Source organism: Vipera ursinii (assembly GCF_947247035.1).
Source record: "Vipera ursinii genome assembly, chromosome: 16".
Classification (NCBI taxonomy): Eukaryota; Metazoa; Chordata; class Lepidosauria; order Squamata; family Viperidae; genus Vipera; species Vipera ursinii.
Genome location: NC_139529.1, coordinates 2,116,154 through 2,173,426, shown reverse-complemented (window position 1 = coordinate 2,173,426; position 57,273 = coordinate 2,116,154). Strand labels below are relative to the sequence as shown.

The following is a 57,273-nucleotide window of genomic DNA, read 5'->3' as shown; positions in this document are numbered from 1 at the left end:
ATGTCGGGTCTAGTCCAACTACTAATATACAGCAGCAACCCAATTACTGAGCGATAGTGTTTGATCTTCGAACTCAGGACTTGGCTCATGTGCCAAGTTGTGAAAATTGGTTTGCATGGGTATACTCACTGTCTTAGCATCCTTCATGTTGCAGTGATGCAAAAGTTGTTCAATCTTATCTTCTTGTGAGAGACTAAACCCCTTCTGAGTTTTGACAACCTGAACACCCAAATAAGTATTAATATATCCTAAAAACTTCAATGTGAAATACTTTTGTAAAGCTTTAGCAAAGTTCTCATTCATCTGCTTATTTGGACCAATATAAACAATATCATCAACATAAATAAGAACAATCTCATATCTATTATCAGATCTTTTAGTAAACATGCATTCATCTGTTTCGGACTTAATAAAGCCCATTGAATTTAGTTTGTCAGTAAGACATAAGTACCACATTAAACCAGACTGTTTCAGACCATAAAGACTTTTGTGTAGAAACCAGGTATCCCCTTCTTGCTGTCAGAACCCTGGAGGACCTTTCACATATTTTTCTTCATCTAGGTCAGCATGTAGATAAGCCGTTTCAACATCGAACTGGAAAGCTTCTAAACCAAGAATAGTTGCAGTGGCTAAGGCAATTTTCACACTCTCAGTCCGAACTGTTGGTGAGTAAGTATTTGTATGGTCCTCAGGATAACGTTGAGTGAAACCCTGAGTTACAAGTCTGGCTTTGTACAATGACTTACCATTTGGCTTCTTTTTAATTCTGTAGACCCACTGAGTGCCAATAACTTTCTTGTTTGCTGGAGGGCTTGCAGGCGTAAACACTTGAAGTTTCTTTAGACTGTCCATTTCAGCCTGCATTGCCTCAAACCATTTATCTTGCTCTGATTCAGGAAGATGTTTGATTTGTGTGAACTTATCAGGAGGAAGTGTAACATTAAAAATCAAAGGTAAAGGTGCTTTCGTTACTTGCCACGAATACCGTTTTGGAGGGATCCCCTTTGTGGCCCTCTTGGAACGTTTGCGAACAACTGTCCATTCTTCTTCCATTTTGTCCTCATCTTCATCATCGTCGCTAGCATCAGCATTGGCAGCTTGCGAAGACGGAACAGTGGGTTGAGAAGAACTCGTGGAAGGAACATTCGCCTGTGAATCTTGATCATCAGGCTGCATGGCATTAGCAGCAGCATCTCTAGGAAAATAAACTCCAGGATCGTTAGAATGAATCCTGGACCAGTCAGCATCTTCCTCAAAAGTAGCGGATTGGGAAATCACTATTACATGATGGGAGTCAATATATTTTCTCCATTTTGAGTTATCATCAATACCCATAAATCTCATTCTTTTTGCCACAGGACCTCCTTTCTTTCTTTGAGCTAAAGGAATGTTCACCATAGTGTATGAACCAAAAATATGGAGATGCGAGAGGTCAGGCTTGTGTCCATATAACATGAAGTAAGGGGTCTGATTTATTACACTACTCCAAGTATGGTTGATAATATGATTGGCATATTTAATAGCCTCACCCCAGTATGTGTTGTGATTCAGGGTCAGCCTGTGGGTTCGGCAGTTGGGTCGGATGACTCAGAGGAGGAGGGGGGTGTTGAAGACCTTGCTGAGGGGCTTGAAGATCTTGCTGATGATAGCCCTCAGGCAGGCCCCTCCCACTTGGTCACCATGGAGTCCCAGCTGTGTGAGCCTGACAGTGTGGATGAAGATGACCCACAGCTGGCCCTGTTCAAGGACGCCCGACACAGGAGGCAGTCAAGTAGGAGTAAACAGAGGAAGGCAATGGGGCTTCTCGGAAGGAGGCAGAGAGAAGCCACGCCCCAAACTTTTGAACCGACTCCGGGAGGCTAAGATCTTCATGAAACTGGACCTGCGTGGAGCTTACAACCTCGTCAGGGTTCGGCCGGGTGATGAGTGGAAGACGGCGTTTGGTACTCGCTATGGACATTTTGAGTACACGGTGATGCCGTTTGGCCTGACCAACGCCCCCACTGTGTTTCAGCATTTCATAAATGACATTTTCCGGGATTTGTTGGATCAGTTTGTCGTGATCTACTTGGATGACATCCTGATCTACTCCCCGTCGCGTGAGGTGCACCATCAGCATCTCCATCAGGTCCTGCAGCGACTCCAAGAACATCGGCTGTTTGCCAAGTTGGAGAAGTGCCAGTTCTACCGGGTGACCATTGATTTCCTGGGTCACCGCATTTCTCCTGAGGGCATCGCCATGGAGCCGAGTAAGGTTGAGTCTTTGCAGAGTTGGCAAATCCCGCATCGCGTGAAGGATGTTCAGTGACTTCTTGGGTTCGCCAACTATTACCGAACTTTCATCCCTGGGTTTACTGCCTTGACAGCCCCCCTCACCCGGCTCCTGCAAAAGAAGACTGCGGAGCGCTCCAGAACAACAGGCTTTCCAGACTTTGAAGGAAGCCTTCATGAAGGAGCCCATCTTGAAGCATCCTGACCTGCAACGGCCGTTTGTTATGGAGGCGGACGCCTCCGACATTGCCCTTGGGGCGGTGTTACTCCAGGCAACGACGCCCAGCGGTACCCTCTTCCCTTCGGAGCGCAATTATACAATCTGGGAGAAGGAGCTGCTGGCCATCAAAGCGGCGTTTGAGGCTTGGAGGCATCATCTGGAGGGAGCGCGGCATCAAATCGAGGTCCGGACGGACCATAAGAATTTGGAAAGCCTGCAGACCGCTCGGAATTTGAACCAACGCCAGATCCAGTGGTCTCTTTTCTTTGCGAGGTTTGACTTCCGGGTTGGTACATACCTAGCTGGCACAATCAAAGAGTGGATGCTCTGTCCAGGAAGCCCGAATATTCCCGAGTGGAAGACAACCTTCTGTCCAGGACAGTGATCCCCGTCCATGTCTTTTGCTGCGGTGCGGGAGCCGGTTGATATACGGGCTCGGATCCGGGAGGCACAGCAGCAGGAGGTGTGGGTGGCTCAGCGGAAGGAGGAGGTGGGGCCAGATTCTCCTTGGACGGTCACGGATGGACTCTTGTATTATCGTGACCGGCTCTACGTTCTGGGAGGGCCACTCAGGGGACTCATCCTCAGCCAGTGTCACGATAACCCGGCGGCGGGGCATTTTGGCCTGTTCAAGACCCTGAACCTGGTCTCCCGTACCTTCTGGTGGCCCCGAGTCCGACACGACGTCCAGTCCTATGTTACCTCCTGCATCCCATGCAGGCAGGCCAAGTCAGCGACAGGGGCCCCGCCTGGATTACTGCAGCCTTTGCCAACACCCAAAAGACCCTGGGGGGCTGTGTCCATGGACTTTCTGACGGATTTACCCCCATCCTCTGGTTTTACGACAGTGTATGTGGTGGTGGACATGCTGACCAAGATGGCGCACTTCATCCCCTGTTGCGGCTTACCCTCAGCCCGCGCCACTAGTCGTATGTTCATTCAGCAGGTGTTTTGACTGCACGGCCTCCCTGATAGAGTCGTCTCTGATAGGGGGGCCCAGTTTACAGCCCGCTTCTGGCAGGAGTTGATGCATGCGTTGGATATCAAGATTTGCCTCTCGTCCGCGCATCATCCTCAAACTGACGGGGGAACCGAGAAGGTCATTGGTATCCTAGAACAATATCTGCGCTGCTACGTCAATCTGCAGCAAAACAATTGGGTGGACTATCTGGCCATAGCTGAGTTTGCATTTAACAATTCATAGCACACCTCCACACAGATGACACCGTTCTTGGCCAATGTGGGATATCACCCCCGGTTTTTCCCCCTTTCTCCCGTGGACTCACCGGAGCCGGCAGCGAACGACTTCATGGCAGAGTTACAGGCGATCCATCGATTGGTGCGATGTCAGTTAGAGAAGGCCAAGGCCGATTACAAAAGGTTTGCTGATCGGTCAAGACGGGATACGCCTCCACTATCGGTGGGAGATCGGGTCTGGTTGTCCACCAGGAACCTGCCGTCAACACGGCCGGTGAGAAAGATCACCGATATTTAGGACCGTTCCCAGTCGAGGCTGTCATCAATCCGGTCGCCTATCGCTTAACTCTGCCACGTTCCCTGCGCGTGCACCGTCTTTCATCGGTCTCTGTTGGTCCCCGAGCAACCGGCCTGTCCACTCCGCCGAGCGGAACCTCCCCCATCAGGACCTCGTGATGGAGGCAGCACCCCCGAGTACGAGGTCGCCAGCATCAGGGATTCCCGTTGGCTAAAAGGTCGTTTCCAGTACCTGATTGAATGGAAAGGTTACGGACCAGAGGACTTCACCTGGGAAGACGCGACCGCCGTTCATGCCCCTGCGTTGGTGACCGCTTTTCATGAACAATTTCCATCCCGACCGCATCTGGATCGGCAGACCCGGGAGAAGGGCCCTGCAGTGCGGGATAGTGTTGTGATTCAGGGTCAGCCTGTGGGTTCGGCAGTTGGGTCGGACGACTCAGAGGAGGAGGGGGGTGTTGAAGACCTTGCTGAGGGGGTTGAAGATCTTGCTGATGATAGCCCTCAGGCAGGCCCCTCCCACTTGGTCACCATGGAGACCCAGCTGTGTGAGCCTGACAGTGTGGATGAAGATGACCCACAGCTGGCCCTGTTCAAGGATGCCCAACGCAGGAGGCAGTCAAGTAGGAGTAAACAGAGGAAGGCAATGGGGCTTCTCGGAAGGAGGCAGAGAGAAGCCACGCCCTGAACTCTTTATAAAGGGAATGTGTGGGGAGGGCTGGTTTGCTGAAAGCAACCGCTCAGATAGTGTTTCAAAGCTCCTGTATCTTGGTTCGTGTCTTGTTTGTTTTTGTAGTAATAAATTTGGCAGACGTAATTCCAGCCTCTTGCCGTTTGTAAAGGGGTTGCCTTTTCTGCAGGGCCGGTAGCAGGCTGGTACAGAACAGTATGGGAGACTGAGGTTAGCGTCTTCAAGAAGGCAACGCATCATGGTTTGCAGTACCCCATTTCTGCATTCTGCAACTCCATGTTCAGCCGGAGTGTAAGGAGCTGAGGTCTGGTGTAGTATGCCATTCTAATGCATCCAGTCCTGAAAACGCTGAGACATGAATTCAGCACCGTGATCACTCTGAATTCTGGCGATGCAAACTTTGTGTTGGGTAAAGACAAGAGCGGCAAAGTCTTTAAAGATCTGAAAGGTCTCAGACTTTTCTTTCATAGGAAATACATATCCATATCTAGAGTAATTATCAACAATTGTCAAGAAATATTTTTTTACCACCAATTGTTGGCGCAAAAGGACCCACTATGTCAGTGTGTACCAAATCAAAAATGCATGTTGACAGGCGTGTGGCATGCTTTGGAATGGCTACTGCTTTGGATTTGGATTTTTTGCAGACAGCACAATCCAAAACCACCTTACACCCCTTTAGATCCAAACCTCTTGCGAACTCTGGCATCTTCTTAAGAACACGGAAACTGGCATGACCCAATCTTCTATGCCACTTATGGATACACCTGTAATGCAAAGGTTTACCTGTTAGTGAATTCTCAACATTAGCATTTTTATTAGTAACCTCAGGCTTGCTGTGAGCAACCTGTGTCTTGTTTTCTTTCTTGTTGGCTTTAGGAGCCTTTGGAGTAGCAACAGGATCTCTCTCTGGGACATCTCTCACTGGGCCTGTGTTCTCCTCTTTTGGAGTCTGTATACTTGCCTGCTCTTGCGGCTTAGACTTTGGCTTTATGTAATAAACACCACCAATCAACATGGTTTCAGCAACAATATCTCCGTCTTTATCTACATAACTTGCTTCTTCAAGGTGGTGGACCTGGAATTTTGATACTCTAGACAAGTGACTCTGACTAAGTAAACTATTATTTGCTGATGGTACATAATAAACATCAGGAATAAATGCATCGAGCTCTTCAATATAAACAGTTCCTTTTCCCATTACCTGAACAGAATGATTTGAAAAAGAGTAAACTTCACGAAGTTCAGGTTCAGGCTCGTGCATCTCTGTATAAAGCTCCTTTCTGTAGGTAACATGTAATGCTGCTCCACTGTCCAAAGTCCAAAGAAGTCATCTGTCGTACTCTGGTTGAGGTTGTGGATCATTGGTTAAAGCCAATGTGGCAAGTGGAGCTTGCGGATCACGCCTGGGACCATGACAACCTTGTCATCCGCCTCTACTCTGCCCCCTCTGGAATCTGTTCCTCTGGGCTGGTACGTGGCGGGCGCTGGAAACCGTTGGGGACAATCCCGGGTGGCATCTTGGCATCCTTGGAATGTAGGCTCTTCCACGGAAAGAACGCCTCGCTGGAGCTCTTGATGCAGGTGGTCCTCTTAAATGTGGCGCGGCTTGATTAAGTGCCTCTTCTTCGGTTAAAATTCTGCATACATGATCCACTGTGCATTGAGCAATGGGCCCCTGATTAATTTTGGTAATGGCATCTTTCCATTCATAATTCAATGAGTTAATAATAATACTGATCATTTGAAAATCATCAATAGGATAGCCTTTTTCACCCAGTTCTTTTCTTATTCCGTTCATTTTAGTTAAATGTTCTCCAATATGTTCACCAGGTTTTAATCTCGAACCATGGAACTCAGACAAAAGCACACATGTAGACTCAATTGAAGTAGGCCGATAGCATGCTTCTAATTGGGCCCAGATTTGTTGAGCAGTTGCATCTTGTGAAAAAGTGAGCTGCAATTCAGTGTCCATTGAAATCAATAATGTTGTGCATGCTTTAAGTCCCATATGTCAGGAGCCCATGGCTGGTCAGGATGATTAAAAACCAGGTAATGGGTACCTTCTCTGCAGAGCAAAAGTCCAACTTCACTGACCCATGCCTTGTAAACATTAAGTTGGCCTGCAGAGGGTGCTGGCCTTTGTATTTGAGAGCCCAGTGGTGGCTGCACTTGGGCCAGGTGCTGCTGTGCTCCATCAGGGGCTGGAGCTTGGATAGCAGCAGTATCAATAGGAGGTGTTGCAGCTTGGAGCAATAATTCATTAATAGACATCTGTGAAAAAGAGAACTGCAATCTCTGTATATGCTCCTGCAATACAGACAGTAATTCATTTCCTTCTTGTAGAACAGATTCACCAGCAGATGGTGTTATAACATTAGATTCAGGCATCACTGTAGTCTTGTATGTCATGTGATCCTGCACAACATCATGGGACTGTGACGTAGGTGCTTTCTGTTCCCATTCGTCTGGCACAACGCCCACTTGTGGGAGTGGCTTTGGCTCAGAAGAAGAAGGCAATATGGCTGAATCTGGGATTTGAATCACAGCAGTCCCTCTTAGTCTGCTTAATCAATGATGCATATGCCTTTGCCTGTTGTAGTCTCTGTTCAAATGCCTCTATTTGATCAAAATAACTTTGCATGGCCTTCTCATGCAGAGTTTGTTCAGGACTAGGGGGGGGTAATAAATTACTTCCTTCCCTAGTGAAACTTTAGGTCTGGCACCGAGCCACTCAAAATCTGCATGGGCCCCTTGAGTGTGAACTCTTTCTGGGGTGGCTGCTTGAGAGCTTGTAAAATCAGAAGATGGTGTAACTGACCTTAAATCATCATCTTCTCCACGACGTGTAGCAGATGCGAGCGGGGTCTGCAAACTGGAAGGGAGATGCCTCTGTGAAATAACCGTCTCCTCTTCAGCAGACTGATAACGAGCTTTCTTCTTCTTGCCCTTCTTTTTCAGCATATTGCAGTAATTAATCACAGTGTTCCTCAGTCGCTGAACTAACTGACAAATAGCCTATACGCTTATCAGCATCAAAAACACTTATCTCTTGAAAGTAAAAATAAACCATCCTCTGCTACCATTGTCAGAGAGTAAATCAAAGAAATACTCCCTATCAGAGGTCGATGGAGATAAAGAAAGCCCGAAGCATATTCTACTGTAAAAAACACTTTAATTAGAAAGCCAAGAAAAACTCCTAACCGCCTACATGTTCTTGCACAGAGAAAAGGAAAGAAAAAAAGACTTAAACTAACTTCTTAGACTTGCGCAGATAGTAGTAGAGCAAAGATATGAAACCAAAACATGGCTGGACATGTGACAATCACCTTGGTTACAGCTGGCAGAAAAACAGACTGAGATGTGCTTAGCTGACAAGCACAAAAGAACGCAGAGACAGATGGGGAGAAGGAAAAAGCCTGGCTTTATTATTCCTAAAATACAAGATCCTTACCACCCCTTGGGTAGATACCCATAGGCATATTTTCCACGTATTCAATACATACCTTCTGGGGCTGCCCAGTCCAGGGTGTCATTTTCAGGATCTTTTAAATAAGCCATCTCAGTTATTTCAATTAATGTCTCTTTGATACTCCACTTCCTCCCCACCGTCGTTGTTCCATACAGACAAGCAAATCATGTCTCCTACTGCTACTTTTCTATTCTTTCTTTGTCTTTCATAACATACTTTCCCTACTAAATTTGTAGTTAATGCTCATGTTCCCTCTTTTCCTTTTGTGAACTTGAGTTTTATTTTTCCACATTTCCACCACAATGTTATCTTTTAATTCTTGAGCCTCCCATGGCCATTGTTCTCCCATATTTGTTCCTCCACAAACAAAACAATTACTCAGTGTTAAGAGTCTTAGCAATTTCTTCAGCCAATTGTACAAACATATTCACTGTTTTCTTAGGAAATTCAGGTAATTCTAATTTTTCAAATTCCTGATATGACCAAAAGATACTTTTGCATATTGGTTTTACATTAGTGGAGTTAGTTTTTCATCTCTCCAGGCTTTTATCAATGCCCACTGCCCTGCTTTGTATCGGTGTACTGCAAAGTCCAAGGGTGGAGTTTGAGCAAGAATGCCTTTTTGTCGCAAGAGAGAAAAACATCTGGACAGCTCAAGTACATATTTTCTTATTATTTTATCTTTGAGTTCAACTCGTGGCAATCCCTCCTTCCCCATATAAGGTACTCCAAACATGAGTTTAAATGATGACAATCCAAAATCTTTATGTGGTTGTGTTCGTATCCTTAATAAAGCCAAGGGGAGGCATTTATTCCAGGGTAAATTTGTTTCCTCCATTAATTTAATCAAAGTTTGTTTTAATTTTTGATTTGCACGTTCAGAAATCCCAGAACTACAGTCACAAGAAAAATATATTTTGGAATGAAAAAGATGGATTGATTATATTCAGAACAAATATGGGACTAAAAAGTTTCAAATAGCATATGAATAATTTTTACAATTATAGAAGTGTTATTATAATTACTTTAGATTTGTTATAAGGGAGTTAAAGGGTGGAAGGTTTGTTAACGTTGTAAGGCATTTGTATTGTTTCTCTCCTGCGTGCATCCTTTGATGTTTATAAAGGTGTCCCCTCTGACTGAAGCAATTTCCACATTCCAGGCATTTATGTGGTTTCTCTCCTGAGTGGATCCTTTGATGTCTATAAAGGCTTCCCGTCTGACTGAAGCTCTTTCCACACTCCAGGCATTTAAATGGTTTTTCTCCTGAGTGGATCCTTTTATGTAGATAAAGGTTTCCCCTTTGACTGAAGCTCTTTCCACACTCCAGGCATTTAAATGGTTTTTCTCCTGAGTGGATCCTTTGATGTACATAAAGGCTTCCCCTCCGACTGAAGGTCTTTCCACACTCCAGGCATTCATGTGGTTTCTCTCCTGTGTGGATCCTTTGATGTGTATAAAGTTTTCCCCTCAGACTGAAGCCCTTTCCACACTCCAGGCATTTATGCGGTTTCTCTCCGGTGTGAATTATTTGATGATTATAAAGGTTTCCCTTCTGACTGAAGCTCTTTACACACTCCAGGCATTTAAATGGTTTTTCTCCTGAGTGGATCCTTTGATGTCTATAAAGGCTTCCCCTGTGACTGAAGCCGTTTCCACACTCCAGGCATTTAAATGGTTTTTCTCCTGAGTGGATTCTTTGATGGCTATAAAGGTTTCCCCTCCGACTGAAGCTCTTTCCACACTCCAGGCATTTATGTGCCTTCTCTCCTGAGTGGATCCTTTGATGTTTATAAAGTTTTCCCCTCAGACTGAAGCTCTTTCCACACTCCGGGCATTCATACGGTCTCACTCCAGTATGGATTCTTAGATGCTTGTTAAGATCTCCATTTCTTTTGAAGGATTTTCCACATTCCGGGCACTGATATTTCTTTCCTCCCTCCTGGATTCTGTGGCGTTTCCCGAGTTTCCCACCTCTTCTGAGGGACCCTCCGCCCTCCAGGCCCGTTTCGGGGTCTCCGCCCATTTCCCGCTCCCCGCTTCGCCCTCTAGGCGGCCTCCTTTCCCGGAGTCCCCTTCGGCTCATCCCTTCCGCGCCTTCCCCGCCATCTCCTCCCGGGGCTGCTCCGCGGGGCCTCCTTCCTTCCTCCGCCGGGCGCGCCAGAAGTCCTGCACGGGCGAAGGGGGAGAGGCGGGTCAAGGCTTCGTCCCTTCCCCGGAGGGGAGTCCCAGTCCCGCCCGGGAACCAAGGCCGAAGCCTCCGCGTCTCATTGAGATTTTACGGGCAGGCCTCCCTCCCAGCGCCCGTCCCGCCAGACCAGGCCTCGGGCTCCCCCTCACTCCCGCCCTCCTCGGCCCGAGAGCCTCTCGGACTGCGACTCCCGGCATCCCCTCCTGACTACGAGTCCGTCCGCGGCACAATCAATTAAGTGCCTCACTTTTCTTTGATCCCGGAAGTTGGAGGTGGGACTTCTCTGCGTGCCCTTTTCCGGGGAGCTCTTTTTCGCTTGAAGGGACCGCCCCTGGGAGTCCTGCTGCCAATCGCCGCCCTCGCCAGAGCGACCAATCAGCGTCGTCCTTCCATCCATAATCCAGTTGGCATCTGCGCAGTAGCGAAGGTTTTCTTTGGGAAGGGGAGCGAGGGGCTCCCTTTGATCTTTGGGGTCCCGTCTTCCCACGCCCCCCACCCCGCATCCAGGCCGGCGGAGCTGACGGGCCTCCCGGGCTGCGTCTCTCCCCAGGCAGGGCGGGGGGGAGTTGGGGGGGCTCCGGCCAGGCCCCCCCGCGGCCCCCAGGCAGCCCCCCTCCCGCACGGGGGTGGGAGCAGATGGGGAGAAGGGCGGGGGAGGCGGGAGAGCAGCCTTCCCGTATCTGGGCGGCGCCCCGAGGAGGAGGGAGCCGGGCTCGTCCCCGAAGCCCCCCGAAGGCGGGGGAAGCAGGACGGAGGGAAACCGAGCGGGGAGGAGGGAGGAATTTCCTGACAGGGAGAAGAATTAAGCAGTGGAACTACCTGCCACCAGAAGCTGAACGTGCTCCAACACTGGAAGTTTTAAAGAAGAGACTCGACAGCCATTTGTCTGAAATGGTATAGGGTCTCCTGCCTGAGCAGGGGGCTGGACTAGAAGACCTCCAATGTCCCTACCAGCTCTCATCATCATCATTTATTTATTAATTCATTTACATTAATTCTGTGATTCTGATCCTGATCTCATGGACGAATCTGCCTGTTTCGGTCTTTTGGCTCTCCAGAGCTTCTGCCCCTCCCTTCACTTGCTCTGCATTCACACTGGAACCTCTTCGTGCATAGGGGGGCGGGAAGGAGGATATGCAATTATTGTTTGACTTTAAATATTTGTATTCATCTCATGATTTTCCCAAATGTTTTTCTTGGGATTTTTTCTCACATCTTCTGCCCTGCCAAAGAGAAAGGAGGAAAGTGGGGAGAAGAGATGGTACCATAAACTGGCCTTGAGAACCCCCTTTCCCATTGAAGTCCCAACTAACCCTAATCCAGATTACTTCCCAGGACAGCCAATGATGTCCAGGGCCAGGCTGAGAGTCCCCGGCTGGAGAAGGTTCCCAGTGGACACCCTTCGGGCGAGTCCCTGCAATAAGCCTCAATGGCAACGTATGAGAGCAACCAAGAGCAACTTCTGTGGGTCCTCCTGCTACTGCCCCGTTCAAGGCTGGAGGGCTGCAGAGGTAGGCCCGGGACGATGAAGGCCACACCAGCCCTCCAGCTCCCGCCCCCACAATCCGTGGGTCCTTCCTTGCACTTGCCCAGGAACTGCCAGCGAAGAGATCTTTGAGGGACCCACTGAGGTCTTTGCTGAGGGCGGGGAGGGGCGTCGTGGCTTTCCCCGCCCTGTAGATGAAGTACAGCTGAGCAGCAATTCCCCCCACCAGCCATCAGGAGGCAGCCAAGGATGGGTCTTGGTGCCACTTGCTGGCCCTTGGGAGCGCTGCAGGCCAGATATGCTCGGCCCAGTGTTTCCTTTGGAGGGCAGATATCCCTCTCGAGGAGGAGGGGCACTGTCTGGCCCTAGATTAGACCTGACAACAACCTGCCCAGGTAGGCTGGCGAAGGCACTGTAGAGGCTGAATGGCAAGAAAGTTGCGATTTTGTACTTCAGCACGTCTTGTTTCCGTTCACAGAATACAACACAATTTCCTCCCTAGAGTCTGGCAGTGTTGACAAGGGCTGCATTTCTGGGTCTTTGCCTGTTGTACAAGACCAGCCTTCCTTACTTCCTGCTTGAGTTCCAGCCGGCATCTCAGCTGCCCCTTTTCTGGGCCATCCTGGCTGCAGCTGAGACCCCTCCTGAAGGAGGAGAAGGAGCCAGAAACTGTCCTCTCCTAAGAATTCAGATCAGGGCCATGAAACAGAGCCTGAGAATTGTTCTGATCGGTTCTGCTTTGCTCAACCTGCATCATAAATACTGTATCCGGTTTGGCCCCCTCAAATTCTGTGCAGAAGAGTCAAGGACAAGGTGAATGGTGGAATCCTCCCATTGGAGCAAAAAGTATTTAGGGGTACCTTTTTACCAAATAATTTCAATTTACTGTGAAATCCATTGACACTGATGCAATTAAACAGTATTGACAGATCCTTCATAATGCATTGAGTGTAAATTTTGATTTATGACTTTCTTCTAAAAAAAAATAGCATGGAAAATCAGGTGCTTCCTTTGATCAGGCAGCTTGGAAGGCACTAGAGCTGTGAATTTGGAACCCTGGTGTCAGAATCCATTTATATTCCATTCCTAACTCCCTATCTGTGCAACCCTAAATCTCACTCTGTTACTGGATTCTGCCATTCCCATTAATTGGCCATCCCTATCCATTAGGTGGAAGGTTATTTATGCAGCCTGCCTGGAGGCCATCATCAAAGACCAGGGAAGAAACTTTGAACTGAGAAGAAGAAAGAAAGGGTGGGGGTTCTGGTTTGTATCTCTGATTGGAAGTTGAAGGGGAGGAAGCAAATGTGGTAAATGCATGGAGGTTCTCTTTTCCCATGAAGGGTTTTGGCACCTGAAACTTAACTTGTCCTGGACTGACCAAATGGACTGAAGGGTGGGGTTTTTACTCGGGGATACTTTAAAAGTATTGACCTGCAAGACAGTTTCTAGATTCAGTCTAGATTATCCACTGTCAATGATGTTTTAGTAAAAGTTCCTGTTTGGACAATCCTGTCTCCAAGAATTCTTTCCTAAGATGTGGATTGGGGTGGGTCCTGACACCTGATCAGGTCAGCCAGGCTGTTGCTTGGAAGCTGCAGAGCAGGTTGTTGGAACTGGTTTCCTGGGTAAAGAAGCAACTTTTCATGGGGTATCCAGCAGGGGTGGTGGTGGTGGAGAGCAATCTTGGAATTGTCTATATGAAAAAAGAAAAAAAAACCTCAGGGGACCAGGAACACACCACTAGTGTTCCTGGCACTTGATAGAAGGCAACGGCAATTGCAGAACAGCATTTCTCTGGCACTGAAAACTTTGTACCTAGACATATAATATAGCTGATGCAAGTGACTTTAGGCAAACAAAGCGATTCTTGGCCAGGAAGCCACAGATGGGGACTATGGAGTAATTCCCCTCCGCACCACCCACCCAGCCCCTGCTTTTCGGTCCCCATGGTACAAGGGCCCTTGCACCTGCCGAGGAACCACCAGAGAGGTCAGGGGAGAACTTTGAAGGACCCAACTGCCATCCTTACTGTGGGAGCTGCCAAAGCTGCCTGGGTTCTTGAGATGGAATTAGATCAGAGCAGCAGCTCTGCTATCAGCCATCAGGGGGAACAAAGGACCAGACTTTGCGCCATCTGTTGGCCCTCCGTGAGATGCTCAGCCCCAAGTTTTCTTTGAAGGGCCACTCCTAGCCTGCCTTCCTGCCAAGGAGGTGGGGCGCTGGCTGTCTCCAGATTAGTGCATGACAACCACCTGCCCAGGTAGTCTGCCCAACATGTTCAATTTCATTGAGGGCTGCATTAGCATTGTGGTTGACCTTGGGGGGCCGGGATGGGGGTGGCCATCTCCACATTGCTCATGTCGGAGGGGGCACCCGTGGGGGCCAGGGCAGGGATGGGGTTGGGATCCATTGTCTCCAGGTGAGGAAGGCAAGACCAGGGCGAGCACCATAGCCTTGTCCACCAGAAGAGCCTGGCTGTCCCTCACAGGCCATGCAGAGGACCCCCAGTGATGCCAGCTGCTCGGGAGGCACCCAGCTGAACTTACCTCCTCTTCAAGGCTGCTGCTGATTGGCTCGCTCTCCTTGGCAATTGGATGGGAGACCACCAGGAGAGGTCAGGAGGAACTTACAAGGGATTGGCAAAAGGGCAGCATGGCTGCTTGTGGTTAACTGCTAAGACAGGACTTCTCTCAGACCCTTCCTCTCATTATAATGTTCATCCCTCCCCAATTTTCTTCTTTTTCCTTCCTCCCTTCCTTTCTTTTTGTTTCTTTCCTCTTTCCCTGCGGGTTTTTCACACCCGGCGGGCTCCGCATGACTTGCCAATAAATGAGGACACGTCTCTCTGAGCGTTCTCGGGATGAGGGCCCAGACCGAAGTCCTCAGCTCTCTTTTATTGAAATACAAGCAACACACAAGCAACAAGCAGCTATCTAATGGTTACATTTCAGCTATAGCCCTGTATGGAATGTCATTGTTTCTGTTACTTTCTTGTGTTACTTTCTTGTACGTGTTCCAATGGGATTGTCCCTCTTCACGTAGCAAGGTCATCTGATTTCTGGTAAACTGCAACTTATGAACAGAAAGGAAACTTATCTCTGCCCTGAGTCAGACCTGCACCATTTTATGTGAGCCTAAAGTGGAAATATCACAGGTTTCCTACATTTCCCTTTCTCCGTCCCTGTCCCTTGGATGCTGAAAGGCAAAAGGGGAAACATTTCTCTATGCCTTCTTGCCTTGTGATCAAATGCCACTTTGAGTATTAGTCTGTGGCCACTTAAAAGACTGAGAACAAACCAGGCTGTTTATCCCATGCCTGCATTTTGTGGGGACGTCTACAGACAACAGTACAGCAAAACTGTCAAAATGGTGGCTGTGATAGTTGGTAAGAGCGTCTCTTTTTTTTATGTGCAACAGATTTAGCATTTTGGATCAGATGTAAGTTAGTTGCTTTTCTATTAATACATAACCCTTACAAGGGCTCTCCTGTAGGGACCCTGCCTTGGTCTAATTCAGACTGGAAATATAGCAAAGGAAAATGTTTTCCGCCACTCTGCTCTGTCCTGTTTTCCTCACTGGAAATGGCTCTTTGCAACACACAAGGAGGGGACACTTTCCTAAAGAGCTCATAATTCAAGAATACCAATGTTAACTTGGACTGCCAATAAAATCCTACCTGTGCTTTCTCCTTTGAGCCCAAGTCTCAATGGATACAGGATTGCTTTTCCTTCCTTCCTCCTTCTCATCTCTTTCCTTCCTCTGCTCAGAAAAGGGTGACGGGGGGGGGGGGGAGATTGCAGCCATGAGGCTTCCCTTTCACCAGGACCAGCCCCGCCGACCCACGAGGGATAGCCAATTGGACCAGAATTGGTTTCCAGAACAGGCAAGGTTTGCTTCAATCTGAAGTTGAGGATCTTTCTTTCTTAAGGAACACAGTTGGGGCAGGTCAGACAACTAGATTCTGCCACGGCACACTTGTTCCAATTAGAAGATCATTTAAAGGAAACTTATTAATCTTACAAGGTTTCCCTTAATGAAAAGAAGAGCACAGGACACATACAGAAGAAAAAGTACAAAGGAATAGATGATTCGATGGAAGAAATCGTGTTACATCACAAACGTGGACAGTTAGTGAAACATCCCACAATAACATAACCATATAAAACCATTGTACTAAAAGAAGAACGTTCGCATGGGAAAAGGGATCCTGAGCATCATGAGCCACAAAAATCTGTTGTGAAAAGATACCATTTCGGCCAGCTGAATCCTCTAGCAGGTACAATTGAAAAAGTCCTTTGCTATTCAGCCTGAGAGAGTCCCTTGCATCCAAGTGCAAGAAGCCCGTTGCTTGGCCCTCAGCAAGGACTGTATTCCTGCAACACAGAGGTCTTCACAGGAGGCAAAGGTTATGGCCCGCATAAGGAGAGAAAAGGGTAAATTGACTCATTGACTCAGTAATAACCAAGAGTGCAGTTTGTTCTCTGTGTAGGAGGGAGTGTGCCAAAAGGTATGGAAGACGCGAGAGTCCAATTTCAAGGGGAAAATTAACCCAGGAGAACACTCTGATTTCCAGGGCCATGGAAAGAACCGTGGGCACAATGGAAATTGCTAATTTCTTCAGAACATTCCAGTAGCAGCTTCTGAATCTCAAAATGAAATCTCACCAATGAGAAGAAATTTTGATACGGCTTTGTGGAACTGAATACACGTCTACTCATAAGATTACGTACCCCTTGAAAAGTGTGTAAGATTCAAATTCAACTATTAGAAATCACAGAATGGCAGAATCATTAAACAAAGTAGCAATAAAGGGAACAGTAAAATGTTGACACACAAAGAATGAGAGGGCAATGAAGGGTAAGTGTTCACACCTTTCCACACTCCAGGCATTTATATGGTTTTTCTCCTGTGTGAATTCTTTGATATTTATGAAGACCACCACTTTCCACACTGGGCATCTATATGCTTTCTCCCCTGAATAAAGGGTGGACCTCTGATCAAAGCTCTTTCCACACTCCAGGTGTTGATACGGTTTTTCACTTGAGTGGATCCTTTGATGTACATAAAGGCTTCCCCTCTGACTGAAGTTCTTTCCACACTTCAGGCATTTTTGCTGTGTCTCCCCTTAGTTTGATGAACACGAAAGGTGCTCGTATCCCTGCAGCTCTTTCCACACTCAAAGCATTCATAAGGTTTTTATCCTGAGTGGATTCTTTGATGTCTATAAAGATTGCTCCTCCGACTGAAGCTCTTTCCAGACTCTGTGCATTTATTCGGTTTTTCTCCTGTGTGGATCCTTTGATGTCTATTAAGTTTGCCTCTCCGACTGAAGCTCTTTCCAAACTCCAGGCATTTCTAAGGGTTTTCTCCTCTATGGATTCGTTCATGACTACACAGGTTGCTCTTCCGAGTGAAGCTCTTTGCGCACACTGTGCATTTATTCGGTTTTTCTCCTGTGTGAATCCTTTGATGTCTATTACAGGTACCCCTCCGACTGAAGCTCTTTCCACACTCCAGGCATTCATATGGTTTTTCTCCAGTGTGGATCCTTTGATGTCTACAAAGGGTGCCCCTCAGCCTGAAACTCTTTCCACACTCCAGGCATTTATGCTGTTTCTCTCCAGTGTGAATTTTTTGATGACTATAAAGGTTTCCCCTCTCACTGAAGCTTTTTCCACACTCCAGGCATTTATGTGGTTTTTCTCCTGTGTGGATTCTTAAATGTCTTTCAAGATGGTCATTCCTTATGAAGGAATTTCCACATTCTGGGCACTGATATTTCTTTCCTCCCTCCTGGATCCTCTGAGGACTCCTGAGTCTTCCATCTGTTCTCCTCTCACTGAATCTCTTTCCACACTCCAGGTGTTTATGCGGTTTCTCGCCTAAGTGGATCCTTTGATGTCTATAAAGGTTTCCCCTCTGAGTGAAGCTCTTTCCACACTCCAGGCATTTATATGGTTTTTCTCCAGTGTGGATTCTTATATGGTTTTTAAGATCTACATTTCTTTGGAAGCATTTTCTACAATCCGTGCATTTATAAGGTTTCTCTGCTGTATGGATTCTTTGATGCGCATAAAGCTTTTCCCTCAAAGTGAACCTCTTTCCACACTCCGAGCACTCATACAGTTTCTCTGCGGTGTGGATTCCTTGATGTGTATAAAGATGTCCCCTCTGACTGAAGCTCTTTCCACACTCCAAGCATTTAAATGGTTTTTCTCCTGTGTGGATTCTTAGATGATTTTTAAGATCTCCATTTCTCTTAAAGGATTTTCCACATTCCAGGCACTGATATTTCTCTCCTCCCTCCTGGATCCTCTGGGGACTCCCGAATTTCCCGCCTCTTCTGAGGGACCCTCCGCCCTCCAGACCCGTCTCGGGGTCTCCGCTCGTTTCCTGCTCCCCGCTTTGCCCTCCAGGCGGCCTCCTTTCCCGGAGTCCCCCTTGGCTCATCCCCTCCGAGTCTTCCCCGTCTCCTCCCGGGGCTGCTCCGCGGGGCCTCCTTCCTTCCTCTGCCAGGCTCCCCCGTACTCCTGCAGGGGCGAAGGGGGAGACGCGGGTCATAGCTTCGTCCCTTCCCCAGAGGGGAGTCCCAGCCCCACCCGGGGAGAAAGGCCGAAACCTCAGCCTTTCAGTGAGACTTTCCAGGCAGGCCTCCCTCCCAGCGCCCGTCCCGTCAGACCAGGACTCGGCCTCACCCCTCCCTCTTTGCCAGAGAGCCTCTCAAACTACGACTCCCGGCATCCCTTCCGCCCTACCTGGCTCCGACCCAATCTGTAGCCAAATCAATTATGGCACCTCAGATCTATTTTTCCCCGGAAGTGCAGTCGAGAGTTCCCTGCGAGCCCTTTTCCTAGTTGCTCTTCCTCTTACGCTTGAAGGGACCGCCTCTAGGAGTAGTGGTGCTAAGCGCCACCCTCGCCAGAGCGACCAATCAGCGTCCTCCTTCCCTCCATCAGTAAGATGGCGCCTGCGCAGTAGCGAAGGTTGTCTTCGTCTAACCAGGGGGTGGGGCAAGATTTAGGGGGCCGTACATCATTTAATGCTGCTGCCCCTTTGGGGGCTCCATTCCCCCCCCCCCAGGGTGGCAGCTGCGTCTCTTCCTCAGTCTGACTCTTCCATCGCAGGACCGGGAGATTGACGCTTCTGCGGAGGATCTTGGCCCTTCCTAGCACTGCCTTCCTCTGGGCAGAGGGAGCTCGGAGTCAGCTTCCATTTATAATACAATGTGTTTTGCCCACAAGTGTATGTTCTTTTCTGCTTTCTTTTTCTCATCCATGAGAAGATCCTGATTTCTATTGCAGATATGCAAGACAGGATCTGCGAAAAGTATTTCTAAAGCGGTGTATCATCACATAGCCATGATAGCGTAATGCTGGCGGCACCATCAGGAAATTGATAACTTGGGCTGGTTCTCTGACCTGGATGGGAAAAGCTAAGTATGCTGTCCTTTGCTCCCCATCACCAGGTTTTGATGCTTCAGCTGCTGAAGCTGAAATTAGTTCCTGGGAACAGTTCAGGGTTAAACATTGGCTGTTAGTGAAGACAAATTCAAATTCAGAGTAGAACTGGAAGGGACCTTGGAGGTCTCCTAGTCTAAGCCTAGGAGACTCTGAGTCTATGAGATTTGAGACAACTGGCTGTCCAATCTCTTCTTAAAAACCTCTGGTAATGAATCACTCACAACTTCGGAAGGCAAGCTGTCCCACTGGTTAACATTCTTATTGTTGGGAAACTGCTCCGTAATTCCTGATTGCTTCTCTCTGATTAGTTTCCATCCAGTTTCTTATCTTGCCTTCTGATGCTTTGGAATGCTTTGGATGCTTTGTGGCACCCCCTCAAATACTGAAATGCTGCTATCATGTCACCCTGGTTAATGCCTGGAGTTCCACTGGTTAATTGTTCTCCCTGTCAGGAAATTCCTCCCTCCTCCCCGCTCAGTTTCCCTCCGTCGCTGCTTCTCCCGCCTTCGGGGGCGCCCTCCCTACCGCCTCCCCCGCCCTTCTCCCCATCTGCTCCCACCCCCGAGAGGAAGGGCGGCTGCTTGGGGCCCGCGGGTGGAGCCTGGCCGGAGCCCCCCTCCGGAGGAACAAGGCAGGAAGCGCCCCCCCCAACTCCCCCCCGCCCTGCCTGGGGAGAGACGCAGCCCGGGAGGCCCGTCAGCTCCGCCGGCCTGGATGCGGGGTGGGGGGGGGGGGGTGGGAAGACGGGACCCCAAAGATCAAAGGGAGCCCCTCGCTCCCCTTCCCAAAGAAAACCTTCGCTACTGCGCAGACGCCAACTGGATTATGGATGGAAGGACGCCGCCGATTGGTCGCTCTGGTTCCTTTCGCGGAGTCCCCTTCGGCCAATCCCTTCCGGGCCTTCCCCGCCGTCTCCTTCCGAGGCTGCTACGCGGGGCCTCCTCCCTTCCTCCGTCGGGCTCGCCCGAACTCCCGCAGGGGCGAACGGAGAGAGGCGGGTCACGGCTTCCCCGGAGGGGAGTCCCAGCCTCGGCCTCTCAGTGAGACTTTCCGGGCAGGCCTCCCTCCCAGCGTCCGTCCCGCCAGACCAGGCCTCGGCCTCCCCCTCCCTCCCGCCCTCCTCGGCCAGAGACTCTCGGACTGCGACTCCCGGCATCCCCACCTGACTCCGAGTCCGTCCGCGGCAGAATCAATTAAGTGCCTCACTTTTGTTTCATCCCGGAAGTTGGAGGCGGGACTTCTCTGCCCGCCCTTTTCCGGGGAGCTCTTTCTCTTTCGCTTGAAGGGACCGCCCCTGGGAGTCCTCCTGCCAATCGCCGCCCTCGCCAGAGCGACCAATGAGCGTCGTCCTTCCATCCATAAACCAGTTGGCGTCTGCGCAGTAGCGAAGGTTTTCTTTGGGAAGGGGAGCGAGGGGCTTCCTTTGATCTTTGGGGTCTCGTCTTCCCACCCCCCCCCCCACCCCGCATCCAGGCCGGCGGAGCTGACGGGCCTCCGGGGCTGCGTCTCTCCCCAGGCAGGGCGGGGGGGGGAGTTGGGGGGCGCTTCCTCCCTTCTTCCTCCGGGGGGGCTCCGGCCAGGCTCCCCCGCGGCCCCCAGGCAGCCCCCCTCCCGCGCAGGGGTGGGAGCAGATGGGGAGAAGGGCGGGGGAGGCGAGAGAGCAGCCTTCCCGTATCTGGGGGGCGCCCTGAGGAGGAGGGAGCCGGGCTCGTCCCCGAAGCCCCCCGAAGGCGGGAGAAGCAGCGACGGAGGGAAAGCGAGCGGGGAGGAGGGAGGAATTTCCTGACAGGGAGAAGAATTAAGCAGTGGAACTACCTGCCACCAGAAGCTGTCAATGCTCCAACACTGGAAGGTTTTAAGAAGAGACTCGACAGCCATTTGTCTGAAATGGTGTAGGGTCTCCTGCCTGAGCAGGGGGCTGGACTAGAAGACCTCCAAGTTTCCTTCTAACTTACTCATTTATACATACATACAACCTACAAGGTCCCTTCCAGCTCTGTGATACTGATCTAATAATCCCGCCTTTCTTGGGGGTTTGGCTCTTTGGAGCTTCTGCCCCTCCCTTCACTCGCTCTGCATTCACACTGGAACCTCCTCACAAGGGGGGGGGGGGGGCAGAAGATGGAGGAAAGAAAAGCACCTTGGTAGCATCAATCCTGTATCCATTGAGACTTGGGCTCAAAGGAGAAAGCAATTTTATGTTCTCTTTTGTCACAGACAGGACTTTATTGGCAGTCCAGGTTAACATTGGTATTCTTGAATTGTGAGCTCTTTAGGAAAGTGTCCCCTCCTTGTGTGTTGCAAAGAGCCATTTCCAGTAGGGAAAACAGGACAGAGCAGAGTGGGGGAAAACATTTTCCTTTGCTATATTTCCAGTCTGAATTAGACCAAGGCAGGGTCCCTACAGGAGAGCCCTTGTAGGGGTTATGTATTAATAGAAAATCAACTAACTTACCTCTGATCCAAAATGCTAAAGCTGTTGCACATAAAAAATGGAGGCCCTCTATTCAACTATCACAGCCACCATTTTGACACTTTTGCTGTACTGTTGTCTGTGGACGTCCCCACTAAATGCAGGCATGGGATAAACTGAGCCTGGTTTGTTCTCGGTCTTTTAAGTGGCCACAGACTACCAGCCAAAGTGGCATTTGATCACAAGGCAAGAAGTCATAGAGAAATGTTTCCCCTTTTGCCTTTCAGCATCCAAGGGACCGGGAAGGAGAAAGGGAAAGAGGAAAGACAAAGAAAAAGGGGACAGGGCGGGAGGAAGAGTATAAAGAGAGGAAGGGACCGAGAGAAGTCCTGCCTTAGCACTTAACCACAAGCAGCCATGCTGCCTTTTTGTCAATCCCTTGTCCCCTCCTCCTGACCTCTCCTGGAGGTCTCCCATCCAATTGCCAAGGAGAGCGAGCCAATAAGCAGCAGCCTTGAGGAGGAGGTAAGCGCAGCCAGGTGCCTCCCAAGCAGCTGGCACCACTGGGAGTCCTCTGCATGGCCTGAGAACGACAGCCAGGCTCCTCTTGCGGACAAGGCTACAGTACTTACCCTGGTCTTGCCTTCCTCACCTGGAGACAATGGATCCCAACCCCATCCCAGCCCTGGCCCCCAAAGGTGCCCACCCTGACATGAGCAATGTCTCAGCTACAGACAGAATGGCCCAGAAAAGGGGCAGCTGAGAGGCCAGCTGGAACTCAAGCAAGAAGTAAGGAAGGCTGGACTAGGATGAGAAGCAAAGCCCCAGAAATCCAGCCCTTCTCAACACTGCCATACTTAGCACCTGTGGATGCGGGCATTAGATCCCATGGAGGGAGTTGTGTGGACGGAATGTTGTGCTGAACTATAAACTGGCAACTTCCTTGCCATTCAGCCTTTCGACTGTCTTCACCAGCCTATCTCAGCAGGTTGTTGTGACCTCTAATCTGGGGCCAGATAGTGCCCCGCCTCCTTCAGAGGAAGAACTGCCCTCCAAAGGAAACCCCGGCTGAGCATCTCTGCGCTGCAGGGCTCCCGAGGGCCGGCAGGTGGTGCCAACAGGCGTCCTTGGCTGCCCCCTGATGGCCGGTAGTGGATTTGCTGCTCAGCTGTACTTCATCTCGAAGGCCCGGAAAGGCCGTGGCACCCCCCAGCAAAGACCTCAGTGGGTCCCTCAAAGATGCCTTTGTTGGCGCTTCCTGCAGCCCTGAGTTTCGTGGGAGCCAGAGCTGGAAGTCTGCCCAGGCAGCCAGGGCAAGTGGTGCAGCCTTCTGTCACTGCATTTTTTTTTCCTGTTTGTCAGCTCCGCACGTCTCACTCTGTGTTTCTGCCAGCTGCATAGTAATCTTATCAATGTAACCAAGGTGATTGTCACATATCCAGCCATGTTATGGTTTCATGCCTAGCACTGCTGTTAACTGCATGTCTACAAAAGTTTTCTCACTTTATTTTTTTTTTCTTCTCTTTGAATTCTGTCTGATGGGAGGATGTAGTCAGGAGCTTTTCTTTTGCTTTCCAATTAAAGTTTTATATACAGTAGAATATGCCTCGTTTTTGTTTTATTTTTACCCGATTTTACCATGTGCCGTATGAACCACGGTTCATTGCCCTCTGATAGGGAGGTAATAATTCTTCCCTGACACCTTCATCGTCCACGACCGCAGCGGAGAAGATCTATGAGTGGAAGTCCTGGAAGGCGCCATATTTGTGCAGGGCGGAAGCGCTGCAGGCGCCATCTTTGCAGCAGGCGGAAGCAAAAGTAACTGACCTCGCTGTCGCATTCTTTGCAGCTGCCGGAACAGAGCGAGGCTCCTGGCGCCCTCTGCAGGCGGTCAATGGGAAAAGGGAAGGGAGGAACTGGGCGATTGCTTGGATTAGAACGATGGCTCTTTTTCGATTTGTAGACTTCAACTTCCGGAAATCCTGAGCCAGCCAAATACTGTCCATGCTGGCTCAGGAATTCTGCGAGCGGAAGTCCACAAATAATAAAAAGACCGTCGTTCATCACCTCTGACATACAGCAACCTGAAGGGGGACGCAGCAGTACCCAAGGTTTTGTTAACACGACCTGCTTCCCCGCTCCTGGCGTTGCACACCCAGACCCCTGGCGTTGTTTAACAGGCTCAGTGCATGCCGATTTAACCTGGCAAACTGAGCAGACCCTGCATGTGTGAGGGCTTCCCTTGCCACTGTGGCTTATTGCAGGGACTCCACCGGGGAACCTCTCCAGGCAGGTGACTCTCAGTCTGTACCTGGGCAGCCTTGGCTGACTTGGGAAGGAAAGCTTGCTTAGGCTTGGATGGGGGACCACCAGGAAACACAAGAGATGATCTCTAGCAATGGAACGTTTAAAAAAAAAAGCAGCCCCATCTGTTGCAGCCCAGAAAATGCTTTGAAGGTGTCTGGGATTGACCCGAGGATGGGTTGCCTGCTCAATTGACTAATGGCTGCTCTGGAAAAAGGTTAATTGAGATCCAGCTTCTTTAGCACTTGGAGCATGGCAGGGACTGGAATTGGAAAGGTAGCGATGGCTGCTTGATATATTCTGTAGGTCTTTGAAGAGGTGATTTGGGGGATTAGGCTGTTGGCTGAACGATAGAGAGCTTTGATTTATAATACACGATGTGTTTGGTTTATAGTACCTGTGGTTTATAATACATGAATTTTTCCCATGTAATTTTTCTCTTTTGTAAGCCACTCTGTCATTGGGAGATGGGCAATCCACCAAATGTAGCAAAATAAGTCATACCTAAATAAATGGGCATGTCCCCCAAATTCCCTGCCCTTGGATATCCCAGAGAGCCACTTCTGAACATCCCTGAGTGGATCCTGGCTTCTCTGTTAGGTATGCGGGATACGATCCATGAAAACTATTTCTAGGGTGGCTTATCATCATGGAGTCGTGATAGTGAAATGCTCGGGATGCAACAACGATCATATTTTTGCTGATAACTTGGGCTGTTCTTCACAGTTTGATGCTTCCGCTGGAATTAGCTCCTGGGAACAGTTCAGAGCCGACACAGGTTATCAGTGAAGGGAAATTCAAATTTAGAATAGAGGTGGAAGGGGTCTTGGAGGTCTCCAGGTCCAACACCCAGCTGAAGCAGGAGACCCTATATAAAGGGAGAACACGTCAGCCTGTCACTGTGTGACTGTCGGGAATACACACCAGTTGCCTGAATTTTGGTCATGTGACCATGGGGATCTGCAATGCTCACAATTGTGCAAACCAATCAGGTCACTTTTCTCAGAACTGCTGTAACTTCAGTCACTAAACAAAGGGTTGCAAGTCAAGGACTCTCTCTACAGCCCTTTAAAAATAGCCCATAATAGCCCCCAAAATGGAACCCACCAAGATCAACATTGTCCTGCATCCAATCTCCAAAACTAGCCCACTGTTGTGTTTTTTGTTCACCCTAAAGTTATATTCAGTCTGCTAAAGTCTTACAAACTCGGGAGATAAATGTGGGAACTGCTGAATCCAAAATAAAGCATCTCACCCCACTGAAGAACCTTCTGCCCTGGAAATACCCAACTGGTTTCTAATATTGGTTTCATTGGTTATGAAAAAGCATTAAAAAAATAGAGCAACATTGATTTTACTTTACATGGAAGTACAGGCAGTCGAGTTACAAGAGTTCATTTAGTGACCGTTTGAAGTTACAACAGCACTGAAAGTGACTTATGACCATTTTTCACACTTATGACCATTGCAGCATCCCTATGGTCATGTGATTTACATTCAGATGCTTGACAACCGATTCATATTTATGACGGTTGTAGCATGGGGGGATCATGTGGTCCCCTTTTGCAACCTTGGCAAGCAAAGTCAATGGGGAAGCCAGATTCACTTGACAACCATGTTAGTAATTTAACAACTTCACTCATTCAACTGACAAATGCGGCAAGGAAAGTGGTAAAATGGGGCAAAACTCACAAGTTTCTCCCTTAAAAACATATATTTTGGGCTGAATTGTGGTCGTAAGTAGTCCCAATCGGAGGACTCAGGGCTGGGGGTCCCAAACTGACCGAGGGGCTCCATGGCACCGACTCCGAGCTCCCTCTGCCCAGAGGAAGCAGTGCTAGGAAGGGCCAAGATCCTGTGCAGAAGCTTCAATCTCCCCGGCCTGCGATGGAAGAGTCAGGATTGCCACCCTCGGGGGGAGGGGGGGGAATGGATTCTTCTCTCAAAGACGCCCCCAAAGGGCAGCAGCGTTAGAGGGTATACGGCACCCCAAATCCACCCCAGTCCGAAGCACCCCGAGAGGAGGGAAAGCTGGTCCTCGGGGCCAGTTCCTGGCAGCGTCTCCTCCCCTTCGTCCTCCCCCCTTTCCTCCTCCCCCCTTGCCAGGGCAGGACCCGGAAAAGCATCCCTGGAACAGAAATCCTTAAAATTTAGCCCGGCCTGGGGCTCCTTCTCCCCTCCCCCCACGGTGCGCGGAGGGGCGGAGGGGGGAGGGGCCATGAAACGCGAGAGGGGCTGCCTGGAGCCCCCGGAGGCGGAGAGACCCCGGGTGAGGAGGGAGGGGCGGAGACGCAGACCCGGGAGACCCCCAGCCTCCCCCTGCCTGGACGCGGGGCGGGGGTGGGAAAGAAGGCGGGACCCCAAAGGACGGCCCTCGCCCCACCCGCTGGCCAGAGGAAGAAAACCTTCGCTACTACGCAGGCGCCATCTCGCTGATGGAGAGAAGGAGGACGACGATTGGTCACTGGCGAGGGCGGCGATTAGCATAAGGACGACTAGCGGCGGTTCCTTCCAGCGAACGAGAAAAACCTATCAGGAAAAGGGAGCGCAAAGAAGTCCCGCCTCCACTTCCGGGAACGAATCGAACTGAGGCGCCTAATTGACTCGGCCGCGGCCTGGCTCGGAGCCAGGTAGGGCGCAAGGGATGCCGGGAGTCGCAGTCCGAGCCCTTCTCTGGCTGAGAAAGGGGGGAGGGGGGAGCCCGAGGCCTGGTCTGGCGGGAGGGGCGCTGGGAGGGAGGCCTGCCCGGAAAGTCTCACTGAGAGGCCGAGGCTTCGGCTTTCCTTCCCGGACGGGGCTGGGACTCCCCTCCGGGGAAGGGACGAAGCCGTGACCCGCCTCTCCTCCTCTTCATTCCCCCCTGCAGGAGGACGGGCGAGCCCAGCAGAGGAAGAAAGGAGGCTCCGCGGAGCAGCCCCAGGAGGAGAAGGCGGGAAAGGCGCGAAGGGATGAGCCGAAGGGGACTCCGCGAAAGGAGCCCCCCTGGAGGGCGAAGCGGGGAGCAGGAAACGGGCGGAGACCCCGTGGAGGGCGAAAGGTCCCTCAGAAGAGGCGGGAAACTCGGGAGTCCCCAGAGGATCCAGGAGGGAGGAGAGAAATATCAGTGCCCGGAATGTGGAAAATTCTTTAAATTTAATGGAAACCTTAAAGCGCATCTAAGAACCCACACTGGAGAAAAACCATTTAAATGCCCGGAGTGTGGAAAGAGCTTCAGTCAGAGGGGACATCTTGATAATCATCAAAGAATCCACACTGGAGAAAAATCTTACAAATGCCTAGAGTGTGGAAAGAGCTTTATTCAGGCTGGACACCTTTATACACATCAAAGAATCCACTCAGCAGACAAACTGTATGAATGCCCAGAGTGTGGAAAGAGGTTCAGTTTGATGGAAAACCTTTATGCACATCAAAGAATCCATACAACAGAAAAACCGTATAAATGCCCGGACTGTGGAAAATCCTTCCAAAGAAATGTAGATCTTAAAATCCATCTAAGAATCCACACTGGAGAAAAACCATATAAATGCCTGGAATGTGGAAAGAGCTTCAGTCAGACAGGACACCTTTATAGTCATCAAAGGATCCACTTTGGCGAGAAACCGCATAAACACCTGGAGTGTGGAAAGAGCTTCAGTGAGAGGAAAACAGATGGAAGACTCGGGAGTCCCGAGAGAATCCAGGAGGGAGGAGAGAAATATCAGTGCCCGGAATGTGGAAAATTCTTTCAATTTAATGGAAACCTTAAAGCGCATCTAAGAACCCACACTGGAGAAAAACCATTTAAATGCCTGGAGTGTGGAAAGAGCTTCAGTCAGATGGGAACCCTTTATGTACATCAAAGGATCCACTCAGGAGAGAAACCATATAAATGCCTGGAGTGTGGAAAGACCTTCAGTCGGACTGGAAACCTTAATAGACATCAAAGGGTCCACTCAGGAGAAAAACCATATAAATGCCTGCAGTGTGGAAAGACCTTCAGTCACAGGGGACACCGTAATACACATCAAAGGCTCCACTCAGGAGACAAACCACATAAATGTCTGGAGTGTGGAAAGAGCTTCAGTCAGAAGGGAACCCTTTATAGTCATCAAAGAATTCACGCTGGAGAAAAACCACATAAATGCCCGGATTGTGCAAAATCCTTCCAAAGAAATGTAGATCTTAAAATCCATCTAAGAATCCACACTGGAGAAAAACCATATAAATGCCTGGAATGTGGAAAGAGCTTCAGTCGGACGGGACACCTTTATAGTCATCAAAGAATTCACACTGGAGAGAAACCGCATAAACACCTGGAGTGTGGAAAGAGATTCAGTGAGAGGACAACAGATGGAAGACTCGGGAGTCCCGAGAGAATCCTGCAAGCGGGAAAGAAGTATCAGTGCCTGGAATGTGGAAAATCCTTCAGAATGAATTGCTATCTTGAAAGGCATTTAAGAATCCACACAGGAGAAAAACCACATAAATGCCTGGAGTGTGGAAAAAGCTTCAGTCAGAGGGGAAACCTTTATATTCATCAAAAAATTCACACTGGAGAGAAACAGCATAAATGCCTGGAGTGTGGAAAGAGCTTCAGTCTGAGGGGTAGCCTTAATATACATCAAAGGATCCACACTGGAGAAAAACCATATGAATGCCTGGAGTGTGGAAAGAGCTTCAGTCAGAGGAGCAATTTTTATTATCATCAAAGAATCCATACAGGTAAATGCCACCTCATCCTTTGTGTGTCAACATTTTACTGTTCCCTTTACTGCTACTCTCTGTTTGATGATTCTGCTATTCTGTGATGCCTAATAGTTGAATTTGAATCTTACACACTTTTCAAGGGGTACGTAATCTTATAAGTAGAAGTGTCTTCAGTTCCACAAACCCGTATCACAATTTCTTCTCATTGGTGAGATTTCATTTTGAGATTCAGAAGCTGCTACTGGAATGTTCTGAAGAAACTTAACAATTTCCATTGTGCCCACGGTTCTTTCCATGGGCCTGGAAATCAGACCCTTCTCCTGGGTTAATTTTCCCCTTGAAATTGGACTCTCGCCTCTTCCGTACCTTTTGGCACACTCCCTCCTTCCACACAGAGAACAAACTGCACTCTTGGTTATTACTGAGTCAATGAGTCAATTTACCCTTTGCTCTCCTTCTGCGGGCCATAACCTTTGCCTCCTGTGAAATCCTGTGTTTTGCAGGAATACAATCCTTGCTGAGGGCCAAATAACGGGTTTCTTGGACTTGGTTGCACTTTCTTGTAACTTTAATATTTTTATGATAACCTGGTAATATCTAGGTGCTTGTGACTTTCTAACTGCAAAACAAGGCACTCTCAGGCTGAATAGCAAAGGACTTTTTCAATTGTACATGCTAAAGTTTCAGCTGGCCGACATGGTATCTTTTCACAACAGATTACTGTGGCTCATGGGGAAGAAGGCATAGAGAAATGTTTCCCCTTTTGCCTTTCAGCATCCTTTCAGCAATGGGGAGGGAGGAAGATTATAAAGAGAGGAAGGGTCTGAGAGAAGTTCTGCCTTAGCACTTAACCACAAGCAGCCATGGTGCCTTTTTGTCAATCCCTTGTCCCCTCCTCCTGACCTCTCCTGGTGGTCTCCCATCCAATTGCCAAGGACAGCGAGCCAATCAGCAGAAACCATAAGGAGGAGGTAAGTGCAGCCAGGTGCCCCCCGAGCAGCTGGCATCACTGGGGGTCCTCTGCATGGTCTAAGAACAACAGCCAGGCTCCTGTGGTGGATAAGGCTATAGTGCTCGCCCTGGTCTTGCCTTCCTCACCTGGAGACAATGGATCCCCCCCAACCTGGGCCCTCACAGGTGCCCCCCCAAAGCGAACAATGTTGAGATGGCCACCCACACCCCAGCCACCCAAGGCCAACCACAACGCTAATGCAGCCCTCAATTAAATTGAGTTTGACACTCTTGCTCTAGAGCAGGGGTGTCAAACTGCCGGCCCGTGGGCCGGAGCGTCACAGAGAAACCGCGCCCATCCCATTTTTGGCAATGGGAAAAAGTTCCGATACGTCGCACGACGTCACATGATGTTGCGAGTTTGACATGCCTGCTCTAGAGCATGTTGGGCAGACTACCTGGACAGGTGGTTGTGAGGCGTTAATCTGGGGAGACGAAGCGCCCCTCCTCCTTGGCAGGAAGGCAGGCTAGGAGTGGCCCTTCAAAGAAAACCTGGGGCTGAGCATCTCAGGGAGGGCCAGCAGTTGGTGCAAAGTCTGGTCCTTTGCTGCCCCCTGATGGCTGATAGCAGAGCTGCTGCTCTGATCTAATTCCATCTCAAGAACCCAGGCAGCTTTGGCAGCTCCCACAGTAAGGATGGCAGTTGGGTCCTTCAAAGCGCTCCCCTGACCTCTCTGGTGGTTCCTCGGCAGGTGCAAGGGCCCTTGGACCTTGGGGGCCAGAACGCAGGGGCTGGTGCGGAGGGAAATATCTCCATAGTCCACATCTGTGGCTTCCTGACCAAGAGTAGCTTTATTTGCCTAAAGTCTCTTGCATCAGCTATATTATATGCCTAGGCAGAAAAGAAGTTTTCAGTGCCAGAGAAATGCTGTTCTCCAATTTCTGCTGCCTTCTATCAAGGGCCAGGAACACTGGTGGTGTGTTCCTGGTCCCCTAAGGTTTTGTTTTTTTCTTTTTTCATATAGACAAATCCAAGATTGCTCCACCACCACCACCCCTGCTGGATACCCCGGGAAAAGTTCCTTCTTTACCCAGGAAATCAGTTCCACCAACCTGCTCTGCAGCTTCCAAGCAACAGCCTGGCTGACCTGATCAGGTGTCAGGACCCACCCCGATCCACATCTCAGGAAAGAACTCTTGGAGACAAGATTGTCCAAACAGGAACTTTTACTAAAACATCATTGACAGTGGCTAATCCAGACAGGATCGATACCTTTAAAGCAGACATGTCAAACACAAGGCCCAGGGCCCAGATCCAGCTCGCGAAGTGGTTTCATGTGGCCCGCAAAGCCATCCTAGACGGGGTCTAGAGAGCAGTTGGAGGTCCACCCGGTCTGAATCTGACCGATTGCGACTAAGAGCCTTTACAAGGTCTTACCTCGCTGCGATGAGGACGGCAAAGTCTAATTACTTCGCTGCCCTCATCGCGTCCGCAGATAATCGCCCAGCCACCCTGTTTAGGGTGACTCGCTCTCTCCTTAATCGGGAGACGAGGGAGGAACCCTTACAGAGACGGGCTGAGGAGTTTAGTCATCATCTGGTGGACAAAATCGCTCAGATCCGGACCGGTTTGGACTCTGGGCAGAGTCTGGAATGGAGGAATCAAGCGGTCTTGAGCATGTTACCTGGACTGAGTTCAACCCTGTTTCCCCCGATGACGTGGACAAGATCATGAGGAGACTGAGTTCCACCACCTGTTTACTGGACCCGTGCACCTCCTGGCTGGTCTATGCGGCTCAGGAGGAGACACGAGGCTGGTTCCAAGCAGTAATATCTGCTTCCTTGAAGGAGGGTACCTTTCCCACTGCTTTGAAGGAGGCGGTGGTGAGGCCCCTCCTCAAGAAGCCTGCCTTGGATCCGGCTGTTTTAAATAACTATTGTACGGTCTCCAACCTTCACTTTTTGGCGAAGGTTGTTGAGAGTGTGGTGGCGCATCAGTTCCCTCTGTTCCTGGAGGAAACGGATTATCTTGATTTGTACCAATCGGGTTTCAGGCCCGGGTACAGCACGGAGACGGCATTGGTCGCACTGGTGAATGATCTCTGGCGGGCTCGGGACAGGGAATGTTCCTCTGTCCTAGTCCTTTTAGATCTCTCAGCGGCTTTTGATACCATCGACCATGGTATCCTGCGGCGTCTCAGGGGGTTAGGAGTGGGAGGCACTGTTCTACGGTGGTTCTCCTACCTCCTGGGCCACTCGCAGTCGGTGTTGACGGGAGGGCAGAGGTCCGCCCCGAGGTCTCTCGCTTGTGGAGTCCCTCAGGGGTCGGTTCTCTCTCCCCTCCTGTTCAACATCTACAGGAAACCGCTGGGTGAGCTCATTCGTGGTTTCGGGGTGGGGTATCATCAGTACCCAACTTTTTCTTTCCACCCCGAACCAACCCAGTGATGCACTCGGCGTGATGTCCCGTTGCCTGGAAGCGGTCCGGGTTTGGATGGGGAGAAACAGACTTCGTCTCAATCCTGCCAAGACTGAGTGGCTGTACATATCGGCATCTCGGATAAACCAGGTTGTTCCACCACTAATGATGGGGGGTGAGGTGTTACCCCCCGTTGATAGGGCTTGCAACTTGGGCGTCCTCCTGGATTCACGGCTCAATTTTGAAGACCATATAGGAGCCGTGACCAGGGGGGCTTTTGCCCAGCTTCGTCTGGTGCGCCAGTTGCGGCCCTATCTGGACCGAGATGCCCTACGCACAGTCACCCATGCGCTTGTGACCTCCCGGCTAGACTACTGCAACGCTCTCTACATGGGGCTGCCCTTGAGGACCACTCGGAGGCTTCTCTTCTCCGTGAGCTGCATTGGCTTCCAGTTGCCTTCCGGGTGAAATTCAAGGTGCTGGTAATGACCTATAAAGCTCTCAGTGGCTTGGGTCCGGATTATCTAAGGGAACACCTGCTGCCGGCATCAACTTCCCATCGTCCCATGTGCTCCCACAGGGAGGGCCTTCTTAGGGTACCGCCGGTCAAGGAATGCCGGCGGGTTATCCCCAGGGAAAGGGCGTTCTCTGTGGGCGCGCCAGCCCTTTGGAACCCATCTTCCCACGGAGCTTAGGACTGCCCCCGACCTTCGCTCATTTCGCAGGGATTTGAAAACTTGGCTTTTTGAGCTGTCTGGCCCAGACTGAGGGGTTCTAATTATTTATTAATGGGGTTTTAGTTTAAATTCAGGGACTTAATTTAATTTTAGTTTTAATCGATTTTAACTTTGTATGTATGTATTTTTAATTTTTCCCTGTAAACCGCCCTGAGTCCTACGGGAATAGGGCGGTATACAAGTTTAAATAATAAATAAATAAATAAATCCTGGAAACAGTGAGGGAACGGCCCCCACTGCCTTGGCCCTGACCCAGAGACCCTCCTTCTGCCAGAGACTCAGATCTGTCCCACTCCTGCCCAGGCCCCCATAGGCACCCTTGATGCGAATGATGTAGAGCTCGCCATGCTCACCCAGTAGGTCATACACACTCTAGCCACGCCCACCCAGTAGGCCACACCCACCCTGGCCATACCCACCTGGCCCCCTGAGGGCAACCGCAATGCTGATGCGGCCCTCAATGAAATTGTGTTTGACACCCCTGTTTTAAAGTGTCCCCGAGTAAAAACCCCTCCCCTCGGTCCATTTGGTCAGTCCGGGATCAGTTAAGTTTCAGGTGTCAAAACCCTTCGTGGAAAAAGAGAACCTCCATGCATTTACCACATTTGCTTCCTCCCCTTCAAATTCCAATCGGAGATACAAACCAGAATCCCCCACCCCGTTTCTTTGTTCTTCTCAGTTCAAAGGTTCTTCCCTGGTCTTTGAGGATGGCCTCCAGGCAGGCTGAATAAACAACCTTCCATCTAATGCAGGGGTGTCAAACTGAATTTCATTGAGGGCCGCATCAGCATTGTGGTTGCCCTCAGGGGGTCAGGTGGGTATGGCCAGGGTGGGCGTGGCCTACTGGGTGGGCGTGGCTAGAGTGCATATGGCCTACTGGGTGGGCGTGGCCAGCTCTACATCATTCGCATCAAGGGTGCCTATGGGGGCCTGGGCAGGAGTGGGACAGATCTGAGGGTCTCTGGCAGAAGGAGGGTCTCTGGGCTAGGGCCAAGGCTGTGGGGGCCGTTCCCTCACTGTTTCCAGGATGGCTTCGCGAGCTGCATGAAACCACTTTGCGGGCCGGATCCGGCCCCTGGGCCTTGTGTTTGACGTGTCTGATCTAATGGATAAAGGTAAAAGGTAAAGGTTCCCCCGCACATGCGTGCTAGTCGTTTCCGACTCTAAGGGCCGGTGCTCATCTCCGTTTCAAAGCTGAAGAGCCAGCGCTTGTCCGAGGACGTCTCTGTGGTCATGTAGCTGGCATGAATAGATGCCAAAGGCACACGGAACGCTGTTACCTTCCCACCGGAGTGGTCCCTATTTTTCTACTTGCATTTTTACATGCTTTCGAACTGCTAGGCTGGCAGAAGCTGGGACGAGTAACATGCTATGCGGCACCCGGGATTTGACCCGCCAAACTGCCAACCTTCTGAACGACAAGCTCAGCGTCCTAACCCACTGAGCCACCACGTCCCATTCTAATGGATAGGGATTGCCAATTAATGGGAATGGCAGAATCCAGTAACAGGGTGAGATTTAGGTTTGCACAGATAGGGAGTTAAGAATGGAATATAAATAGATTTTGACACCAGGGTTCCAAATTCACAGCTCTAGTGCCTTCCAAGCTGCCTGATCAAAGGAAGCACCTGATTTTCCATGCTATTTTTTTTTAGAAGAAAGTCATAAATCAAAACTTACACCCAATGTATTATGAAGGATCTGTCAATACTGTTTAATTGCATCAGTGTCAACGGATTTCACAGTAAATTGAAATTATTTGGTAAAAAGGTACCCCTATATATTTTTTGCTCCAATGGGAGGATTCGACCATTCACCTTGTCCTTCTCTGGCTCTCCTGCCCAGAATTTGAGGGGGCCAAACCGGATACAGTATTTATGATGCAGGTTGAGCAAAGCAGAACCGATCAGAACAATTCTCAGCCTCTGTTTCATGGCCCTGATCTGAATTCTTAGGAGAGGACAGTTTCTGGCTCCTTCTCCTCCTTCAGGAGGGGTCTCAGCTGCAGCCAGGATGGCCCAGAAAAGGGGCAGCTGAGATGCCGGCTGGAACTGAAGTATGAAGTAAGGAAGGCTGGTCTTGGACAACAGGCAAAACCCCAGAAATCCAGCCCTTCTCAACACTGCCACACTTAGCACATGTGAATGGGGTGTTAGATCCTAGGGAAGAAATTGTGTTGTGTTGTGTGAACAGAAACAAGATGTTGTGCTGAAGTATAAAATTGCAACTTTCTTGCCATTCAGCCTCTACAGCAGGGGTGTCAAACTCAATTTCATTGAGGGCGGCATCAGCATTGCGGTTGCCCTCAGGGGGCCAGGTGGGTATGGCCAGGGTGTGTGTGGCCTACTGGGTGGGCATGGCTAGAGTGCATATGGCCTATTGGATGGGCGTGGAGCTACATCATTCGCATCAAGGGTGCCTATGGGGGCCTGGGCAGGAGTGGGACAGATCTGAGGGTCTCTGGCAGAAGGAGGGTCTCTGGGTCAGGGCCAAGGCAGTGGGGGCCGTCCCCTCACTGTTTACAGGATGGCTTCGCGGGCCACATGAAACCACTTTGCGGGCCGGATCTGGCCCCCGGGTCTTGTGTTTGACATGTCTGCTCTACAGTGCCTTCGCCAGCCTACCTGGGCAGGTTGTTGTGAGCTCTAATCTAGGGCGAGACGGTGCCCCGCCTCCTGGAGCGGAATAGCTGCCCTCCAAAGGAAATACTGGGCTGAGTATACTGGGCTGCAGTGCTCCGAAGGGCCAGCAGGTGGCACCAAGACCCATCGTTGGCTGCCCCCTGATGGCCGGTGGGGGAGTTGCTGCTCAGCCGTACTTCATATTGGGGGGGGCCAGGAAAACCAAAGCGCCCTTCACCCCCCCCTCCCGCAGCAAAGACCTCAGTGGGTCCTTCAAAGATCTCTTCGCTGGCAGTTCTTGGGCAAGTGCAAGGACGGACCTGCGAATTGTGGGGGCCGGAGCTGGAGGGCTGGTGCGGCCTTCATCGTCCTGGGCCTAAGTTTGCAGCTCTCCAGCCTTGAACAGGGCAGCAGTGGGAAGAGGACCCACAGAGGTTGCTCTTGGTTGCTCTCATACATTGCCATTGAGGCTTATTATAGAGACTCACCCGAAGGGTGTCCACTGGGAACCTTCTCCAGCCGGGGACTCTCAGCCGGGGACTCTCAGCCTGGCCCTGGACATCATTGGCTGTCCTGGGAAGTAATCTTGATTAGGGTTAGTTGGGACTTCAATGGGAAAGGTGGTTCTCAAGGCCAGTTTATGGTACCATCTCTTCTCCCCACTTTCCTCCTTTCTCTTTGGCAGGGCAGAAAATGTGAGGAAAAAAACCCAAGAAAAACATTTGGGAAAAGCATGAGATGAATACAAATATTTAAAGTCAAACAATAATTGCATATCCTCCTTCCCCCCCCCCCCCATGCACGAAGAGGTTCCAGTGTGAATGCAGAGCGAGTGAAGGGAGGGGCAGAAGCTCTGGAGAGCCAAAACACCGAAACAGGCAGATTCGTCCATGAGATCAGGATCAGAATCACAGAATTAATGTAAATGAATTAATAAATAAATAAAGATGATGATGATGAGAGTTGGAAGGGTCCCTGGAGGTCTTCTAGTCCAGCCCCCTGCTCAGGCAGGAGACCCTATACCATTTCAGACAAATGGCTGTCGAGACTCTTCTTTAAAACCTTCCAGTGTTGGAGCATTGACAGCTTCTGGTGGCAGGTAGTTCCACTGGTTAATTCTTCTCCCTGTCAGGAAATTCCTCCCTCCTCCCCCCTTGGTTTCCCTCCGTCGCTGCTTCTCTCGCCTTCCGGGGGGGGCTTTGGGGAAGAGCTCGGCTCCCTCGGGGCACCCCACAGATATGGGAAGGCTACTCTCCCCTCCCCTCCGCCCTGCCTGGGGAGAGACACAGCCTGGGAGATCCCTCAGCTGCGCCAGCCTAGATGTGTGTGGGGGGGCGAGAAAACGGGACCCCAGAATTCCCCTTCGCGGCGGGACAGACTGACTTCGGTACTACGCAGGCGCCATCTATCTGATGGGTGTGTCACTGCATTTTTTAATGTTTGTCAGCTAAGCCCATTGCAGTCTGCTCCTTACCAGCTGTTATTATCGTTGTAACCATAGTGAATGTCACATGTTCAGCCATGTTTTGGTTTCATATCTGGCTCAGCTACTGTGTGCGCATGTCCAAAACAAAAAAAAAGTTTCTTCTCTTTTTTTCTTTTTCTGTTGCTGTCTAGTGATATTGAACGTAGTCAGTTGAGAGATTAAGGTTTTTTGTTATTAAAATTTATATTACAGTAGAATATGCTTCGGGTTTTATTTCTTTTACCTGTTGTGCACTATGCGTCAAATGAACCACGGTTCATCGACTTCTGATATGGAGTTTTTTGATTTACTCCCTTGACAGGATGGAAGGAGGACGCCGATTAGTCGCTCTGGCGAGGGCAGCAATTAACAAAATAACTCCTAGGGGCAGTCCCTAGAGGTTATAAAAGGTAAAAGGTAAAGGTTCCCCCGGACATGCGTGCTAGTCGTTTCCGACTCTAGGGGCCGGTGCTCATCTCCGTTTCAAAGCCGAAGAGCCAGCGCTTGTCCGAGGACATCTCCGTGGTCATGTGGCCAGCATGACTAGACGCCAAGGGCGCACGGAACGCTGTTACCTTCCCACCTTAGTGGACGCTATTTTTCTACTTGCATTTTTACGTGCTTTCGAACTGCTAGGTTGGCAGAAGCTGGGACGAGTAACAGGCGCTCACTCTGTTACGTGGCACTCACCCAGTCCGACGCAGCCCGAGAGGCTGGGAAAGGTGGTGTCCGGGACCAGTTCCTGGCAGCGTCTCCTCCCCTTCGTCCTCCCCCCTTTTATCCTCCCTCCTTGCCAGGACAGAACAGGGAAAAGCATCCTTGGAACAGAAATCCTTAAAATCCAGCCCGGCCTCTCGCTCCTTCTCCCCCTTTCTCCCCTCCCCCCACATACGCGGAAGGAGAAGGGGTGGAAACGAGGGGCTGCCTGGAGGTTGCAGGGGGAGCCTGGTCAGAGCCCCCCCCCGAGGGGGAGAGACCCCGGGTGGGGAGGGAGGGGTGGAGACGCAGCCCCGGGAGACCCCCAGCCTCCCCCTGCCTGGATGCGGGGCGGGGGGGAGAAGGCGGGACCCCACAGAAAGCCCTTCGCCCCACCCCCTGGCCGGAGGAAGACCACCTTCGCTACTGCTGATGGAGGGAAGGAGGACGACAATTGGTCGCTGTGGCGAGGGTGGCAATTGGCAGGAAGACTCCTAGGGGCGGTCCCTTCCAGCGAATGTGAAAAGCTAACAAAAAAAGGGCGCGCAGAGAAGTCCCGCCTCCACTTCCGGGAACGAATAGAACTGAGGTGCCTAATTGACACAGATGGGCTCGGGTCCAGGTAGGGCACAAGGGATGCCGGGAGTTGCAGTCCAAGAGGCTCTCTTGCGGTAGGAGTGGGGGAGGGGGGAGGCCGAGGCCTGGTCTGGTCTGTTCTGTCGGGAGGGGCGCTGGGAGGGAGACCTGCCCGGAAAGCCTCACTAGGAGGCCGAGGCTTCGGCCTTGGTTCCCGGGACGGGCTGGGACACCCTCCGGGGAAGGGATGAAGCCATGACCCGCCTCTCCTCCTCCCCCTTCGCCACTGCAGGAGGACGGGGGAGCCCGGCGGAGGAAGGAAGGAGGCCCCGCGGAGCAGCCCTGGGAGGAGACGGCGGAGAAGGCCTGGAACGGATGAGCCGAGGGGGACTCCGGGAAAGGAGGCCGCCTAGAGGGCGAAGCGGGGAGCAGGAAATGGGCAGAGACCCCGAGACGGGCCTGGAGGGCGGAGGGTCCCTCAGAAGAGGCGGGCAACTCGGGAAACGCCACAGAATCCAGGAGGGAGGAAAGAAATATCAGTGCCCAGAATGTGGAAAATCCTTTAAAAGAAATGGAGATCTTAAAAACCATCTAAGAATCCACACTGGAGAAAAACCACATAAATGCCTGGAATGTGGAAAGAGCTTCAGTCTGAGGGGAAACCTTTATGTACATCAAAGGATCCACACAGGAGAGAAACCGCATAAATGCCTGGAGTGTGGAAAGAGCTTCAGTCAGAGGGGACACCTTTATGTACATCAAACAATGTACATCAAGGGGGGAGTAGGAAACGGGCGGAGACCCCGAGACGGGCCTGGAGGGAGGAGGGTCGTTCGGGACAGGTGGGAGTCTCGGGAGTCTCGAGCCCTGGAGATGTCATCCAGTGGTGTCAGGGAACAGCACACAATGTTTTGTGCTGTGCTCACTACCCTCTGTAATACTTTCTTGTCCGCGGCTGTCAGACCTGCATACCAAACCACAATACCATACGAGAGGACGCTCTCTATAGTAGACCGCTAAAAGAGGGTCATTAGCCGTTGTTCTACCCTGTTCTTCCACAAGACCCTAAGAAAGTGAAGCCTCTGTTGGGCCATTTTAGCCACCTGGGTTGTGTTAACTTTCCAGGTGAGATCTTCACAGAGGTAGACTCCCAGAAATTTAAAGGAGGAAACTCTCTCTACACAGTCCTCCCCGATGTAAAGAGGGGCAGGTTCCTCCTTTTTTCTTTTTATGGTCAGTTTATTAAAAGTTTGGAAGGAGGGAGTTGTGTTGTGTGAATGGAAACAAGATGTTGTGCTGAACTATAAACTCGCAACTTTCTTGCCATTCAGCCTCTGGACTGCACTCACCAGCCTACTTGAGCAGGTTGTTGTGTGCTCTAATCTAGGGCCAGGCATTGCCCTACTATCCCCTTCAGAGGATGAACTGCCAGAAATCCTGAGCCAGCCAAATACTGTCCATGCTGGCTCAGGAATTCTGGGAGTGGAAGTCCACAAATAAGAAAAGGACCGTCGTTCCTCACCTCTGACCTAGAGCAACCTGAAGGGGGACGCAGCAGTACCCGAGGTTCTGTTCACACGACCTGCTTCCCCACTCCTGGCTTTGCACATCCAAACTCCTGGCGTTGTTTAACAGGCTGAGTGCAACGTTTTTCCCCTGTCCATTAACAATAATGGACTGTGAGTACCGGCATCCCTTGCGCCCCACTGGGCTCTGAGTCCGTCCGCTGGCAAATCAATTAGGGCGCCTTAGATATGTTTGGTCCCGGAAGTAGAGGCGGGACTTCTCTGCGCGCCCTTTTCCTGGGAGCTCTTTCTTTTTGCTTGAATGGACCACTCTAAGAGACCTCGTGCCAATCGCCGCCCTCTCCAGAGCGACCAATTGTCGTCCTCCTTCCCTCCATCAGCCAGATGGCGCGTGCGCAGTAGCGAAGGTGGTCTTCCTCTGGCCAGGGGGTGGGGTGAGGGGCGCTCTGTGGGGTCCCGCCTTCTCCCCCCCCTGCCCCGCATCCAGGCTGGGGGGGGTCTCCCGGGGCTGCGTCTCCGCCCCTCCCTCCTTCCCCACCCAGGGTCTCTCTGCCTCCGGGGGGGGCTCCAGGCAGCCCCTCCCGCCTCTCAGGGCCGATCCCGCTTCGGTCCCTCCCCCCTCCGCACGTGGGTGGGGGGAGGGGAGAAGGAGCCCCAGGCCAGGCTAAATTTTAAGGATTTCTGTTCAAGGGATGCTTTTACCTGTCCTGCCCTGGCAAGGAGGAAGGACGAAAGGGGGGAGGACGACGGGGAGGAGACGCTGCCAGGAAATGGCCCCGAGGACCACCTTTCCCTCCTCTCGGGGTGCATCGGACTGGGTGGATTTGGGGTGCCGTATAACCTCTAACGCTGCTGCCCTTTGGGGGCTTCTTACAGAGAAATCCGTCCCGTCCCCCCGAGGGTGGCAATGCTGACCGGAGAGAGTGAAGCTTCTGCAGAGGATCTTGGCCCTTCCTAGCACTGCTTCCTCTGGGCAGAGGGAGGTCGGAGTCGGCTCCTTGGGTGCCATGCATCCCCTCGCCATTGGGACTACTTACGACCACAATTCAGTCCAAAATTTATATTGTTAAGTGAGAAACTTGTGAGTTTTGCCCCATTTTACTACTTTCCTCCCCGCATTTGTGATTCAGCTGAATCACTGAAGTTGTTAAATTACTAACATGGTTGTCAAGTGAATCTGGCTTGCCTATTGACTTCACTTGCCAAGGTCACTTGCCAAGGTTTCTCTCCTTATGTGGGCCGTAACCTTTCCCTCCTGTGAAGACCTCTGTGTTGCAGGAATACAGTCCTTGCTGAGGGCCAAGCAATGGGTTTCTTGCACTTGGTTGCCCTTTCTCGTAACTTTAATATTTTTATGATAACCTTCTAATATTCTAGGTGCCTGTAACTTTCTAACTGCAAAACAAGGCACTCTCTTGGCTGAATAGCAAAGGACATTTTCAGTTGTACATGCTAAAGTTTCAGCTGGCTGAAATGGTATCTTTTCACAACAGATTTATGTGGTTCAGGATGCCTTTTCCCATGTGAACGTTCTCCTTTTAATAAAATGGTTTTAAATGGTTATGTTATTATGGTATGTTTAACTTACTGTCCACATTTCTGATGAACAGGATTTCTTCCATCCAATCAACTATTCTTTTGCCGTGGTAGAATCTAGGTGTCTGACCTCCTCCAACTAGGTACCTTCGGAAGGAAAGATCCTCAACTACATCAGATTGAAGCAAAAGGTGCCTCTCGTAGAAACCAATTCTGGTCGAATTCGGGTGGGTGGGGCTGGTCCTGGTAAAAGGGAAACCTTGTGGCTGCAAGGCTAGGGCAGTAAGGGGGCCATGGAGGTGGGGGGGTGGCAGTTATCAACAACCTGGTTGCGTCCATCAAAACCAGAGCATGCTCAGCCTTAGATCCACGGGGCAACCCTGGAACCAGCGAGTGCCCTCCCCCCCACCAGCGTGTGCGCGCAGGAGATGGCCAGCGCCAGAGCCCTGGGTGAAGTCAGACTGTAGGGAAGATAGGGAGCAAGGTCATCAGACATGATCCCCCATGCTACAACTGTCATAAATATGAACTGGCTGTCAAGTATCTGAATTAAGGGCTATTTTTAAAGGGCTGTAGAGAGAGTCCTTGACTTGCAACGCTTTGTTTAGTGATTGAAGTTACATCAGCTCTGAAAAAAGTAACATAAATTGTGAGCGTTGCAGATCCCCGTGGTCACGTGACCAAAATTCAGGCAACTGGCGTGTATTCCCGACAGTCATACAGTGACAGGCTGACGTGTTCTCCCTTTATATAGGGTCTCCTGCTTCAGCTGGGCATTGGACTAGAAGACCTCCAAGACCCCTTTCACCTCTATTTGAAATTTGAATTTGCCTTCACTAATAACCTGTGTTGGCTCTGAACTGTTCCCAGAAGTTAATTCCAGCTGAAGCACCTGAAGCATCAAACTGTGAAGAACAGCCCAAGTTATCAGCAAACATATGATCGTTGTTGCATCCCAAGCATTTCACTATCATGACTCCATGATGATAAGCCACCCTAGAAATAGTTTTCATAGATTGTATCCCTCATACCTAACAGAGAAGCCAGGATACACTCAGGGATGTTCAAAAGTGGGTTTCTGAGATATCCAAGGGCAGGGAATTTGGGGGATGTGCCCATTTACTTAGGTATGACTTCTTTTGTTACATTTTGAGAATTTCCCATCGCCCAATGACTGAGTGGCTTACAAAAGAGAAAAATTACATGGGAAAAATTCATGTACACCTGGGCACATGTATTATAAATCAAAGCTCTCTATGGCTCAGCCAACAGCCTAATCCTCCATCCAGGAGCAAATCACCTTTTCAAAGACCTACAAAATATATCAAGCAGCCATCACTGCCTTTCCAATTCCAGTCCCGCCATGCTCCAAGTGCATGGATGAGGGTGATCAGGCCCCTGAGCTTAGGCTGCTTTATTTTAACGCCAGATCCATCGTTAACAAGGCTCCCCTCATTCAGGACTTGATCGAGGAGGAATGTGCGGATCTGGCGTGCATTACGGAGACTTCGTTGGGCTCGGAGGGGCTCCTCTGACCGAGTTATGCCCTCCAGGTTTCCGTGTGCTACACCAGCCATGGGCTCAGGGTAGGGGTGGAGGGGTGGCGGTGGTTGTTCGGGAGACTTTATGCTCGCGGGAGACCACTATTGTCCAGATGGCTGGGAGTGAGTCCCTCCTCCTGAGATGTGGCCCTCGGGCTCAGTTGGGCTTGTTGCTCACATACCTGGTGCCCAGCTGTGTGGCAACAGCCCTGCCTGAGCTGCTCGACACCCTCTCAGGGTTGGCAGTGGAGTTCCCCAGGCTTACAGTTCTGGGGGACTTCAATTTGCCTTCACTGGGAGGGTCGTCTGAGTTAGCTCGGGAGTTCATGGCTTCCATGACGGCCATGGGCCTGATCCAAGTGATTCAGGGCCTGACTCGTGGGGGGTCACACTCTCGACCTGGTGTTCCTGTCTGGACAGTGGTTGGATGATCTGGGAGGGGGTTCACCAACCATTGTTCCCCTGTCATGGTCAGATCACTATCTCCTGTGGCTGGTCTTCCGTTATGCCACCCCCCGCCGCTGGGCTGCGGAACTGACCAGGTGGTTCTGCCCCAGGCGCCTAATGGACCCTGAACGGTTCCAGATGGCGCTTGGATCTATACCCATCGCCCTCACCCACAGCCCAGTCGATGCCTTGGTGGATGCCTGGGAAAGGGCAGCCGCCGGGGCACTTGACTGTGTTGTACCCTTGCAACCTCTGACCCGGCGCAGATCCCGTTGGGCTCCATGGTTCTCTGCAGAGCTCCGGGAGATGAAGCATCGGAGACGGGGTCTAGAGAGCTGTTGGAAATCCACCCGATCCGAATCTGACCGATTGCAGTTAAGAACCTTTATAAGGTCTTATCTTGCAGCGATGAGGACGGCGAAGGCTAATTACTTCGCTGCCCTTATCGCGTCTGCAGATAATCGCCCAGCCGCCCTGTTTGGGGTGACTCGCTCCCTCCTTAACCAGGAGGTGAGGGAGGATCCCTTCCAGGTACGAGCCGAGGAGTTTAGTCATCATCTGGCGGACAAAATCGCTCAGATCCGGGCCGGTCTGGACTCTGACTGGGCAGAGTCTGACGTGGAGGAATCGGACGGTCTTGAGCATGTTATCTGGACTGAGCTCGATCCTGTTTCCCCTGATGATGTGGATCATGGGGAGGCTGAGCACCACCACCTGTTTGTTGGATCCGTGCCCCTCCTGGCTGGTTTATGCGGCCCGGGAGGAGACACGAGGCTGGTTCTAGGCAGTAATAACTGCTTCTTTGAAGGAGGGTGTCTTTCCTGCCGCCTTGAAGGAGGCGGTGGTGAGACCCCTCCTCAAAAAGCCTGTCCTGGACCCGGCTGTTTTAAATAACTATCGTCCAGTCTCCAACCTTCGCTTTTTGGCGAAGGTTGTTGAGAGTGTGGTAGCACATCAGCTTCCTCTGTTCCTGGAGGAAACTGATTATCTGGACCTGTACCAATCGGGTTTCAGGCCCGGATACCACACGGAGACGGCATTGGTCGCGCTGGTGAATGATCTCTGGCGGGCTCGTGACAGGGGCTGTTCTTCTGTCCTGGTCCTATTAAATCTCTCAGCGGCTTTTGATACCATTGACCATGGTATCCTACTGCGGCGTCTCAGGGGGTTGGGAGTGGGAGGCACCGTTTTCCGGTGGTTCTCCTCCTATCTCCTGGGCCGTTCGCAGTCGGTGTTGACGGGAGGGCAGAGATCCGCCCCAAGGCCTCTCGTTTGTAGAGTTCCTCAGGGGTCGGTTCTCTCGCCCCTCCTGTTCAACATCTATATGAAGCCGCTGGGTGAGGTCATTCGTGGTTTCAGGGTGGGGTATCATCAGTACGCTGATGGGGAGAAACAGGCTTCGTCTCAATCCCACCAACACTGAGTGGCTGTGCATATCGGCATCTTAGGCTAACCAGACTATTCCACCTCCAACGATGGGGGTTGAGGTGTTACCCCCCGTTGATAGGGCTTGCAACTTGGGCGTCCTCCTGGATTCACGACTCAATTTTGAAGACCATATAGGAGCCATGAGCAGGGGGGCTTTTGCCCAGGTTCGCCTGGTGCGCCAGTTGCGGCCCTATCTGGACCGAGATGCCCTACACACAGTCACTCACGCGCTCGTGACCTCCCATTTAGACTACTGCAACGCTCTTTACATGGGGCTGCCCTTGAGTACCACTCGGAGGCTTCAGCTGGTGCAAAATGCGGCCGCGCGAGTTGTGATAGGGGTTTCCCGATACTCCCATGTAACACCTCTACTCCGCGAGCTGCATTGGCTCCCGGTTGCCCTCCGGGTGAGATTCAAGGTGCTGGTGATGACCTATAAAGCCCTAAATGGCTTGGGTCCGGGATTTCTGAGGGAACACCTGCTGCCGGCATCAAGCTCCCTTCATCCAGTGCGCTCCCACAGGGAGGGTCTTCTCAGGATACCAACGGTAAGAGATTGCTGGCGGACAACACCCAGGGATAGGGCCTTCTCAGTGGGTGCGCCTGCCCTTTGGAACCAGCTGCCAGTGGAGTTTAGGACTGCCCCCGACCTCCGTTCATTCCGCCAGGACCTGAAGACCTGGCTCTTCGAGCTCTTTGGCCCAGGCTGAGAATTTTAATTTTAATTTTAATTTTAACTGGGGTTTTATTTGTTCAGGGACGGATATAATTTTTTAAATTGTTTTTAACTTTTGTAATTTTTGTTTTAATCACCCTGTAAATCGCCCTGAGTCCTTTGGGAAAGGGCGGTATATAAATATAATAAAATAAATAAATAAATAAATAAATAAATAAATAAATAAAATAAAGAGGCTGGACCTCAACCTTTTTCCAGACCAGGCATTAGTCAATTGAGCAGGCAAACCATCCTCGAGTCAATCCCAGACACCTTCAAGGCATTTTCTGGGCTGCATCAATCAGGGCTGGTTCTTTTTTAAACTTTCCAGTGCTAGACAGCATCTCATGCATTTCCTGGTGGTCCCCCATCCAAGCCTAAGCAAGCTTTCCTTCCCAAGTCAGCCAAGGCTGCCCAGGTACAGACTGAGAATCACCCACTGGAGAAGTTCCCCGGTGGAGTCCCTGCAATAAGAAACAGTGGCAAGGGAAGCCCTCACACATGCAGGGTCTGCTCAGTTTGCCGGGTAAAATTGGCATGCAGACCCTGTTAAACAACGCCAGGGGTCTGGGTGTGCAAAGCCAGGAGTGGGGAAGCAGGTCGTGTGAACAGAACCTTGGGAACTGCTCCATTCCCCCTTCAGGTTGCTGTATGTCAGAAAACGAGGGTCTTTTTATTATTTGTAGACTTCTGCTCGCAGAATTTCTGAGCCAGCATGGACAGTATCTGGCTGGCTCAGGATTTCCGGAAGTTGAAGTCAACAAGTCAAAATTGGGCCATGTTCTAATCTAGGCGATCGCCCAATTCCTCCCTTCCCTTTTCCCGCTGATCGCCTGCAGAGGGCGCCAGAGCCTCGCTCTGTTCCGGCAGCTCCAAAGAATAGGACAGCGAGCTCAGTAAACTTTTCCTTCCGCCTGCTGGAAAGATGGCGCCGAAGGGGACTCTGGGAAAGGAGGCGGCCTGGAGGGAGAAACGGGGAGCAGGAAACGGGCGGAGAGCCCGAGACGGGCCTGGAGGGCAGAGGGTCCTTCGGGACAGGCGGGAGACTCGGAAAACACCACAGAATCCAGGAGCGAGGAGAGAAATATCAGTGCCCGGAATGTGGAAAATCCTTCAAAAAAAATGGAGAGCTTAAAGTGCATCTAAGAATCCACACAGGAGAAAAACCATTTCAATGCCTGGAGTGTGGAAAGAGCTTCATTCAGAGGAGCAGCAACATCTTGTTTCCGTTCACACAACACAGCTCCTTGCATAGGATCTAACACCCACATTCACACATGCTAAGGGTGACAGTGCTGAGAAGGGGTAGATTTCTGGGGCTTTGCCTGTTGTCCAAGACCAGCCTTCCTTACTTCCTGCTCGGGTTCCAGCCAGCCTCTCAGCTGCCTCTTTTCTGGGCCATCCTGGCTGCAGCTGAGACCCTGAAGGAGGAGAAGGAGCCAGAAACTGTCCTCTCCTAAGAACTCAGATCAGGGCCATGAAACAGAGGCCGAGAATTGTTCCGGCCGGTTCTGCTTTGCTCAACCTGCATCATAAACACTGTGCCTGGTTTGGGCCTCTCAAATTCTGTGCAGGAGAGTCAGAGAAGGACAAGGTGTATGGTCCCGTTGGAGCAAAAAGTATATAGGGGTACCTTTTTACCAAATAATTTCAATTTACTGTGAAATCCGTTGACACTGATGCAATTAAACAGTATTGACAGATCATTCATAATGCATTGGGTGTCAGTTTTGATTTATGACTTTCTTCTAAATAAAAAGATAGCTTGGAAAATCAGCTGCTTCCTTTGATCAGGCAGCTTGAAAGGCACCAGAGCTGTGAATGTGGAAATAGGGTCAGGTCAGCCAGGCTGTTGCTTGGAAGCTGCAGAGCAGGTTGTTGGAACTGGTTTCCTGGGTAAAGAAGGAACTTTTCCCGGGGTATCCAGCAGGGGTGGTGGTGGTGGAGAGCACTCTTGGATTTCTCTATATGAAAAAAGAAAAAAAATACTCGGGCCACGTACACACTACCAGTGTTCCTGGCACATGATAGAAGGCAGCGGAAGTTGGAGAACAGCATTTCTCTGGCACTGAAAACGTCTTTTCTGCCTAGGCATATAATATAGCAGATGCAAGTGACTTAGGCAAACAAAGCGATTCTTGGCCAGGAAGGCACAGATGGGAACTATGGAACTATTTCCCTCCACAACAGCAACGCACACAGCTCCTGTTTTCTGGCCCCCATGGTCCAAGGGCCCTTGCATCTGCTGAGGAACCACCAGAGAGGTCAGGGGAGCACTTTGAAGGACCCAACTGCCATCCTTACTGTGGGAGCTGCCAAAGCTGCCTGGGTTCTTGAGATGGAATTAGATCAGAGCCTCAGCTCTGCTATCAGCCATCAGGGGGCAGCAAAGGACCAGAATTTGCGCCATCTGCTGGCCCTCCCTGAGATGCTCAGCCCCAGGTTTTCTTTGAAGGGCCACTCCTAGCCTGCCTTCCTGCCAAGGAGGAGGGGCGCTTCGTCTCCCCAGATTAATGCCTCACAACCACCTGTCCAGGTAGTCTGCCCAACATGCTCTAGAGCAGGGTGTCAAACTCAATTTCATTGAGGGCTGCATTAGCGCTGTGGTTGACCTTGGGGGGGCTGGGTTGGGGGTGGCCATCTCAACATTGTTCGCTTTGGGGGGGGCACCTGTGAGGGCCCAGGTTGGGGGGGATCCATTGCATCCAGGTGTGGAAGGCAAGACCAGGGTGAGCACCATAGCCTTGTCCACCAGGAGTCTGGCTGTCGTTCTCAGGCCATGCAGAGGACCCCCAGTGATGCCAGCTGCTCGGGGGGCACCCGGCTGCGCTTACCTCCTCCTTATGGTTGCTGCTGATTGGCTCGCTGTACTTGGCAATTGGATGGGAGACCACCAGGAGAGGTCAGGAGGAGGGGACAAGGGATTGACAAAAAGGCAGCATGGCTGCTTGTGGTTAAGTGCTAAGGCAGGACTTCTCTCAGACCCTTCCTCTCTTTATAATCTTCCTCCCTCCCCATTTTTCTTCTTTTTCCTTCCTCCCTTTCCTTCTTTTTCTTTGTCTTTCCTCTTTCCCTTTCTCCTTCCCTGTCCCTTGGATGCTGAAAGGCAAAAGTGGAAACATTTCTCTATGCCTTCTTGCCTTGTGATCAAATGCCACTTTGGCTGGTAGTCTGTGGCCACTTAAATACCGAGAACAAACCAGGTTCAGTTTATCCCATGCTTGCAATTAGTGGGGACGTCCACAGACAAAAGTACAGCAAAAGTGTCAAAATGGTGGCTGTGATAGTTGATCAGAGCGTCTCTTGTTTTTTATGTGCAACTGCTTTAGCATTTAGGAGCAGAGGTAAGTTAGTTGCATTTCTATTAATACATAACCCTTACAAGGAGTCTCCTGTAGGGACCCTGCCTTGGTCTAATTCAGACTGGAAATATAGGAAAAGAAAATGTTTTCCCCACTGGAAGTGGCTCTTTGCAACACACAAGGAGGCGACACTTTCCTAAGAGCTCACAATTCAAGAATACCAATGTTAACCTGGACTGCCAATAAAGTCCTGTCTGTGACAAAAGAGAACACAAAATTGCTTTCTCCTTTGAGCCCAAGTCTCAATGATACAGGATTGATGCTACCAAGGTGCTTTTCCTTCCTCCCTTGTTCCCTCCCTCTGTTCCTTCCTTCCTTCCCATCTCTCCTTCCTCCCCTGCTCAGAAAGTGGTGATGCAGGGGGGAGATTGCCAGCTCTGCCGGTCTCCATGCTGCCATTAGCCGTTGCTATCCCTCGTGGCTGGGTAGGGCTGGTCCTGGTGAAAGGGAAGCCTCCTGGCTGCAAGACTAGGTCAGCGACGGGGCCATGGAGGTGGTGGGGGGGTAAGGATAGGGGGGGGCTGATCTACAACCTGGTTGCGTCCATCAACGCCAGATCGTGCTTAGCCTTAAGATTCACAGGGCAGCATGCCCTGGGCGTGGGCACAGGAGACGGCTAGCACCCTGGGTGAAGTCAGCCTGCAGGGCAAGATAGGCAGCAGGGTCACCAGACTCCGCTTGCGTGTGAGCCCAGGGTGCAGGGCAGGGAACATGTCGCTGGCTCCAGGGCTGCCCTGTGGATCTAAAGCTGAGTGCGTTCTAGTTTTGATGAAGGAAAAAGTAGGGGTACCTTGTTATCAAATCTCAATCTAGTGTGAAATCAGTTGAAACTGATGCAATTAAGCAGCATTGATAGTTCCTTGCATAATGCATTGGCTGTAAATTTTGATTTATGACTAACATTCTTCTAAATAAAACAAAATGGCATGGACAAAATCACTGCATGAAGCCTTTGTAGATTTTAAACCTACATTTGAGAGCAATCTTGATGAACATGGCAAATACAGTACAAAGGGATGTTACTTTTTCTCATTCAGCATTTGTATCAAATGTGCTAATAAACTGGGTACCTCTTCAGTCTCCCAGGGCTGTAGTTAGACCTCCACGCTCTTTACGTAGCACCTCCTGCTTACACCTGGCTCCATCCCTGAGCCCTACGTCTCCTCCTATATGCTGAGGACATGGATCGTATCTCACAAAGCTTTGATGGCCTTAGAGAGTCTCCTGTTTCTTCTCAAAAGATTTAAAGACAAGGGGACCACCGAGAGCATCCAATTTACAAGAGTTTCACATATCTGGGGATGGTCTTACATGGCGCTGACATTTGCAAAACCCATTTAGATTATATCAAACAATGACAGGGAGGAGCTCTGTCACATCCCCAACCATGAAGGCCAAATTAGGCCTAGGATCAGGCCCTGCCAGTTCCTACCATCTGGATGGGCATTAGGGGTGGGGGTGGACAAATGGAAAATATGTTTGTATGTGATGGGAAACAGGGATGGGCGGAAATGACAGGTGACGAAGACCACAGAAGCCCAGAACTGGTTTCTACCAGAGGCACCTTTTGCTTCAATCTGATGAAGTTGAGGATCTTTCCTTCTTAAGGGACCCAGTTGGGGCAGGTCAGACACCTAGATTGTGCCACGGCACATTTGTTCAAATTAGAAGATCATTTGTTGGGGGCAATAAGCTGACTTTGTAATAATGCCGCTTGGGAGGGGGGGCAAAAGCCCTAATAAGCAGGCATATACATAGAATGAAGGCTACTGCTAAGCTTGTAAGCCGCCCTGAGTCTTTGGAGAAGGGCGGGATATAAATGGGATTTAAATAAATAAATAAATAAATAAATAAATAAATAAATAAATAAATAAATAAATAAATAAATTTAAAGGCAACTTATTAATCTAACAATAAAAAGAGGAGCACAGGACACATACAGTAGAAAAAGTACAAAGGAATAGATGGATGGAAGAAATCCTGTTACATCAGAAACGTGGACAGTAAGTGAAACATCCCATAATAACATAGCCATTTAAAACCATTGTATTAAAAGGAGAACGTTCACATCATGAGCCACAGAAATCTATTGTGAAAAGATACCATTTCGGCCAGCTGAATCCTCTAGCATGTACAATTGGAAAAGTCCTTTGCTATTCAGCCTGAGAGTCCCTTGCAACCAAGTACAAGAAACCCGTTGCTTGGCCCTCAGCAAGGACTGTATTTCTGCAACACAGAGGTCTTCACATGAGGCAAAGGTTATGGCCCGCATAAGGAGAGAAAAGGGTAAATTGATTCATTAATTGACTCAGTAATAACCAAGAGTGCAGTTTGTTCTCTGTGTGGAAGGAGGGAGTGTGCCAAAAGGTACGGAAGAGGCAAGAGTCCAATTTCAAGGGGAAAATTAACCCAGGAGAACGCTCTGATTTCCAGGCCCATGAAAAGAACCGTGGGCACAATGGAAATTGCTAAGTTTCTTGAGAACATTCCAGTAGCAGCTTCTGTATCTCAAAATGAAAACTCACCAATCAGAAGAAATTGTGATATGGGTTTGTGGAATTGAATACACTTCTATTCATAAGATTACGTACCCCTTGAAAAGAGTGTATGAATAATGAATGAACCTTTATTGTCAATGTACAACCATGTATACATTGAGATTGGCTGAGCCTCCCTTCATGCCATCACCAAAACTCATAATGACAACAAACCCACCATCTTGTTACACCATGTGAGCTAACTGCACAACACACCGACCTCGCAAGTCAGTCATACATAAAATTATAAAATGATTTCCCGTTCAAGCGCCTAAGAGCCCATGGATAAAAGCTGTTCTTCAGCCTGCTGGTACAGCTGGCTATACTCCTATATCTCCTACCCGATGGTAAGAGAGTAAGCAGATACTGACCAGAATGTGAGTCATCCCTGAGAATTTTCCTCACTCTTCCAAGGCAGCGAGCCCTGGCGATGTCATCCAGTCGTGTCAGGGGACAGCCCACAATGTGTTGTGCTGTGCTCACCACCCTCTATAATACTTTGCTATCTGCGGCTGTCAGGCCAGCATACCAAACCACAACACAGTGTGAGAGGACGCTGTCTATAAAAGAGGGTCATTAGCCGTTGTTCTACCCTGTTCTTCCGTAAGACCCTGATGAAGTGGAGTCTCTGTTGGACCTTTCTGGCCATCTGGGTTGTATTATTTATTTATTTAATCCCATTTATATCCCGCCCTTCTCAGAAGACTCAGGGCGGCTTACAATCTAAGCACAAATTAATGTGCTTAGCAATAGTCTTTATTCTATGTATATACCTGCTTCTTAGGGCTTTCGCCCCCCCCCCAGCGGCATTAACTATGTAAGATTCAAATTCAACTATTAGGCATCACAGAATAGCAGAATCATTAAACAGAGAGTAGCAATAAAGGGGACAGTAAGATGTTGACACACAAAGGATGAGATGGCAATGAAGGGTAAGTATTGACACCTTTCCACACTCCAGGCATTTATACGGTTTTTCTCCAGTGTGAATCCTTTGATGATTATGGAGGTTTCCACCACCAGAAAAGCTCTTTCCAAACTCCAGGCATTTATACATTTTTTATCCCGAGTGGATTCTTTGATGTCTATAAAGATTGCCCCTCCGACTGAAGCTCTTTCCACACACTGTGCATTTATTCGGTTTTTCTCCTGTGTGAATTCTTTGATGCCTATTAAGTGTGCCCCTCTCACTGAAGCACTTACCACACTCCAGGCATTTATGCTGTTTCTCTCCAGTGTGAATTTTTTGATGACTATAAAAGTTTCCCCTCTGACTGAAGCTCTTTCCACACTCCAGACATTTATATGGTTTTTCTCCTGAGTGGATTTTTTGATGCTTATAAAGGTTTCCCCTCTCACTGAAGCTCTTTCCACACTCCAGACACTTATGCTGTTTCTCTCCAGTGTGGATTTTTTGATGACTATAAAGGTTTCCCCTCTGACTGAAGCTTTTTCCACACTCCAGGCATTTATGTGGTTTTTCTCCTGTGTGCATTCTTAGATGCCTTTCAAGATGGTGATTCCTTTTGAAGGATTTTCCACACTCCAGGCACTGATATTTCTTTCCTTCCTCAATTCTCTGGAGTCTTCCATCTGTTCTCCTCTCACTGAATCTCTTTCCACACTCCAGTTTCTCACCTAAGTGGATCCTTTGATGTCTATAAAGGTGTGCCACCTGACTAAAGCTCTTTCTACATTCCAGGCATTTATATGGTTTTTCTCCAGTGTGGATTCTTAAGTGCTTTTTAAGATCTCCATTACTTTGGAAGGATTTTGCACATTCCAGACATTTATATGGCTTTTCTCCTGTGTGGATCCTTTGATGTATATAAAGGTTTCCCCTCAGACTGAAGCTCTTTCCACACTCCAGGCACTTATGCGGTTTCTCTCCAGTGTGGATTTTTTGATGACTATAAAGGTTTCCCATCCGATTGAAGCTTTTTCCACAATCCAGGCATTTAAATGGTCTTTCTCCTGTGTGGATTCTTAAATGCCTTTTCAGATCTCCATTTTTTTTGAAGGATTTTCCACATTCTGGGCACTGATATTTCTTTCCTCCCTCCTGGATTCTGTGGCGTTTTCCGAGTCTCCCGCCTTTTCTGAGGGACCCTCCGCCCTCCAGGCCCGTCTCGGGGTCTCCGCCCGTTTCCTGTTCCCCGCTTCGCCCTCCAGGCGGCCTCCTTTCGCGGAGTCCCCTTCGGCCCATCCCTTCCGGGCCTTCCCCGACGTCTCCTCCCGGGGCTGCTCCGCGGGGCCTCGTCTCCTCTCGGCAGGCGCCTCCTTCCTTCCTCCGCAGCACTCGCTCGAAGTCCTGCAGGGGCGGAGGGAGAGAGGCGGGTCACGGCTTCGTCCCTTCCCCGGAGGGGAGTCCCAGGCCCGCCCGAGGAGGAAGACTGAAGCCTCGGCCTCTCAGTGAAATTTTCCGGGCAGGCCTCCCTCCCAGCGCCCGTCCCGCCAGGCCAGGCCTTGGCCTCCCCCTCACTCCCTCCCACCTCGGCCAGAGACTCTCGGACTACAACTCCCAGCATCCCTTACGTCCTACCTGGCTCCGAGCTAGTAAACGGACGAGTTAATTCGGCGCCTGGATTGTTTGATTCCGGAAGCGGAGGCGGGACTTCTCTGCGCGCCCTCTTCCTGGGAGCTCTTTCTCTTTCTCTTTTAGGGACCGGCCCTAGGAGTTGTTATGGTAATCGCCCCCCTCGGCAGAGCGACCAATCGGCGTCCTCCTTCCCTCCATCAGCCAGATGGCGCGTGCGCAGTAGCGAAGATGGTCTTCGTCCGGCCAGGGGTTGGGGCGAGGGGCGCCCTGTGGGGTCCCGCCTTCTTCCCTCCCGCCGCCCCACATCCAGGCAGGGGGAGGCTGGGGGTCTCCCGGGGCTGCGTCTCCACCCCTCCCTCCCCACCCGGGGTCTCTCCGCCTCCCGGGGGCTCCAGGCAGCCCCTCCCGCCTCTCAGGGCCGATCCCTCTTGCGCACGTGGTTGGGGGGAGGGGAGAAGGAGCCCCAGGCCGGGCTAAATTTTAAGGATTTCTGTTCCAGGGATGCTTTTCCGGGTCCTGCCCTGGCAAGGGGGGAGGAGGAAAGGGGGGAGGACGAAGGGGAGGAGACGCTGCCAGGAACAGGCCCCGAGGACCACCTTTCCCTCCTCTCGGGGTGCTTCGGACTGGGGTGGATTTGGGGTGCCGTATACCCTCTAACGCTGCTGCCCTTTGGGGGCGTCTTTGAGAGAAGAATCCATTCCCCCCCCTCCCCCCGAGGGTGGCAATCCTGACTCTTCCATCGCAGGCCGGGGAGATTGAAGCTTCTGCACAGGATCTTGGCCCTTCCTAGCACTGCTTCCTCTGGGCAGAGGGAGCTCGGAGTCGGTGCCATGGAGCCCCTCGGTCAGTTTGGGACCCCCAGCCCTGAGTCCTCTCATTGGGACTACTTACGACCACAATTAAAATTTATGTTGTTAAGTGAAAAACTTGTGAGTTTTGCCCCATTTTACCACTTTCCTCACTACATTTGTCAGCTGAATCACTGAAGTTGTTAAATTACTAACATGGTTGTCAAGTGAATCTGGCTTCCCCATTGACTTTGCTTGCCAAGGTTGCAAAGGGGATCACATGATCCCCCCATGCTACAACCATCATAAATATGAATCGGTTGTCAAGCATCTGAATGTAAATCACATACGGATGCTGCAATGGTCATAAGTCACTTTCAGTGCTGTTGTAACTTCAAACGGTCACTAAATGAACTCTTGTAACTCAAGGACTGCCCGTACGTCCACGTAAAGTAAAATATATATAATGTATATATCTTGCAATATTTTGTATGCTTTTTCATAACCAATGAAACCAATATTAGAAACCAGTTGAGTATTTCCAGGGCAGAAGGTTCTTCAGTGGGGTGAGATGCTTTATTTTGGATTCAGCAGTTCCCACATTTATCTCCCGAGTTCTCATCTCAGAAGGGTTTGGCTAACTGATGAGAACAAATAAGTTTGAAATGATCGTATCGGTCTCCCTTTATTCTTTGTTAGCAAGCCAAAAAATTTACACAAATATGAGCTGCCACTGCTGTGGCTACTGCCTGTAAGATGGCCTTGGGCTAGGCCGAAACACGAAATAAGATTTGTCCCATGTCTGGGACTAAGCAAGTGTATTCTGAATGCTTAACAAACATTTAACACATATCTCCCTTGCTTCCCAGCTAACAGAGAGAGAGAGCCTGTGGCCTAGAGGTTAAAACAACTGCTTAAGACCCAGTCGGTCCAGGTTCGAATCTCAGAAGGGTATGGCTGACTGATGAGAACAAATATGAGCTGCCACTGCTGTGGCTACTGCCTGTAAGATGGCCTTGGGCTAGGCTGAAACAGGAAATAAGATTTGTCCCATGTCTGGGACTAAGCAAGTGTATTCTGAATGCTTAACAAACATTTAACATATACATATATACATATATATATATTTACATATAATGGGACGCGGTGGCTCAGTGGGTTAGGATGCTGAGCTTGTCAATCAGATGGTCGGCAGTTTGGCGGTTTGAATCCCGAGTACCGCATAACAGATTGAGCGCCTGTTATTCGTCCCAGCTTCTGCCAACCTAGCAGTTCGAAAGCAGGTAAAAATGCAAGTAGAAAAATAAGGACCACTATGGTGCGAAGGTAACAGCGTTCTGTGTGTCTTTGGCGTCTAGTCATGCTGGCCACATGACCACGGAGACATCCTCGGGCAAGCACTGGCTCTTCGGCTTTGAAACGGAGATGAGCACCGGCCCCTAGAGTCGGAAACGACTAGCACGCATGTGCGGGGGAACCTTTACCTTTACCTTATATACATATATATATATACATATATGTGTGTGTGTATATATGTGTATGTGTATATATATAGATATAGATATAGATATATATGTAAATTATTCAAATTGCTAATAAAGAATTTTTTAGGGAGGCTGATATGGCCATTTCGAACTTCTTTGCTCTCATCAGTCAGTGCGGGTTTTTCGTACCCGGCGGGCTCCTCATGAACTCGCCAATAAATGAGGACACGTCTCTCTGAGCGTTCTCGGGATGAGGGCCAAGACCGAAGTCCCAAGCTCTCTTTTATTGAGATACAAGCAACACACAAGCAACAAGCAGTTATCTAATGGTTACATTTCAGCTATAGCCCTGTATGGAATGTCTTTGTTCCTGTAACTTTCTTGTATGTGTTACTTTCTTGTACGTGTCCCAACGGGATTGTCCGTCTGCACGTAGCAAGGTCATCTCATTTCTGGTAAACTGCAACTTATGAACAGAAACGAAACTTGTCTCTGCCCTGAGCCAGACCTGCGCCATTTTATGTGAGCCTAAGGTGGAAATATCACAGGTTTCCTACATCTCCTCCTTTTTTGTTTTTTGACCCAAGGGGCTCAGGAGGACAGAGATGTGGTGCATTCTGTTGCTAAACATAAGGCTTTCTTTTGGCCCTCCTCGCCATCTGTGTCTAATACGAAGGAGGCCTTTTCAATGGCGCGGTCCGTAGTATTTGACTCAAGGTCTTCTTGAGGCAATAACTGATATTTTCTTTCCCACAAGGCATTTACATGCTTGATGGCACGTTGCTCTGCTATAAATGAAGTGCTATTGGAGATGGTTCTAACAAAAATAGGTAAAACACAAGGCAAAATAATACAGGGAGTGCAGAATTATTAGGCAAGTTGTATTTTTGAGGATTAATTTTATTATTGAACAACAACCATGTTCTCAATGAACCCAAAAAACTCATTAATATCAAAGCTGAATATTTTTGGAAGTAGTTTTTAGTTTGTTTTTAGTTATAGCTATTTTAGGGGGATATCTGTGTGTGCAGGTGACTATTACTGTGCATAATTATTAGGCAACTTAACAAAAAAACAAATATATACCCATTTCAATTATTTATTTTTACCAGTGAAACCAATATAACATCTCAACATTCACAAATATACATTTCTGACATTCAAAAACATAACAAAAACAAATCAGTGACCAATATAGCCACCTTTCTTTGCAA

The 57,273-nt window shown here is 50.1% G+C and overlaps 1 protein-coding gene across 1 annotated transcript; it reads left to right on the top strand.

The window, feature by feature from the left end:
• Window positions 1–26,953: 26,953 nt before the first annotated feature.
• Window positions 26,954–31,662, top strand: LOC310647610 (uncharacterized protein; the record flags this gene model as incomplete). The annotated part of the gene is made up of 2 exons (XM_083374962.1): window positions 26,954–28,706; window positions 30,668–31,662. 2 exons carry the CDS (start codon window positions 26,954–26,956, stop codon window positions 30,787–30,789), a joined length of 1,875 nt encoding a protein of 624 aa, XP_083231088.1. The 3' UTR covers window positions 30,790–31,662.
• Window positions 31,663–57,273: the final 25,611 nt, after the last annotated feature.